This window comes from Anomalospiza imberbis, chromosome 10 (genome assembly GCF_031753505.1).
Source record: "Anomalospiza imberbis isolate Cuckoo-Finch-1a 21T00152 chromosome 10, ASM3175350v1, whole genome shotgun sequence".
Lineage (NCBI taxonomy): Eukaryota > Metazoa > Chordata > Aves > Passeriformes > Viduidae > Anomalospiza > Anomalospiza imberbis.
The window spans coordinates 13,414,667-13,485,557 of NC_089690.1; the positions used below are offsets into that span (position 1 = coordinate 13,414,667).

The following is a 70,891-nucleotide window of genomic DNA, read 5'->3' on the forward strand; positions in this document are numbered from 1 at the left end:
AGCCAGAGCTTCCTTGAAAGTGCTAATGCTGAAACAGAGGTGTATTAATTCCTTCTCTAGGGCTTTTCCCCCTTCTATTTTATTAATTCTATTTGTTTTGTTTTGTTTTGTTTTGTTTTACTTTTTGCTACTTTCAGTTTTATCCTCAATGCAGACTTTTAAATCAGTCTAGACTGTCTCTGTTTTCATATGTAATTAAAAGTGTCTAATGTAACATTTACTTTTTTAATTAAAAAAACAATATCACTGTTTTCAATTTTAATTTTCAAACCTTTTTTTTTTATTTCTCAATTAATTACATCACAGCTAGTTATACCTTGTGAAGTCTTCTTCTTTTACTGTTTAATGCCATCCTCCTCAAATCTCAGAGATACTTAAAACTTCTAGTTCTTGTTCCCTCCCCCTTGTCAAATTCTCAGAGAATCAAATTACTTTTTCTGCAGTCAGCACAATGTCCTGATTATCATTACATTGTCTAATTTAATCTTTACTAACCCATTCAGCGATATGAATTCCAAAATAATGTACTATATGAAAAATAGTGTGAAAATAAACTATCTAGTAATGATTAGAACTCCTGCTGATTGCCTGGCTTTATGCGAAATGATGGCAATCACATGTTCAAAGCATGCCAACTGAAGTGTGGCTACCATACTTAGCAGTTTAGTTTCTCATGTGACAGAAGTATGAAATACAGCACAGAGCCTTTCTGGGGCTGCTCAGTCGTCTATGGTGCTTAATGAGAAAGCTGTGTCAGAGCTTACAGCAAGGATGGATCTTTCATGTAGTGACAGGTAAGCAAAGAAATGTGAGAGGACAAGGTTTTCTGGAGGAAAGAGAGCAAGCTGTTTGCTTCTATGAGAAAGTTTGTTACTGAACAAGGACTGGTTAAACTAAGCTGATCCAGGGCTGCTGTGTATCAGCCCCAGCCTAGAAGGGTCAGACACCTTTTCATGGATGTATTAACACAATATAAGTTGGAGAAATTAAATTACTTTGTGCTTAAGATGTGCACACATCTGTATCAGTTTCACCACAGATGCCTCAAAGAGAAAAGTTATTATTTTTCTGGGTGTCTGTGGCATTATCTTAAGTCCTCTGTATAAATCTTGCTGCAACCCATCTTGTGCCATTCATGGAGCTTTGCGTGGTACAGACTGGAAGATGATTCATGGCAGCTCCATGAATTTCCTTCACATAGAAAGAGCTCTCTGAAGGGTGGGTTTGAGGCTGTAGGCTTTCGCTTTTCTGTGGTTCTAAAATGGCAAATATGCAGTGTCAAGTGCAAATGCCAACAAAGACTGCGCAAGAAGTGCACTTTGTTCTTGGGAGGAAAGATAAGTTTTGATATGTTTCTTACTTCCAGTAGAAGCTCAAAGTTGACTTTTTAGTTGTTATATCTCTGTCAGACAGGAGTTGTAATTTTGGTGAGATTACAAGGTCAAACATTCCTTCTGTCAATTAGTGTCCTTTTGTCAGCATAGTTTTCCCGCTTGGGGAACCAGCAGAAGATGTGCTGACAAAATACACTTTTGCCAATATACAACAAATCTACTAGAGGAAGTTCTGCTAACAAAGCACTGTACAGGTAGACAATTTCCTTGAGCTAACTCTCAAGAAATTTCTGTCTCTGCAAAGAGGAGTTTCATCTGCTTGTAGATGCTTCCATTGCTCTTCGGGAGCTGCTCTATGTACAACTTCTCTCCCAGAGATTAAAGTGAGTATAACTGAACTCTGCAGTTGGACTGGTGGCTAAAGGTCTTCTGAGTGAATGTATTTCAGCTTTTCTATAGAACAGTCAGGGCTTAAGCAGAAAAGAAACCTCATATACATAGGTGATTGCAAGGTGTTTCCATATTGATTCTAAAGTACCATATGCCTGGGTTAGACAAAGCACAGTCTATTCCACATGTCTTGTAAGCGCCAGGAGCTGCCATTTTTGTACAGAGAAAGGCTCACTGAAATTCTCCAGGAACAACTTTTCCAGCAATTGACCATGCAATGAACTGCAGAACCACAAATGCCAGGAGAAATCTGTATTTATACAATATATTTTATAGCTACTACTAGGTAATTCAATTTACCTCTTTGTGAAACAGGTATAAATATCATGGTACAGGCAGGAAAATAAGAGGCAAGTGTTATATGATACATTTTATATTCATCATGTTGCAAGATTATTCAAGCCTTCTACAACTGAGTTTATCTTATTGGTATAGCTATACATTCTTGACCACTTGCTCTAAACCATACTTTATTATCAATTGTATAACTTCCATATCAGAGTACTACATCTTGCTTATGGGTTGGGAAAGACACAATATTTATCTAATCAACTCTAATTTACAACATTCTGAGCCAATTCTCTTGAATAATTCTTGGTTCTGCACAAAGACCTTCAAGAGCAGACTAGGCTTTAGCCATGCAACTCTCATTAAAAGCAGCTGGGACAGTAAGTCCTCATGTGACTAAAATTCAGGGATAGGAGTTTGCTAGCAATGTGCCTCTGAGTCTGTGACTAATCAGTCTCATCTGGGACAGCACAATACAGGTAACTCTGGGGGACACATTTTCATTAAGGTGTAAATCAGTCACGTTTTTGGAAAGTGACACTATCACATTGGCATAAAATAGTGCAAATTTAGATGCCTCCAAGCAGCCATACTATTTTGCCCAGGGCATGTGGAAGTAACTTGCTGTCCTCATAGATAACCCTGGCTCTTCTTAGATAACCAAGGCTCTTCCTACACTCAGAGAATGAATTGGAAAAAGAAAGATGACAATTATTGTAAAATACTAATCAAGCCAAAATTCCCTAACACTTTCACAAGAGCATACATCTTTGCATAACTAAGTGAGGTTTAGCCTGCAATTTTATGAGTCCTTCAGTAAATAGTGCAAATGGCCATTTTTAAAGGTGTTTAGATGATTTGATTTAATAAGTGAGTTAGGAAAATAAGTATGCTTTAAAATCCTCCCTGTATTCTAGCACATCACCATGTGTGGGTTCATTCATTAATTTGAAAGTGCTCACAGCCTGCATTTCTACAGGGCAGGATTTGGGATTTATGGCAATAGGGATTACATGTTTGAATGTTCTGAAAGTGACATCCAGGTTTTCACGTCATAAATTTTGTTAAGATTACTGTACCTTTGTATTTTCTCAAAAGTAATATTCCTACCATTGGACAGTCATATCATTTTCTGTGTCCTCTGTTGGCCCTTTTTCCCAGGGTGTACATTTATAACCCAAGGTTATAAACAATTAGTACAATCTAATTTTCAATACTAAGGAAAAGAATATGCTTGATTTGTCTCTAAAGTAGGTTACAACAAAATGAACATGTGAGCTTTGACTGAACAGAAGGTCGAGATAACCTGTGATATTTTCCAAATGTCAAAAAAAAATTGTTGGCTAGTGTTGTATAGTGGAGCTATTAATTTCAATGGGATTATGCCACAATAGAATCCTCTCAGTAATTTTGAATAAGTTTTCACAAAATTATCCCGCCAGCTTAAAAGAATGAATCCTATTTTGTTCCTACAAAACTTTGTCCAAAATTAATTTCTGTGCATAATTTATTGTACTTATCAAAATTCTGAATTCAATTTACCTATAAATATTCAAGCATATACTTCCATTTTTAATTTCTACTGTATTATTGAAAAATGACATGAAGTCAAATATCCAGAACTATAACTGATATAACTAGGGAAGTTCTGTCAAGATCAATAGTTATGCTGATTAACCCCAGCTGAGGATCTGGCCCAATAAATAGCTAACTACAAAATGTGCAAAATAATTCACTCTGCTATTAATTAGAACAAGAACTAACGAACACTTACTCCAAATGCTGGGGTTTGCAGAGGGTGTTCCAAAGCACGTACGCAGTTGTGGGCAATTTGGGAGCGGATCAATGTGTCAAGTTGTGGAGTTCCCACATTTCTCTGTTCTCGGCTGTAAACCCTTTGCATATTTTGGGAGTAAAGGAGGAGTCTACATTTTTTGCAGATGCTGGAAACATGCCAGATCCTCCTATTACAAATATTTCTACATACTGCCAAATGCTCCCATTGGGAATACTCCTTGTATCCCCATAACTACTGGTTTTGCTCAGTCCATTACTCAATAAAACTAGCCACTGCTCCAGCTGGAATAGTCTGGTCTGAGAAAAAGGGCACCAGAAATTCAAACTCATCAAGCTGGAGAAACTGGGCTGTTGATAGATCCAGCAAGCAGAGATTTGTTACACAATATTTTCATTAAAAGGAAATATAAAGCACTGCCTCACAGGTGCAAATACATTTTACTAATGTAAAAAAAAAAACTTTACTAAGGATCATGTCATTACATAACTTGAAATTATAACAGTATTTAAAAGTATGATGTGAGAGAAATGGTCTAGTGATAATAGTTATAAATTTCTTTTAGGTCTTTATTTTCATCTATCACTGACTTCAGTGGTGCCAAGAGCTCAGCTCTGATGTCCTAATGATTTGGGAGAAATTGGAAGTATCTCAGCTTTAAAAAAAATTATTTTCTACCTTTAAGCAGTACTTGATATCAAGTATGTTTTCCCTGGTGAGTCTGAAAGAAAGGGAATGTATTTGCTACCTTCTACTTTCTACGTGCAATTTTTCTATTTTCTTATCATTCTGTAACAATGAAAGATGCCACATTAGTGCATAGAGCCTTAATCTTAACCTGTCAGATGCATTCATTCCTTTCACTATAAAAATTGCATTTCACATTTTCTTTCCTTACACCCCAAATTTGCAAACACTTAAGCATGTGCTTAATATTAAGTCTCATTTGGTACAGAAAGGGAAAGCAATGAACTGCACTTAAGAGACACTAGTGCTCTACAAAAATATTTTATAGCTGTTTTTCTAGACTATATTTATTTTAATACCAAATTGAACTGTTTCATCTCACCTCCCATATACCAGAGAAATCTTGAAGCTGCTTTTTAGGCTTCTTTTGATCCAATGAATATTTTCTGGTTTTCAGAATTTCTTCGAACAACCCAATGATTTAATGGCAGCTTTTTTTCCTCTAGCCTAGCATCTAAGCCAGTGCCATCCCACATTAAAGGCAATGAAAATAGACTAGGCTGATTTACAACAAAAATATTTATATTCAATATTAGTGTTTCTATAGTAGGTCACTAAAGGAATAATAAAAATGGTAGGCTGTTGTTACTGCTTTAAAAAACGGGATTTTTATTTAAGCAAATCATGTCAGTGTCTGAAGCCTACTGGATTATCTTCTAACATATGGTAAGTATTGGTTATGTGGTGTGCTGGCTTGCATTTCATTGTTGGAAAAGCATAGAAAACTGATTTTAGTATGCCTTTGCTCTTAGCAGCAGGGTATAATCATTTTTAAAAGAAATTATGGAATCAAGCATTAGCATACTGTGTAAATTTAGGATTTATGGAAGGATGTCATATATCACACACATATATTGCTTTGGGATGCTTAGGAAATCTTCACTACCACATGTCACTGTTTTGTAGTTGTTTAAAATGGTAACTAAGCACATGCAAAAAGATAGCAATGCTAACATAGTCTTCAAAAAAATATATTGTTAGGTATTTAATAAACATACCAAAACATTAATATATTATCCATTTTACAACCATTGAACTTTAAAGAATTTCTTTCTGTGAATGCGTCAGTTATCATTATCCCTGAGGGTATTAGCTAAGCCCCACGTATTCAGCCCCTTGCAACCTTGCCATTCTTGCAGGATTTGCTTCAGGTGCCTGGAGGTGGGAGGATGTGTGGGTGAAAGTCGGGGCTTTTTGAACCCACAGGAGAGAAAACCAGTGCTTCTCATCCCCTTATGTCCCCTGTGTCCCTCCACGATGGGTTATCCCTCCGCTTTCCTCCATGTGAGGGGAATGAGAGCTGCACCAGCAGGTGATGCCATTCCCACACACCCTTGATGGTGCAGGATGAACCCAGAGGCCTTTACCTGGCAAAGCACTGGGAGATGTGTCCTGCTCTGGCACCAGCACGCTCCTGCTGGATCTCCTGAAGGAACAGCTTGCTCATCCTCACTCTAAACAGGAAGCCCAAATTGCAATTGAAAGGTGAGAGAAAAGTACCCATTACACACTTGCCAGCCCATGCTTACTGCTGAGGGTAGGCCTGAATTTACTCTTCACTTTAGATTTCAACAGCTTAATTAATCTACTAACATCAAAATAAATAATCTGTTCCGAGCAGTCCTTCTAAAGTCTTGGTGCTTTGAGCCTTCGTTTCTAAACCGATCTCGCCTCTATCAAAATGAATGTAAAGCTCAGAGACGAGAAGAACCCTTTCCTGTGACCCTCCACCACTGCCACGTTTCGTTCCACCAGACCTCTGCAAGATGCCCATTTGATCACTGCTATTTATTCTGTACTTTTGTCCAAATAAGGCTCTAAGTATGTTACTCATCCATACAGAGAGAGACAAGCCACAAAGTGCCAAAACAGAGGGGGTTGAAGGGTATGAGCTGTCACAGGCTGTTCTGTCAGATTATGGCTCTACAGGGGTGGTCGTGAGGTTGCTGTGGTGGCAGGACCTCGCAGCAAACTATAAAGAGAGGGCAGGAAGTCAGAGTAGCTGCTTTTTATAATTCCCTGTGGCCCATGCTGTTCCAGTGACACCAGGCTGCCTGTGTAGGACACTGAGCAGTGACTGGCCAAAGTCCTCTGAGCTCACAGACCTCTTGGTGGTCAAGTGCCAGGCAGAAGAAGGCCCTGTGGAATAATGAACATTATAAGTGCCTGGAGACAGACCACAGGCACAAAGGACATGGGAGGAGAGGGCAGAGGATCTGGGCTGCCCAAGGCTCCATTTAGAGACCAGTGGAGCTGCTATTGATGCAAATGATGGTGAACAGCCATTTAGGAGAGACCATGTGTTCGTGTGGCAACTGTGCAAAGGTGATTGCCTAAGAATAAGATGCCTTGACATTTCACTAGAGGCCATCCCTGGCCTCCTGCCCTCAGCTAGGTACTTGCTTGATGGAAGGCAGAAAAGTAAAGCAAGAAACAAAATGCTAGTACACTGTAGCTCTTAAAATTTAAACTGCTAACTGCTCATGAAAGGAAAGGCAGAGCCAGAACCACTATCAATTATTTTAAATTATACCATACAATTCCAGAGTCAGCAATCACATCAGCCACTTGTACAAGCTGCTTCAAAGTACAGCTTGAAGCACAAGACTCCCATCTCACATGACTAGCTCAGTGCATTGACAAGGTCTATAACTCATATTTGCAAATATTCAGCAAACCGAACATAACCTGTGACCTGTTGCTTAGAAGTGTTTCTGCAAAAACCTTGTTAATCTGTAATAACCTAGAGAAATCCCAACTTCTGTATTGCTTCATGGCCCAGATTCTCCAAGGTCTGCCATGCATAAGATGTTTTGTTTCTTCTTGTTCCCCTGATCTGGCCCCTGGTTCCCCACTGGCGTTTTGCAAAGCCTGGGGTCCTTGAAGGGGGAGCTGACTGCCTCTGCCCAGGTGTCCACTAGGGCAGTGCCAGGGAATGGCTCTCTGACCCATTAAATCATTTTGAAAATGCAGTTATATCTAATTAGTGTTTAGTATTGGCAGTCTTCAGTGTTTGCATTGGTTTGTTTCCATGAAGTGAGATTTCTGGGTTATTTATTACTGCTAATATGTTCCACCACACTTTGACAGTCACCTTATGTTCTGCCAGTTTGGGTGTTTTTGTCAATTACCCTGATTTCATGTATGCTTCTGATCTTTATCTACAAATTTTTCTCACTTCATCCTCTCCAGACAAGAACTTGTTCTTGTTTTCCGGATGGATTGTAAGGGCAGGAATGTTGAATAACTGCACAAGAAATAAGGGATTTGTTTACAAACAGCTTGACGAGGTTAGTTTACCCAAACACACAAGCTATCCCAATTTTATGTAAAAGAGACCTCTTTTACTGAAGGAGAGTAAAGAAAAGCTGTGGCTCATGATCAGGTTCATATTTACATTTTCCATCAAGGGGTTATTTGATCCCCTCTGCAGGGAGCGTTTATTTGAAAGATGGGTCTCAGCCACAAAGTGTAAATTCCATTTCACTCTCCCCAAAAGTCTGGTGTTACTCAGAATGTCCAAGTTTTGGTCCTCCTCTGTGCCAAACTTAGTGGAACAAGAGCTACCTTCCTTCACACTTCAGCTGTCTCTTTAATACACACTCTACTATTTCACTGTTAATCATGTCTCAGCCTCTTGCTCACATGTGACAATGTCAGCTCAAGCATGTGCAATGAACTCATAATTCTAAATTATTTGGCTCTGCAATACAAGATAATCTTAAGAAAATTACAAATAAATACTGTAATAGAATATTCACATATATGTTATCTGATAACGTACATTGTGATTTAAATTCTACTACTGTCAAATTCTTGTAATTGTTAAACAAGTGATACCCATTGGACATTTTATTTGTTCTAGGCATGTTTTGACATTTTGGATCAAAACATTTTTTTAATATGATTAGCTAGCTTTCTTAGCAATTTTTTTCTTGTGTGTAGCATAAACTAAGAACACTTTATCAGCTATGGTGAATTATCCTTTCTAACTCAGAATTACAGAAGTATATAAAATTTGTATATTCAACAGTTCTGTAGAATTTCTCAAGAAAATAACAACATTTATGATTCATTAAGAATTTGAAGGTTGTGTCTTGACATTATGGAGAATTGGGATATTATGAACACAGACTTCCACAAAAAAAAAAATTAGAATTAAGCTAAAAAAAATTTAGATTTGGCTGAAGCCACCAAGGTTGCCGACAAGCCAGTGCTATGAGTGAATTGTGCAGCTGGATTACATCAATTAGTCCCAAAACTGAACATTAATTAAGCTTTTACTAATATTAGTTCATGCAATTGCATTCTGTTACAAAAGCAATATTTTAAGGATGAACAGCAACACATTTTCAATTTCCTTGTAGACCTAGACAGTCAGAACCCAGAGTGCAATGCATTTAGTAGTGTAATCAGTTCATTGTTCTTATGTTCCTGAAGCGCTGGTAACAGTTTATTTTTACTTTTTAATCTCCTTATCTAATAATGTTTGTTTAACTGCTGTTATATCATCTACAGTGAACAGTGCTGTTATATCATCTACAGTGAATTCAAAGAGATGAGGGGAGAAGAAAAGGGATGCATAGAAAAAAGCAGTTATATCACAGTCAGGTAGGTAACAACTGTTATCAGTACTTTATTTTATCCTTTTTTATTGGAGCTTGCAAATGGTTCAAACACGCACTCAACCATAAGTGAAGTGTTTATAACCACCTCCCAACAAAGCTGGTTTTGTATGAACACAAACTTTTGGGGTCAGCTGGAGCCTGAGTCCCAAACTCCATTCTTGCCCACTGTCAAATGGGGCCAAGCTCAGTGAGCTGTGCTTTGCTTTCCCTGGAGACAAATGACAGACACATGCAGGAGCAGGACTGGCTCCTCTGGGATAGCCCAGGAAGGACCTGGGGGTGCTGCATGGGAGGAGCTGATGTCTGCCACTGCGGGGAGGGACAGGGACAAGGTGCTTCAGAGAGACAGACCCTGATTTCCACCTTATCCTCTTGAGCTCCAAAAAGTTTTCTGTCTCAGCCAACCTCCTTCTGTACAGGGACATATTTTTCTATATTACAACACTGGAGCTTTTAATCTCAAATATTCTTTTGCAGAAAAAAAAAGTCAACACTGATGATGCTTTCCTGGATCTCATTTTCCCCTATATATTAATATCAGGCCTCATATTTCAGTGACTTTTATTCAAACTTACTACAGTTGAGTTGCAAAATGTAGTCTTTGTCCTTAAGACCATGACAGAGAACTTTATCTGCATTCAGATGCCTACTGGTTTGTGGTATTTCAATAATAAAACAGCAGGATTGAAGGCTCATGATGAGAAATCTGACTAATTACCTGTTAGATGATAGATGGTTGTAACTCGGCAGTGCCAGTCACTGAAAACAAAACACTTCTAGATATCAATCAGTTTCCTGACAAATTCAATTTCCATCACATTCAGTGGACTATAAATGTGAATTTTACCTCAGCAGCTACATAGCTTTGACTTTTAACTTTCCAATATGCATAATGATGTTTTAATAAAGTAGAGATTTCTTTTAAGCAAATTAGTATTTAAATACCTGACATATTTGTATTTCAGGCTCAAAGCTGGTGGAAATAATTAATGTTGCAAATTTGTTTTGTGTCCTACTGCAGACAGCAAAGGTGTATGCAATAGCAGTATTTTTGTTTTCTCCATATATTCTTGTTTAAGACCAATTATTTATAATGCTTGTAATGGAGGTAATTGCTCTTTTTCCAGCACCTTATCCAACTATGCATCAGTGAGTTGGGTGCAGATTCTCCATATGGCTCAAAAAATGAGATATCCAACTATCATCATTTCACACCAGCATGTGGGCCAAGTTAAAACAAGGAGGGGTTGGAGAGTGGAAATTGAATATGGGCTTGAAGAAACACCTCTCTTTCTCTCCACATAGGGACTAATTGCATTGTCAACGTCTGGAAGTTGTGGATAAGCTTGTCTACTTCAGAATGAATCTGAGTCCACTTACTCTGTTATAAATCAGAAGAGGTCAATTACAGTGTGTTTAACATCCATGCCAAAAGTATGATATGAAAATTAGGCTCTAGAGGTCCTAAATCCCTTGGGCACAGTAAACTGAAAGCAAAGAGAAAACATTAACATTGTCCCAAAGTCATGGGGGATCGATCACTGCAGCTAATGGTACATGCACACAGCAGACAAGTGCAGGCTCTGTCTCAAACTTCTGAAATCTTCATGTCTCATGGGATACAAATCCTGACCAAATGATTTATCTCTGCCTTTTGGAAAGTGGCATCCACACAACAAAAAGAAGGGCAGCAAAATTACATTTATACTTGCTTTAGAGCACTGTGCTTCTCCTATTTTATTTCACCTAATAAAAAATTGAAAAAATAAAAATAAGATCAAGCTTTAATGCAATTGTCTTCCTTGAAGGAGCCATTTCAATGTGCTCCGTCAGCTGTCAGGGCAAAGAGAAGCTCTGAGGACCCACCACAGGTGTCCACCCGGCCCTCGGTGCAGGAGCTGCGGGGAGCTTTGTCCTTGGGAAATGGGAAAATTATTAAGCAGGTAACATCTGGGACCTGCTTCTCTGAGGCAACATCAGGGAGAGATAACTCTGTTAGTGTAAGTGATGGTCGAGGGTTTCCAGGCTGGCCACTGTCTGTGCTCAGGTTGATTGATTGGCAGGTGCAGGGACAAGCTTTGTCTGCTCATTTCTCCCGACCAGAAGCAGCCTCTGCCTTTATCCAGAGCTCCCCACAGCAGCCCCTTCCCAGCAGGGTCTCCGGGCTTCTGCTGGAGCAGGGGTGGGCAGGAGAAACCGGGGTGACCCAGGGGACCCGCCTGCCCCGGGGCTGAGGCAGGGACACAGGGAAGGGCACGGTGTGAGCTGGGCTGTGGAGTGCTCTGTGCCAGAGTTGAGAGCTATGAAAAAGCTCAAGAGTGAAAAGGCTGAGAATTTTTCACTGGAGTCAGTTTACTCAGGAAACACCCAAAAGCACCATTTCTTCTCGAGTTCCTTTCCCAGGTCCTGCCTCAGCACCTCAGCACAGGCAGCCCAGAAGAGCTGCCTGAGCACTGACCACGGTGTGCAGGTTGCCCGGCGCAGTGCAGGTCACACACATGTGGCTCAGATCTGGCTTTCTGGCATTACATTGGGTTCAGATGGTTTTATATTGGAAGCTGCAGCAAATTTGCCCTCCAAACCACATCCCTCTCTGCAGCCTGGCATTTTGCAAGTAACTGTTATTTTCCAATTTGCAGAAATGCACATTGTTTTTTCTGAATTTGCAGGACCTATTTCTACTTTGCTTTAAGAAAGATTCTTGATAGTACTGCCAGAGTTTGTCTCTGATTCTGCACAGTCAGGCTATCACTGTAAAAGGTGCCAATATATCTATGAATAAGAGGTTTAGTGCATCGGTGAAAAATTACATTCTTAAACACAGGTTATTAAATATTATGTCACCAATCTGCATGCATGCACATATATATCCATATATTAAAAAAATGTGCCAGTAATCAATTTAGAATAGTTTATTTTATTATTTCTTGTGGAAACAATAATGGTTGTATCAACAAATTCTTCTGTTTCTGATTCTGATAATGAATTACCAGGCTCACAGTTGTATACTACTTTTCATTAGAGATGTACTGAAGACTCTGTAATGATTTTTTTTTCTTAATCAAACCACTGTACAGAAGAGATCTACTTAGGCTTTTCTTAAAGCAGCCTGACATCAAAAGATTTCAAAAGGACAAAGGCTGCTTTTAAAAGCTAACATACTATTTATGATTTCAAATGGCAGAGGTACGATTTAGTCTGCTTTATTACAGATGTTATAAATGATGTTTCACATAAGAATATTATTCTCTTATTGCTTTCCAGGTAGAGTTTCCACTGGCTTCATTAAAGGCCTGAATGTAAAACAGCTGCAGAACCATGAATTGGGTCCTGGTAAGTGAAATTGTCCCTTTTTTCTTTTTTTTTTTAATCATTTGACGTGGCAACATGGCAGCTGTTTAATTACACTCATGCAAGAACAATAAATAAAAGTCCTATGACCTTTTGTTTCAATAAAATAAAATCTACTTATTCTTTTTAACTAAAATGTCATTTCCCATTTATTTTCCCACAATGTGGTTGCCAGTGTCCAATTTTTAGGCTCAGTGCACAACAGTGATAAGGTCAAAACCTGAGACAGGGTGATGTGATTAGCCCTGTCCTGGGCTACCTCATAAAAATGTCTGCCACACAGCACATGCTCTGTCATGCAAGAAAAATTGTTTACGAAAGGGTTCAACCAAACAGAGTTGTATGAACATGCAAAAGACTTCTTACAGTCTTCTCTCAACTGATTTTTACAAGTGAGATCAGGGAGAGGGGGAGGGGAATGTAAAAATGGGTAAATTGAAGATAAAGCTGGACACTGTGGAAAATCAAGAATTGAGGTGGGTGGTCTGGCAGCTCGAATAACTGTTGCAGATGACCTTACGAAGCCAAGGTGTGATTCATCAATCCCAGAAGATTTGCAATATGTGATATTTTCTCTGCTTCAGAATAGGCAGTAACCCAAACAAAACCTGACCTGATGAGGTTTGGTTCACAGAGGTCTCATCTCTCCATGAGAATAAGTGGAATTACAAGCAAAAGTACCAAACACTAATATGGCACCATAGCCAGGGACTTTATTTATCATGCAGAGAGTGAAAACAAAGCTTTCTACTAGATTTATTGGTAAAAGGGAACAGAAGAATCTGGTATGGACAAACTGCATGTTCCCCACATCTCAACTGCCAGGACTTCCTGCCCTCAGGCATAGATATATTTATCTGGTTATAATTCAGTAAAGTTGTGTGATTTCAAGCCATTCCAAACAAACAAAATATCTAGGATATCATTCAAGGATGTCCTGACAATGCAATATTTCCCCTTTCAAATTAAAATAAAAAATAGAGATGCTAATTAAATGCTCTCACAAAGAGGAGTTCTTCTTCTCAGAAATTGTTTTTATTAATTTTATTTTTTAAACAGCTTAAGGACTGTAAAAATTAAAATGATGACAGTTTTATCTGGATGAAATTATTATAGCATGTACATGACTGGGGGAGAGAGAAAAGCATATGGAATATATATATATATATTCAGAGCTTGATTGTGCTGTTTCTTTGTATTCAAAGGCTTCTTTGACTTCACTGGAAATTTTACATATGTGACAGTTGCAGAAATGAGTCCTCAAATTGTACAGAAATCAAATTTCCATGTTAAAGAGACCCTGTTTCTAATTTCACTTGGAAAAATCACAGTTTTTCATATGAACCCCATCTCGTTATTTTTCCAGCCTTTCTAAACATTGGGTGTTTTTTATAAGTGAGGGGCATTGGGGAGAAAAAAAAGAGATAGAAAGAAAAAGAAGACTTTATGGGTACCAGGGCATAAATATGTTACTGGAACAAGTGTTTGGTGTTGAGTGTACTGTCACGAGTAAGGAGAAACATGGATAATACCATTAGCGCCCCAGTGCTCAAAATAAAATATTAATGGCAGCATTTCCTGAGGAATTAAATTACTAGAGAAAAAAAGTCTTAAAAATATGCATTCCACTGCCTTGCTGAAAGCTCTCACACAAATTATGGTCAAATTAATATCCTTTTGTCTTTAGCACACATAGTTTATGACCTTGAGAGATGTTCTTATGTAAATGTCTGAGGTTTTCTTATTCAGACATGGTCATATTTCACACACACTCACTGGCCAAGGGAAAGAGCATAACCATGAGCTACGTTTGAATGGATGAAATTCAGGTGTCTGTTTGCAGGTGTCATAAGATCCTCTAGGGTCTGTTTAGCCTCTGCTTAAACCTCCAAAATTGTTCAGCTTAAGTCATTCTTGACTTGAGGGCATTGATGCTGACCAGTGTCGTTTGCCCCAGCTACACTGATGGACAGTCAGACTCAGTACATTAAAAAAGTGCTCTTTTTGTTGTAATACTTGACAATTTCTTTAAGGTTCTTATTCAACCATTAGCAATGACTCACTGGTTGTTAGATAACTGCAGTTCTCACTAAACTGAAAATTAAAAAATCGAGATCCATTCTCACAGAGGTCCTCCATATGTGATAAGTACTGGCTGCTATGCTTCTAAGAAGACTATAATTAGCTAAAATATAATTCATTATGTCAAGTCTCCAATGCACACTATATTATCAACAGGAGTAAGAAAAAAAATATTTCTAGATCATGACTATTTCAAAAAGATTATTCCTCGAAGTAAAGAAGGGAAATATTATGACTCATGCCTATCAATTTTCTATTGCCTATATCCATTTTTATCTGAAAAAACAAGGAAAAAGAAAAAATTCAATGTCCTGCCAATAAGTTGAAATTTTTAGCATGTTTTATACACATTAAAATCATGCGTCAAGTAGGTTAATAATACCCCACCAGCCTCAGAAGCAGTGGAGAACACAACGTTCCTTTGCCCTGACTGTGATACAGAAAAAGGCTTGTTCCTGCTGAGACTATGAGGGGGCTGAAACTTTCCTTTCTCTAATAAGGTCACCAAGAATCAGAGATATTTGAGGCATAAACCTGCATTCAGTTGAATACTGTCAAATGAGAAAAATCTGTGTACTTCACACAGTGCTCAGCATCTTGTCCAACACTGGTGTACTGACTTCAGGTCAGGCCAAGTGCATGTCTCCTACCCAAGTCTTTGCAAGAAGACTATCCCTAACACTGTTCTTATTAAAAATATACAATTAAGTATTTTCCACACTCATAAATAATTTTTGCAGCACGGTTTTTCACACTTCTCCCCCATTTTCTTATATAATCCACTCCACTAAATTTTTGCAGAATTGAGGGAAACATGGTTAAACCTAAGATCCCACAGCAGTATAATAAATATTCATCAGTACTACATTTGTCTTTATGTACTTCCCAAGCTTCAAAACAGCTAAATGACACAAATTTGTTACAGTGGTAACAGCAACACAATTATGGTTAGTGGCCTGTCGCTGCTACCATCCAAACTTCAGCTTACAATAATACAAAACTCTTGACAGGCCATTCATGGATCAAACTTAAAATATAAGGAAAAAAAAAAGAGAAATTGTTTTAACAAGAGAGTTTATGGAACTGCCAAATAACAAGTTAGTATATGGAAGAGAAAATTAAATGTACAGAGGAAAAAAACAAAACCAACCATGCACGTTGCAGATAGGTTTTATACATGCACAAAATATTTAACTTGACACTTTTAAAAATCAGTACTTTTCTTAAAGGAATGGCAAGAAATTAAGACCCTGAGGGGATGTTCTTCTCCATGCCAGAGGCCCAAACTAGCTCAAGACAAACAAAGTTCATCCTGCAGATGTGAAAGGAATGATTTCTGTCCAGGTGGGCAGCAGGCAGCTACTGGTGCTGAAGGTGAACATCTCAAAGGAGAGCCCAGGATTAAATCGCCCTTGATGGCTACAGGCACCTAATAGAGAAGTTTCCACTCCCTCATCCATCACTAGACACTACACCACAAACAAGGGATAAAACATACAATTTGGTGTTCTTCATGGTCTGGGCCTGATGTATGGAGCAGGAAAGGAAGAGGAGGGCGTGGAATAAAGGAGCAGAAGAGAGAGATTTCTTCCAGTAAGTGGCCAAGGACACTCAAGTCAGGCTTCTTCTCTACCCTGCCCAACATGAGTTTCTCTCTCTTCCTCAGCTCTTTGAAAGACAAAGGAGAACAACAAGCCCAGCTGCAGTGACCTTCCCAAGGTGATAGCCAGTCCTCCCCATCTTCACCAGGATGGATCAGGCTGGCCCTGAAAATTCAGGTCCTTCTTAGGGATTATCACTTAAACAAGGCTCCCCACTCAAGGAAGAGAAGCTCACCCATGTTCTTACAAAATATTGCATATCAGAGTGCTACAACAGGGGCTTTGGATATTCAAATTTAATTTTTAGAAGAAACACATTCTATAGCTCCATGTTCCAGCATCCAGTGAATTGCTAACACAAATAATTAAAACTAATATATGGTTGTAAAAATAAATGAATAAAGTATATTTCATTATGCAGTATCCTTGATTTTTATGGTGTTTGATTACTCACTAATTTGCAAAATGTAGTAATCTGCAGTATGCATCCAAGTCATTAGTGAAATCACACTGTACTTTAGTCAACAGGCTGATGATCTGACATGTCCCTACAGCACCCCTTCACAGAAGGGTAAAATTAATTAAAGGCCCTGATACTTGTTCTTATAAAAGCCAGTTTACAACACTCAGACAATGAAAAGTAACCATCAAGTTTCTGCAGAGAGGTTTACGGTGTTATAAGTGAACATTAAAATAAGTAAGAATGTGGCCAAAGGCACCTATGCCTTTCAGAGTTTCTTTTCACATATTTTATCTTTTAGTGTCTCTGATTAAATTTGGTGAGAATATGTAGGTGACACCTAGAAGACAAATATAACTTGGTATGGATCAACAATGCTAATTCCAACACCCAATTTTGAGAACCATATGTTCTCTTGAACAGATATACGGGTGTTATCATTGGCACAGCTATAAATAAATATTAAATCCTCATCAGTCAAAATAGGGTTTCACTTTCATCACATAACAATAACACCTCTGGAAAAACATTAAGTCTAAATGATAGCATATTTATTATTTGACAAAAACTATCTCGCAAAATATTTTGGTTTAATTCCCAGATGATTTACATAATAGATTATAGCAGCTGCTATAACAATTCCAAAGTTGTTTTTTTTCTGAGTAGTCTTTGAATCCTCTAACACTACAAGTGTTTTTCCAGATCTTATTTTTTAAATTAGCATGCCTTGAGAAAATACCTACATGTATTTTCCTAGAATGACGCTAGCTATTGATCTCAGCTTGACAAAAGTGAAAGAATTCATAGGTCATTTCAAAGTCACCTGTTGAACCAACAGAGAAGAAATATTTCTCCTTCACCAGCCTAGAATCTTTAGAGACCAGTGGATGGTGCAAAGGCTTTGCAGGGGCACATACAGTGGTGGTGCACAGCCAGAGCAGAGTGTCCCAGCAGATTATCACAGTATTTCAGCTTTTTTATTTGAGCCCTGAAACAACTGGTTCTGTCCTGAGCTCCTTCACAGGAAAAACTCCTGAAGCAGTGGCAGGCCTTCTATTTAATTGTGGCCATGTGCAAATTTATTTTGGGATGAGCATATAATTAATCTATTAAAAGGTTCCATGGGACATTCCAAAAGTCGACGTGAAAAATTATTGTCAGTGCACAGCTGAGATGCTGCTTTATAGAATTAGCTCATAAAGTGGTATAATGTGTAATTGCATTCGTGTTGTCACTGTCTCTTTGTAAACCTCCAGAGATTTAGGGCATCACACACTGCAGCAAGACCATCTAATATTTATAATGTTTCATTATTTTCATCTACTTGGAACAAAACTTGTAGACTTATAGGAAATCTGACAAGATGTATCAGAAATAGCAGTGTCCACTTGCAGTATCTATAGCAGTACACAGAACACAGGCAGACACGACACCACGGGAATTGCAAGTGACCAAACAGCTGCATGACATTTACTCAAAATACTTTCTGCATTTAACACACTTATTGAGCAGAACTTGAAAATAGGGTCATTGTCTATTTGGGCATGGCAGAGGGAAAACTGTATTTTTTTACTAGACCTACAGAGTATAAATGGATCTGCATTGTAAAACCCTTTCATTTTTACTTTTACAGGTAGAAATAATATTTTAACTAATGACAGCTTTGGCTGGGCAAAAGTTAAAATGCTGCAGAACTTATCCCATAGTTTAACTTAAAGTCCTTCTTGGAAGAGGATGGACAGATTGTTCCTGCACAGATTCATATCAGAAGTGAGTTGTTTACAGCTTTTTGAAACATTTAGGATTTCATCTTAACACTTCCTAGTTTATGACAAGAAAAACTAGGAGCATGCAGTTTTCTGATTGCTACCATCAGCCAGCAGGAAAGTGCTTAAGCAAGAGTAAAACAATTTTCTTTATTACTGGTTGGGTCCTAAAGTATATGTCCAAGCTTCATAAAGAACATAACACCGATTGGAAATTTCACCAGAATAAGAAAACAAGAATTTGGCCCTTTCTCTGCAACTACTGACAACACTCCACAATTTCATGCTGTTAGGATTTTTTAATTAAATGAGCTATTCTTCAGTACACAATGGAACTAAAAAGGAGAGAGTATCTAAGTATGAGGCTAAGTTTGTAAAGGGGTCTCTAAGTCCTTTGCAAATGTGCACAGAAAATTAAAAATTCCTTGATACCAAGATAACCGAGATTTTCTAGATAAGCAGGTCCATATATTTTTTAAGGGGCAGGGTTTTTTAAATAGCTGTGCTTTTTGCTACAGTCAATAAGTATCATGAGAAGGAGAAATATGATATTAAGCAGGATCTGATCCTAAACTTATGGCTCCAGTGGGAGCCGACTAAACACCATTTATAGCATATCCCAACAGAAACACTCCATTTGCTGTAGCAGTGTTTACTGCATTGAATTCTCCTAGCAGAAAACAGTTTTTCACAGTCAAGTTCCAATATTAGCAGTGAATTAATTATTATGTTATATTTGCAGGACCATGCTAAGGCTGAGAGAGCAGCGGGAGAGAGGAGGGGTCCCCCGTTGCTGTTACTCCTTGGCAAAGAAAAATATAGCTATGGTAATCTGGGCAATTTTCAACTTTTAGTCATGTGGCTGAAAAAAAACTTTGCCGGAAAGGAACTGACCAAATCTCTTCTATAGTTACTGCATTCCTACAGAAGCACGTTTGTCTAAAAGAACAATAGTTTAAGAAATATCCTGAAATCAACGTTTGCTTGGATATGGTGATTTGCATGTCATTTCTATCAGCTCTGCAATACCAGTCCAGGTTTCTTATCTGCACTTGCATCCAAACACAGACCTTTTTATGCCAGACATAAATCAATACATTTTAATCCAGAATGTTATCTGTAAATAATTTTAATCTAGAATGTTACCTGTAAACAACACACTATAAACCAAACCAAAACTGGAAAGAGATGAGAAGTGCCATACCTGTACAGTGGTTTACACTGAGCCTGTTCCAACTCAATTGAGTCTCCCATTGATTTCAGTGTGGTTTGGTTCAGTCCCTTATTTCAGCCCTCATGTGTTTTGCCAGTTTAATGTAGTCACCCTTCCTGGTAGCCTTTGTCCACTGCTCCTTATAGGAACATTCAACAATTTGCTGTATGATTAAAAATGTCTGTGGAAGTATGAACCACATTGTATATTGACCAAACATACCTAGAGACAACTCCTACAAATATCACAACAGAATACTAAGTATTATTAATTAAAAGTATTTTCATTTTAGTTTTTAAAAAATATCCTGAGTATTTCAAACAAAATAAAAAGACAATTATAAATGATCATATTAGGGATATTCATCTCAGTGAAAGTCCTGTAGCAAGCAGAAGTGGTAAATAAAAATAAATAACAAAATCTAAATGGATCAAAAAACATGACTGACACAAAAATTGCTGTAAGCATATATAACCTGCTTCGCTCACCTATGTGAAATATAATTATTTTGATTCAAACACAGATACTCACATTAGATTTGTAACCACCTGTACTATAACCCCACTTCCTAAACCTCACATGCCAATAAAGCATAAAATGCAACAAGGAAAATCCAAACCTGAATAATTAAACACTTTTTATAAATAGGAAAAAATACCTCGAGTGCTGTATGCTAGCATTGTATTTACAAATTCTTGATTTTTCAATCATACCTATTAACAATGTTTCTTGATGTGTATCACAGAGCTAGTGGAAATACATTTTTACTCAGCACTTGTATTATCGAGCAGATGAACATTTTCAGGGTGTTTCCTAGATTATAGCTCTTTGAGATGTCAGGCAGAAACTACACTTGCTCTGTTGGGATATTTTTTTTTAACTGCAATACCTTGAAATCTAAAATTCCACTGGAAACCACCGTCTGTTATAGTGCTTCATGCTGACCTGGGTGTAAACTTTCACCATTCAAGAAAGTCAAAGGAGGGTGAAATTTTAAGTGCAAAAATATATCTAGTAGCATGGGGGGTGGGGGGGGGGGTTGGGAAGAAAGAAGGGAAAGAAGGGGGAAGGGGGATTTTTTTTTTTCAAAAATATCATATCTATTCTAACTTAATGTCTAACGTGAGCTGTTTGAGTTTGCTTGGCCTGCAGCCTGCAAAGGTATCCTCTCAGGTTGGCTGTCCATTTTCTTTTCCTATGAATTGTTAGTAAAATCTACTTGAAATAAAACAAAGCAAAAGATATACCATAACATTTACATGAGTTTTTTATCAACTTCTGAGGGGACCATTTTACATTCAGACTGTAAAATATGCACAGAAAATGGGGCTGAGAAAGAATTCTGAACCTCAGAGCATTTGGTTTATATTTTTTTCACTAGAAGTGAAGTGTCTGGCACATCATTCATTTCTTCCTGGAAGGTGCAGATTTGAGGACATGTTCAACCCTGCTCTGAGTTTGGACAGTTTCAGAATAAAAGGGAACTATTCCCAAAGTCCCTGCCCTCTAGGTCTGCCTTTTAGATAATGAAGTTTCTGAAGGCGTTGCTCATTACAAACCGACTAAAGAGGAAAGGAAAAAAAAGGAGGAGGGGAGGAGTAATATGACAGAAAAGTACATGTTTTTGCATTTCTTCTGAGTTTATTCCGAATTATATCCATCTGGGTGAAACAGCTAGCTCCCTAGCAAATTAATGGTCTGATGATTCAGGGAAATGTAAAGCTAGGTTCTTAGTATTAAAATGCATGTATATGAAGAAAGGGGTGCACAGAAGTGAATCCAGTTTGGTAAGATAGATGTTTTCATAGATCAAGGATTAATTTGGAAACAATAGGCTCCTAATAAAATGTCAATGTTATAATAGTTTTATTAAAACGCGTCTTGGAATATAGGATCAAATTCTCTCGGACTCAGCTGCAACCCGCTGAGGGACCTGAGTAGAGTCACCATTTATTAGCAGAGGCGACACATTAGAGAGGAGGGAATTGCTGTCGGCTGGGAACTCGGTCCCGCTTGAGCTGGAAGTTTTGCCCGAGGAGCTCAGGATCGGCCCCTCGCCGTGCCCCTGCCCCTGCCGCCCGCTGCAGAGCGGGAGCGGCGCTCACCTCTTCCCGCGGGGAAAGAACAGCAGTCTGCGCCGCGAGAACGCTCCACTGCCTCTAAAACAGGGATCCCCGGCCTGCCAGCCTGAGCAGAGCAGCAGGACCCGCAGATGCTCAACAAATGACCGCCTAAAATACGAAACTCTCATTCCTTCTCTTCTTTCAGTCTTTTTTTTTCCCTTTTATGACAGCAACTTCTGGAGATTAATCCCTCTCCAGAGTTTGCCCGTGCCTTGTCACGGCAGTAACGTCCTGCACAACTTAACGAGATAAACCCTGACAAGCTAATCAGGCCTGGCGGGGGCTGGCACCGCGTCCTGGGGCCGGCGGCCGCTCCGCGCCCCCGCCGCCGCCTGCGAGCCCGGCCCGCGGATCGCGGCCCGCGCCGGCGGAGCGGCCGCTGCGCGCCCCGGCCCTCGCCCGCCGCCACCGGGCCGGCCCCGAGGGCAGCGGCGGGGCCGGGCGGAGCCCGTGGGCGCGGAGCGGAGCGGCGGCAGCGCTGAGGCCCCGGGCCCGGCCGCGACCCCGCCACTCGTGCGCACACGCGGCCTCTGCGCGGCTGCGGATCGGGGACCCGCGGGAGGGAGCCACTAGCAGGGGGTTACCGGGCTCCTTTCTCACTGCGCGCACGGGATGAGCCCTGAATTTGGTGCTGCCCGCGGCTGCCCGCGCCTCCCCGCCGGGACCGGGCTCCTGCCGCCGCCCCGGGACGCCCGAGCCGCGGGGCAAGCCCTAGCCCGGCTCCTTGCGCTGGGAGCCGGGCACTGAGTGTCGTTTTACCCGGAGAATTAGAGCGTCTAATTTATCCAGGCCTCATTTGAGACCGGTCTCCTGCTACATTATGTCAGCAAAAGGTCAGCTGGACTCAGCGGTTCTCTTCATTTTCTTAATTTTTAAAACAAACAAACAACAAAAAAAAAAAAGAGAGAGAGAGAAGACAGGGGGTGGGATGGGGGAGGGCGGGGGAGACAAACCAGCAAGTTATTCAAATTCAACCTCATCTGAATAATCGTGAATTTGATCCAGTCAGAGCTGCAGACTGTACATTAAAAATAAACGTCCAGGAGGCATTTACTGAAGTTGATTTATTAAAAAAAAAAATTTAAAAAAAAAAAAGAGCTTCTAAAAATGCACCGTCTGTCTAGCACTTCTCCCAGAGATGGAGTGAGTTTTTAGGTACTGCACGAACCTTGCAGAATGGTATCAGTGTGTCTGCAACACTTAAGTTGAATGCTTGAACCCCCCAGTCATAATTGTATGTTCACAAAGCACATATGGCAGCTGTATTCTTTGTATAGTTTGTTATGATCTGGTGTGTAATGTAAATATATAAGTTCCGACCGAAAACACAGACTCATTTTCCCCATAACAACCAAAAAAAAAAAAAAAAAAAAAAAAAAAAAAGTTGCATTGCAAACTTAAAAAGAATTACATTAGTGCCGTGCTACTGTCGGAGCCAGCAGTGATTATTTGGTCTGTTTGCTCCCATTCAGAGTTAATACACGACAATAGTTTTACTCTGTGCTGCTTGACGTGAAACCACTGGGGTTGGGCAATTCTGCTCCAAACAAATACAACTTCTACACCCATCCCTGGGACAGCTAGCCGAGAGCTGAGCGAGTTTCGCAATGGAGAAAAGCATCACTTACCACGACGGGGATCTAGATCTCGGCAAATGCTGCCAGTAGTTCTGAGAAGTGAAAAAACTGGAAGGGAAGCGCAAAAAGCAGAAAGTTGGAAAGGGGGATTTGTGTGTGTGTGCGTGTGTAAAAGCCAGAGGGAAATGCGAGCACAGCGCTCCCTGCTCTCCCTGGTCGCCACCAAAACAAAGATCCAGGAGTTAAGGGAGCAAAGCTGTGCCAGATCTACACACACGGCTCCTCAGGGCCAAACCTCAGCTTCTCATTCACTCCAGCTAGCGACAAGGGTTAATGCTCCGGAGGGACAGGCTAGCCGGCCCCTGACACCATTGGCTAGGAAAAAAAGCAGGTTTAAGGTAAATTTACAGTCGCTTTGCAAGTTGCAAAGGGATAATTTTTAAATTAACATAATAGTTACAACAACAGTAACAATAACAATAATATTACTAACAGAAAAAGCAGCAACAATAATAATAGAGCCCATTCTTGTCCAGTTGGCTGAGAAGCGAGGGCACGTCCCCCTCCTCTGCCCCCGCAGCGAGCGCTGCGCGGTCCCGTCCTGGCGCAGACGCCCGCGCCCCGCGCCTGCCCCAGCCCACCGGGGGGACCTGGTTATCTCTGGAAGCACAACAGAGGGACGAAGCCGGAGGGGAAGGGGCTGGGGGGAGGGAGGAAACGAAGCAGCCATAAGCACTAAATGCAAAGGTTCAGGCTCACACTTAGAGATCAACAGTTTTCTTGGGAGCTAAATGATGGGAGCGGGTTCCCACGCGAAGGCGGGGGCATGTGGCTCAGGCGTGTGCCCGGGTGCCACTGTCCCCCTGAACGCCGTTCCCGCGACCCCGCAATTACCGGGGAGCTTCCCCTTCGGCTAAGGGGGAAAATGGAAGAAACAAAAAAGCCTGGATGGAAAGCAGGGGGGAAATATGTATGAATACGCATCTGTTTAAATGTTGGAGCGAATTATGACAACAGTGAGTGCCCAAGACAAGCTTCCACTTGGGGAACTGAGGTCAGGATCTGCCCTTTCTGAAATGAAAAGGCGACATGATGGACATCAGCTTTATTGTCGCCCCTTGTAGTCGGATGGGGCGTGCAGGGAACTTCAGCCATGCGGGGAGGGGGTCACTGGCACTCCAGGTGTTGGCTGGAGAGGATTTCACAACCCAGCCCAGGCGCGCACACCTACGGGCGCGCGTTCGTCTGCAGCGCCGGGCAAGGAGGGGAGAGGGGGCGATGGAGAGAGGTGGGCTATGGCGGAGGGGGAAGAGGGAGAGAGAGGCTACGGAGAGGGAATTGTCGCTGGGCGATTTCCAGTCAGCCTGGCTCCACCGGGAAGGGCCTTTCTGGGAACTTCGTGGGTGCTGGGCCGGGCCGTGCGGACGCGGCTGTGCCCGGGCCGGGGCAAGTGCCCAGGTGTGCCCGCGAGCCCGCTCGGGTTCCGAGGGCTCCTGCCTCCATCCTGCCCGCTCCCCACCGGGCTCAGGGGAAAGAAAAATCCACTTCGTCATTACCAAGATACAGAAGAACATTTCTGATAATACGGGATGTTATTTTGCCACCGTACAAAAGGCTTTAAAATCACTTTGTGACGCTGAACAATGAGTACTGGGAATTACTACTATTTGTTAATAATAAAATTAAATTAAATTAAAAATTAAGATCCTACAGCCTACAAAGGAATAAATGCCGAGAGCCTGCATTTCTTCCTCGGATCTATCATGCGATGTCGATACATTAGCAATAAAATATGATGGGCCATACAGTATGATGAGGTTTTCTTAAGAGGAGCGAGACAGAAAGGAATCCATTACAAGAACCTTTCTCCCTTCCCCAGAGACGGTTCTCTTCTGGTGACTGTACCCGTCTCGTTTTGGCATATAAGCCCACGAAAAGCCACTCGGCCGGCGACCCCCGGCGCTGAGAACGGCTGTGAGGAGGGGGCCGGGGGGTCGCTGAAGAGCCCATTAAAGGAGAGAGGTCGCGTTTGCCCAACGTGCAGAGGAGGCTGAAAGCGCCTGCCCGGGCGCATCGCTGCGCGGCAGGGGGACGGCGCGGCGGGGGCAGCCCCGGACGGGCCGGGCCGGGCCGGGCCGGGCGGGTGCGAGGCGGGCGGGCAGCACGTGCGGCGGCGGCGCTGCCGTGCGCGGGCGCGGGGCGGGCGCGGGCACCTTCCGCGGGCGGCGGGGCCGCGTCATAAATATTCAACAGCACGTGCACCGCGCCGCGGGCGCGCATGCGCCGCCGGGGCTGCCGCCGGGGCGCTCGGCGGGCGCTCACACACACACACAGACAGACATACACACAGACAGACGTACAGACACAGCCAGACACACATCACACACACAGAACTCGTACAGAGCACTCACACACACATCACACACACAGAACTCGTACAGAGCACTCACACACACATCACACACACATCACACACGTGCAGATGCACACACGCATCCACATCACTCACACGCAGCTCACACACACACACAGAGTACTCACACAAACACACGCACCCCACTGACACGCACGGGGCACTCACACTCACACAGCACATGCACTCACGGCACTCACAGAATACTCACACAAACACACACACCCCACTGACACGCACAGGGCACTCACACTCACACAGCACTTGCACACACGGCACTCACAGAATACTCACACAAACACACACACCCCACTGACAAGCACAGGGCACTCACACTCACACAGCACTTGCACACACGGCACTCACACACAGAGCGCTCACACAAATACACACACCCCCCACTGACACGCACCGCCCCCACGCACAGCCGCGGTTTCCAGGAACCGTCCCCAGGTGGTCAGTCCTGAACCTTCCGGCTGCCCCCCGGCCCCCGAAAGAGGCAACATCAAGCACAAAACACATGGCCTGGCGGGGGGAAGCTTGCTGATGTGGGGGTATTTTCCCGGGCTTATTTTTTCTTCGCTCTTTGGTCATAATTCCTCACGGGATTTTTGGAAGTGAAAAGGATCCTAGAGGATCTTTCAGTTCTGCCTCGTGCCAAAACACAAATTTCATTTTTTTGCTAAGCAAAGCTGTGCCCAGGTCTCGACAAGCAGCATGTGAAGACTCGAGCTTGAGTGTGCCCCACTGATCCTGCACCTTCGCTGCAGCTACCCCAGACAGCTAATTCTGTGTTTGGGTCCCCAGATGTAAACACATGCACAATCACAGAGGCGCACATCGAGCATTTTTTTAATAGCAGTTTCATAGAGAGGTAGTATGATAATATATATCTAAAAGGTAATTAATTTGATTTATTATACTTGAAAAATCCTGTCTGCAGTACAGGCGTCATCTGGAAACTTCATGCTATTTTATACTATCGTTCTAAAGCCGAAATAAATGTTACGAATTGATGACAGCTTCCAGCTGCATGATAAAAATAGCCCCTTCGCTTCACAGGATCGTGTTTCATGTTATCGAATATGAACCAAATCTGACCCATAGACGTTCGCAGCAGGGAAAAAAAATTGATACAAAATAAAAACCTTGGCCATTTTTAATAAACAAGGCTCCTTAAAACGCAGTGTATTTGCGGTGAAATGGAACCCACCTTCATACGTTCAGCAGGTTCAGGAAATCAGACCTGCCCCTCATTCAAAATAGAAATCTCAATTATTAATCTTTCTGGGTGAATTTGGAAATTACACCCATTTATTGCAAATGCCACCCATTGTACAGAACATTTGCATTGAGGTGCTGTGAGCCTTCGAAAATATACTTCCGTGTAAACACATGAATGTGTCTCTTTCTAGAAATACCGTTCTTTCTTTACGTACAAATGTAGATAGAGAGGTAATGTACAGATACGGACATATTTGTAATACAATCAGCAACGCGAACGGTGAATTTCGGTGAGCTTGTGTGCATCTGCGGCAGTGACCGTGTGTCCCGTGAGTTGTAGCCACAGCACAGGCAATGTCCGTGCCCGCCACGGGACCCCCCGCACCCGCGGAGCCGCTCCGCAGGCCGGGCTGCGCGGCCGCGCAGGGCCCCGGCCGGGCCTCTCAGCCTTCCCCGGCCTCTCCCCGGCAGCAAAGCCCCGCTGGGCAGGGAATCGCCAGGCACCTTTTGAGGAAAATGTGTTGGTTCCCGCGGGAACGCGGCGCTGACGGCGGGGATCGAGCCCTCATCTCGAGGTGCCCGGCGCGCACGTGTGCGTGGGGCGGCGGGCGCGTCCCAGCCACGGGCGGGCACAGCCGTGGGCGGCTTCGCAGGCGTGCTGCGGGTGCGAACGGGGTGCGTGCGTGGGCAAATGCAGACGGAAACTTTGTAATGGTGCTGCACGGTGTGCCTGGTACCTGCACAGCCTCCTTCGTGGGCGTATCGCTCCCGAATTCCTCTCCCTCTGAGCTCCAGCGGCAAAACCCACACGGGTTCTTTTAGCGTCAGGTCACTTGACATACACTGCCCTTCCCAGAGGGAATCTCCTTCCCCGTCCTGCCTGCTGGAAGCGGGCTTTGCAGCGGGGCTCTGGCTCCGCGCCGGCCGCGCCGGGGCTCCTGCGGCCCCGGGCGTGCAACGGGGCTCCTGCGCGCCCGCCGCCCCTGCCCGGTCCGCGGCCCGGCTGGCTGCTCCCTCCCTTTAAAAGTTGCTGAGAGAGGAGTGAGGGTCCTGGACACAAGAAAACTTACCAACTCAGAGCCGTTTACTAGCATGGCCAGAAAAGCAGTAAATAAAAGCGTCGATGCTCCGTGCATCAGTCCAGGGACTGCTGCTTCCTCACGGCTAAAAGAAGGGCGATAACCAGACGAGGCCAGCGCGGAGCGGGTGTCCCCATTACAAACAGTGTGTGGACTAAAGAAGCTAACTTTGCCTTATGAATGCCGGACTTGCCTTTTAATAAATTCAAGCGATCACTCACAAACAATTAAAGCGACCTGAGAGGCGAGTCTTTCGCGGGGGAAGTGGAAGCTCCTGATTATTGTTTTGCATTTAACTTTCTGCGTGCAAACGGCACAAGCACGGCCGTGGGTTGCTACCCCAGAGGGGCCAGCACACACAGCCCTCCACACACCCAGTCGAACAGCCTCCTGCACTCTCCCCGCCGGCCCTGCCGTCCTGCTTTGGGTATCTTCAAACACTCCCCCGCGGCGGCGGGAGCCTCCGCGGGCGCGGGAGACTGCGGACGGCACACATCGGACCTAAGCGTTTTGTCTACCCCGGAGCAGGCAGCGCGGAGCGGCGCGGGGCTGTCGGCACGGCCTGCCGTGGGCTGTGAAATCTACTTTTCCCACGCAGAAAAAGTGCCGCCACACCATCTCCAGAGCCAGACATTGGAAAGAAAGTGATGGCCCCCGTTGAGGCTGGAGAGCTGGGGTCGATGCTTCTCCTCGCAAGCCTTCGTGAATAAATCCGCAAAGGGAGCCTTGCTAGAGGAAAGTTGACTTTAGGGATAAAACAGCGCAGAAACCCCCGAGAGAAACCTCACAACCTCTCTGCCTGAAAAACATCTCTCTCTCTGCCGGGGATTTCAAAGCACTGCTCCCCTCTCCAGAGCCAAGCGAACAGCACAAGCACCAGCATGGCGTGGACTTGAATTCAACATTAACAATTCCAGCCCCAGTGATCGTCGCTAATTCAGAACATACACGGGATGGAGATCAACCAGTATCGCACAGTTCCCCCTCACCCCAGATAAAAAACCTACAGCAGCAGCAACAACATTAGAATCATCCTTTCTGCTGTAGGACGCTCAAACAAACCTCAGACTGAAAGTTTAAAAGAATACTCATTAGTCAAGTGTTCCAATACACACAAGTAACAGATCTGTGTTAAGCGACCACTAGGGACTTTACACAAGTTCAAAGAAAGTTGCAATACGCATCTTTAAAATATCTCACCCTCACCACGTTTCTCCGGGTTTACTTTACAGATGGGTGGCTCAGACGAGCTCAACGATTCTTTTTTTCTTAGATACGCCGAGGATGCATTTTTTTACAAACGATGCCCGGTAAAATCGCCGAGACAGTTACCCTGAAAGATTCGCAACAAGCAACATTTTCGGCGCATGAAACACTTTTCCCCCCGGTTCTTTTGCTCGGTGGGCTATATTTCTTCAAGTCCCAACACTTTCTGCCCCGGTCCCACCGGGCTCCAACTTTTCCTATCTCGCCAAACCCTGCAAGGTGGCGCTCTTTTCATTGAAAACTGGTATTAGCCTTACAATAATAACATTTTGTAGAAAGTAAAGTTAAAGCGAAGGCTTCCCACGGGTGCTGCAGGGAGCAGGCGGCGATGCCGAACTGGCAGGAGTGGGGCTTCGGATGAGCAAGACAAACTCTCTCTCTCTCTTTTTTTTTTTTTTTTTTTTTTTTTTTTTTTTTTTTTTTTTTTTGAGGGGTCGGGGGTGAGGCGTATGCTCTCGGTCAGTGGATGGAAAGTCTCCGAGGGAGATCCCCAAATGCTACGGACAAAGAAATATCCTTGAGGAGGGCTGCTGAGAGCCAGGGCTGTGCTCTGGGCGGGTTACCGCCGGGGCTGCGGAGCGCCCGCACGAATGTGAGGGGAGAGGGGCTTCCCCCGCACCCCCGCCCCCCGAGCGGCTAATATGGCTATTGACTCGCTGTACACATAATATTTCTTTAAAGAAGCTGTTAAAGTGTCATCTTGGTCTACTGGAAGGTCAGTTTGTGCAATTCACTCTATGACATATCACAAGCCCTCGCAGCTTTAGCCAGCCTCATGATTTGTGTTGTCTGTTGATATGTTGTCTGCTTAATGGGGCGATCATGCAAGCTACAACCAGGAACAAAGCCCAACAGTTCCAACAACCGTAGCTAAGTTAGTGGAAGCAGTACAGCTTGCAAATCTATCAAACTAAACTGCAAGGAAGACAATCTGATTTAGAGAAAAGGCGTTCTGCTACAGTCATTAAGCACAAGTAATTTAGATTTTTTATATTGTCTTCTCATTTACAAATTTACTGTATCAACGCCAGCCAATGGAACGAATTTCTTAAGTAAATGAGAAATAAATAAAAGAGATAGAAAGATAATCAAATTACATAAAATAATTCTTATGCCCTACATTTATTTTTTAGAAAGCTATTAACACTAGCAAAATTATAGTAATAATAATAACATAGCATAAGAAGTAATTGATTTAAATTAACATCACGTTTTAAGGAATATCAGCAAAGAAAAAAAAAAAACCAAATAAAAATACACACAACAACAACAACGGCCTTCGTGAAACAGTGCTGTACTTCTTGGAGTAAAAGGCCCAAGGAAAGTCATGAATCCACTGCCTAAGAATTAGTTATGGTCATAAATGCCTTAAATTAAAATAGCAACCGAAATCTCCTCTGTTTTAAATCTCCTAATATATGTTATCCGAATTAATTTAATTTAGGGACCCAGTCTATGCAGATTCATGGACAGTGTTGGACTGGAATGCAGCACTTCTCATGTAACAATTCCCCACATTAATATTTATGTAGCATATGCAATCTATTTCTGTTATTTTTATGGTTGTTATTCTATGTCTGCAAAGGTCATTTAAATTATACTGCGGCCGAAAATTTGTTTCATAAATTTTGATATAAATACTAATTACACACTATAGTAATGCCAGCAGGGATCCTTTCATTTATCACATTTATATCAGCTTCGCTGCTTTAGTGATGACATAATGGAAAGCAGTGAAAAACTGGGACAGTTTTATTCTAATATCCTAAAGCTAGTAGGAGTTGCAGCAGGTTGACTTAGTGAATAAGAATTCCTACCACAATTCTTGGGATTTAAGAATCTTTAATAAGGTACGAAATGTTACCAAACAGTTCTGTAAACTAAATTTTACATACCAATTCTTCTAGCCATAAATATTGAATATCTTGTAACAGGTATAACCGGACCTTTACATGCGGATAAATATGGAAATTAGGATTTATATACATTATGTTCTTGTATTTGCCAAAAGCAACGGACAGATATAGTTTATATCTTTTTTTTTTTTTTAATATCACTTTACATAAACAAATGTAACAGTTTGACACGCAGATCCAGGCTTTCACTATACGAATTTCTTGACAGGACGTGTAACAACATTTTACTGCACTACTTAGACTGGACTTTGGGACGAAATGTTGCACTTTATACAAAAAAGCACATTAATACCAATAATATTCTGTTAGATCGACGTTTAGACTGTAATAATACAAAGTAATTCACATTTTGATACACATTTACTAGAACATTCTTGCCATTCAGTACAAATAGTTGAATTTCTACCTCTTCCCTCTGCCCCCCCACCACCTCCACCCCCCCGCCGCCGCTCCCGCCCGCCCGCCCCTCCCCCCACATATATGCAAAGACCACAAATCCACATATCCCCTTATTCAACTTGCGATATGACTATTTACAAAATCAAACAGTACACTTTTTTTGTTGTTTTGTTTTTGATGCTAATAATTCTGTATTTACAAGAGGGGATGGGGGGGAAGGCCGCTGCCCGAGCAGACATGCAGTTGGCGATCTCTAATCAGTGGTTTCCAGTGAAGCCCTACACAGTTGGCATTTGCCCTGGTAACCTTGTCTTCTTATGCATTCTACTAACCCCTTCGCCTACCAAGCCTTGGAACAGAGCAGAATAGTCAGGGAAAAAAAAAAAAAAAGGAAAAAAAAAGAAAAAAAATAAAAGAATTAAAAAAAAAAGAGAGAGAAAGAGAAATAATGGAGGACAAAAAGAAAAAAAAAGAAGAAAAAATATTTTTCAAAATTAAGTCTTCATTTTACTCAGTCCTGGGTCTACTGGCAGCATTTTAGTTTTGTTTGCTCATTTAAATTTTGATTTCAGAGTGTCCATTATTTTGGAGTCTTTAAATAGGGTATTTATTTGCTCGCTTGGGGCTTTTTTTTTTTTGTTTCGGTTTGTGTTTTGTTGTTGTTGTTGTTTTGTTTTAGCGTTTTAGACGTACCATTCGTTAAAATTTGATGTAAGCGTGCTGTGGCTGGACGTGTGATGGACTGCGGAGGAGGAAGGGGATAAGGAGCTGGCAGTCTGGTTTTCTGTGGATGGAGACACGATGGTTGGAGGGGTGGAGGACTCGTAGCCTGAGCTGGCGGCGGGAGAAGGCTGGGACCCCTGCGAGGATGATTCATGGACCTGCAAGAGAAAACCCGGGCAGAGATAGAGAGCGGCGGCGGACGGAGGCCTTCGCCTGGGGATGCGCCAGACAAGGGGACCCAGCAGCGGGCCCCAGGCTCGGGCTCTCCTGCGGGGCTCCCCGGCGGCCCCGGCCCCGGCCCCGGCCCCTGCCCGCCGGGCAAGGCCGGACTGCGCCCCCCGGCTGCGTCCTGGCGCTGCCTCCGTGCCCCTCCCCGGCTGAACCGCGCCGACCGAAGGCCCCGCGGCGGGGCCGGGCCCGGGGCTGAGCGCGGCCCGGCGGGCCCGGAGCCGGGGCCCCGCCGCCCGCCGGCCCCGGGCCGCGCTCCGCCCGCAGGCACGGCCGCGCCGGCCCCGCCGCCCTCCGCCCGGGCAGGCCCGCACGCCAGGCGCCCTCCATTTACCTTCATGTGCTTTCGGAGGGAGCTGGGGTGCGTGTAGGACTTGTCGCACATTTTGCAGAGATAGGGCTTGTCGGAAGTGTGCACATGCATGTGCTTTTTGCGGTCGCTGCTGTTTGCAAAGCGCCTGTCACAGCCCTCGAACTCACACTTAAATGGTTTTTCACCTATTGCAGAGGGAAGGGGGGGGGGAAAGGGATCTGATTAAGCAGGGCCGGCTGGATCGCTCATTGTCACCGCACCGCCGGACGGAGCTCAGGGCTCCATTTCAAACACTTGCAACTTTCTAACTTCAGCGTGGCTCAAATCCCAAAACCTTGCTTCTAGTCTCTATCCTTTCCGGACCTCCGACTCCCGCAAAGCGCCCGTTTCGGAAAGCAGGGGAGCTGAATAACTTTTTTCCCCCTTTCCTTTTGGAGAGGCGAGTTTCCTTTCAACCCCAGTCCCGGGCACTTCTCCCTCTTCACAACGCTCCGAGCGAGAGAGCAGGCGTGGTGGGATCTTACACACGATCCTCAGCGTCTAGTTTCCGATTTTATAGCTCGTTCTCGTAATATTTTACTCTCTCACCTCCCCCCCCCCCCCTCCCCCATATCTTCTTGAAATAATATTGGAAATTATCCGGTCCGGGAAATCAACGAGAGGGCAGCTCCACAAACCCTCGGCAAAAGCGCTAGGGAAAGCGGCTCTGGCTTTCAGCGTTCAGGGGTCGGAGCAAGGGGAGACCGCTCTCCCGGCCAGAGGCTGCTCCATTCCCACCTCCCACGAAGGAAAAAGTTCTCGGGAATACCGGCGCCTCCCCTCCGCACAACAATAACACAGTAACGCGCCGGGCTCGGTTTGTTTAATATCGCTCAACGGAATTAAATATTTACCAAGCCCTGAATTGCAGAGAGGAGACGAATGAGCTGCCTGCAACATTTAGCACAATTTCTCATCGTGCCACAGCCAAAACTGCCGAACAATAATTAATTAAAACCTATAAATTTAAACAGGACAGGTTGCTGCGATCCCCCACCCCACCCCCTCCGCCCTAACAATCCCAGCAGCAAACCCTGCCGTCCTCCCCCTCTGCCTCGGCAGGGATCATTTTCTTTTTGTTGCTGCTTCTGGCGTGGCTGTGACGGAGCTCGTTTTGCAGAGGAGCTCCGAGCCGGCCTCTCCCGCAAAAAAGCACTGGTTCCTGGACCAAACCCCCTCCTCCCCGTGCGAGCCTCAGCCAAGCCGGCCCCCAGCCCCTCCAGCACGGCCCCGCGTCCCGCTCTGGCCCCGGCGCTCGGCGCTTCCACTCGCAGAGAGAAAAGCGACAGAGAAGGTTACCGTACCTGTATGAGTTCTTTTGTGTATTTTGAGATTCTCTGATCTGGCAAACACTTTGCCACAGCCTGGGAAAGGGCAGGGGAAAGGTTTTTCACCTGTGTGGACTCTGATGTGATTTACAAGTTTATATTTGGCCTTGAAAGGTTTCCCTTCTCTTGGACACTCTTCCCAGAAACATATGTGATTGGACTGCTCGGGTCCTCCAACGTGCTCCACCGTGACATGAGTCACCAGCTCGTGCATCGTGCTGAAAGTTTTGTTGCAGGACTTTTTGGGGTTTGACAATTGCTCGGGCTCAATCCACTTACAGATGAGTTCCTGTTTGATGGGCTGCCTCATGTAACGAAAGAAGGCCCCTGCCCCGTGGTGGGCTGCCATGTTCATGTTCATGTGGCCGTAGCCGTGCAGCTGGGTCGAGGCGTAGTGCTCGGAACGGGGGCTGGTGACCTGGCCGTACTGGTCGGGTCTGCCGTACATGTCTCCGGAGAAGCCCAGGCGCATCTGCCCGTTCACCACGTTAGGCGAAGCGTGGCTGGTGGCTTGTTCGTGCAGCCCCGGGAAAAGTATATGTCCCGCGGCATCTGTGTGTCCGTGGGGTCCGGCGAAGCTGCCGGCAGCGGAGGCGAAGAGGCTGTGCTGGGCGCTGGCGGCCGCCGCCTCCCCGAAGCCGCGGTTGCGGAACAGAAAGTCCCGGGTGGAGTTGAAGGCGGCGCTGGAATAGGAGCTGACATGGGTCGGGTGGTGGTGGTGCCCCAGGGCCGCCGCCGCGTAGCCGGGCGCCTGCGAGGTGAAGGCGGTCTGGCCGGCCGAGGCCAGCTCGTGGGTGCTGGGGTTGATTTTGAAGGCGCCCATGCCGTCGGCGAAGGGGTTGATCCCCAGCCCCACTTCTCTGTCCGTGACATCGGCCGTGGAGTGGTGGCGAGAAGATCCGAAGGTAGTGACTCCTATGGCGGGATACTGCGGTCCAGCATCCAGAAGCATCTTCCCAGCGTCGATGCAGCAACCAAAAAAAAAGCACGCGCGCACACACACAACGCGGAGAGAAGCAGCAGCAGCAGCAGCGGCGGCAGCGAAAACACCCTCTTTGGAAAGTCAGCGACGATCACCACCAAAGCAACCACATCAAAAACACCCCCTTCGGCATCAGCGCAGGGGGAAGGAAAAAAAAAAAGAGAAAAAAAAAAAAAAAAAGGCTGGTGCGGAACGGGGAAGAGATCTTCGCAGTTGCAAATAATAATAATAATAAAAACGTGCCCCAAAAAATATTCACTGTCTCTCTGCTTTGACTTTTCAGGGAGGTTTAAGTGGGGAGAGGGGGGTTGGGTGAGCTCAAAAATAAACTGACTGCAAATAACAATAACGGCGAGAGTTCAACACAGGCAGCAAAAAAAAAAAAAATTAAAAAAAAAAACCAAAACAAAAAAGAAACTTCCTTCAGTGATTTTTTTGGCTATAGGAATGTTGCAAAGTGGCCGAGAGATTGTTTCTCTCTCCTCTTCGAGCTTCCCCACACTCACCCGATTTTTTTTTTTCGGGGGGCCTTTTTTTTTTTTTTTTTCCGCTCCGCAAAAAAAAAGGCGCAAATCATGCACAATATTGTCTTTTGCGGTTTATCTTCCTGGGGAGAAACTTTCACCTCCTCAGCCGGGCGGTGAACGCGAGACTGATAGCGGCAATCATTCCTGCAGATAAATGAATTGAAAAGACGACACCGTCCCCCCCCTTGATGAATGGGAGCCGGGGGCGGAGCGCCGTGCGGGCGGACGTGGGCGCGCATTGGCCGGCGCCGGCTCCCCCTTCCCCGCGTCGCTGCCCCCGGCCCCGCCGGCTGCGGGCGCTGATTGGCCGCGCCGCCTCATCCATCGCAGGTATTGTGGCGCCCTGACACCGCTCTGACAAACGGGGCTGCGGCAGCCCCAACTTTTTTTTTTTTTTTTTTTTTAAATATATATAAGGCTCTTTTTTTTTTTTTTTTTTTTTTTGCTTTTGCCTTTTTTTTTTTTTTTTTTGCCCCCACGAAAATATTTCCAGCGCATCTTTTTGTGTGTATGTGTATGCTAAGGAAAAAAAAAAAAAATTATTATTAGGGTTATTTTGTCCCCCGCTCTCCCTCTCTCTGTCCCTCTGTCTCCAGCATTCTGATAATGATGATTATGATGATTTCGTGGTGATCCTGAATTTTTAAGATCACTGAGCAACTTTTTAGGCTTTGGAAAGAGAAGCCCTATAGGGATTCGCGTCTTTTGAAGGTGTTTTCTTCTTATTTAAAAGTGAAGCTCTCCGAGAGTAGGTGCTGGGTGCACTTGATCTAATTTTTAAACACCAGGCGTGATTTCTCTGTGTAGCTGACTCTATCCCTCCATCAGGTTTCTGAAATAAATCTTGTTTTCTGCACCCATCAAAACGCAGGTGGGTGAGCACTCTTAACTTTCTAATTTTGTTGTTGTTGTTTCGCCTCCTTTTTTTTTTATTTTCTTTCTCTTTTCTCTCTCGCTCTCATTTTCTCTCGCTGTCGCTTGCTCTCTCTTTTACAGAGTCTCTCTTATTCAGGTAAAACTGTAAATTTTCCAAACTTACATTATTTCTCCTCCTACTGCATGTAACTCACGGTTACTTTTCTCTCTCTCTTTCTTTTTTTTTTTTTTCTTTTTCTTTTTTTTTTTTTTTTTTTTTTGGGGGGGGGGTGTGGAATTTATTTTAAGTCCTCGATAGGAGCAATGTAAATTTTCTGACATTCAAACCTTTTCTAGTTCACAAATCAGTCACCCTTGTCACAGTTATTGAAATTCCTCAAGTTGCCACACCAGGACGGTGGAAAAAGCAGGCGGTGTCTTTGTTGCTGACCAGGCTTTTGATCGCCAGAGAAAATTTACTTACCTTCAGATGAGTGAGCAGAAAAAGAAATAACACTCCCTTTGATTTAGTTAGAAAAATGCAGACATTTGGATTCAGTGCAAACATACAACACTTGGTTGTTTTCTAGATGCAACCCTCGATTAACCTGTCTTTCCCCAGCTCAAAGTCTATTGAAAAACTGTGGATAGTTCTTTTTTGTTCCCTCTACAAAGAGCCATTGACTATATATTAAAATGATTGTTGAAATGCATAAGTATGGTATTTAAAAGCAGAAAACCTTAGTGGCTTAATCAATTAAGCTAAGCAACATTTGTACAATATTTTAAACGACGGTTCAGCTCTTAAAAAAAAAAAATCTGAAGAAACTTTAACATATAGACGTCTTTGTGTGTGTATGTATAGATACACTTACGTATGTGCCCATGTGCGTACATATATAAAACTGGCAAATTATTTACTCGGTCGCCTGCATATTCATTAGCTCTAATTATTTTCTAGTAACGAAAACACCAAAAGCTCTCTAAGAGTCAGATTCCATACATTTCGCCTTTGTTCAGCCCTTCACTTGCCTCCTTCGCAGCTCAGTCCGAGCCCCTCCAATTCCTAGTTCCAAACAAAGAAACTTTAAACTCATCCTCTCTAATTATAGCCGCTGGTAAGCAATCCGCAGCGCAGGTACTGGGGAGTCGAACCAGCAGCGCTGCTGCGAGAGCCCTTCTCGGGTGAGAACTGCCTCATTTTGAGAGGTACAAAATGGCCATTGCGGCTAGAAAACAAACAAACAAACATCAACGGCGATAAATAAACTTTGATACGCCTTGACGGAATGTTTCACTGCAGTTTATCTGCAGACGCAGTGTGCCTGTGCTCGGTGCATGGAGATAGCTTTCAAAGCAGATCTATTATGTCATTTTCCTTGGATCTCGGGAGGCTTTACAGGGTTTGGTGGGGTTTGGTTTTGTTGTTTTCTTTTTTTTTTTTTTTTTTTTTTTTTTTTTTTTAAGAATAATGGTGAGGTGAATCTACACGTTTGCATTTATTTTACGAAATTTATTTCATGGAATTGCAATAGCTCAGAGCAACAGGTATACCCGGTCTAGGGAGCGCCTGGGTGTGGACATAGTCTTAAGGTGGGTGTTGCACTACTTTCTGTATTTGGTGTTGAAATTAAGGGAAGGACAGAGTTGTCAGCCTTATTGTGAAGTGTGCTGGGCGATGGCATTCGGAGAGCTAAAAAGTTGGGTAGTTCAGTGCTAGCCTGCCTCCCAGTGCAAGGGGAAATCAGTGATCATTCCAGGTCGGTGCAAAATGTACGAGAAGGCAGACGAGAAAGTATTTTTAGGAAGCGTATCTAAATATACAGTGTAAGAGTGAATGTTAAAAAAAAAAATGTTGTGGGTTGTAGAAGTTATCAAGTGGGATTTGCGGTGCGCTCTCTGCAGGAAACGAAAGCTGCTCCAGTTCAAAGCCACATGCACCAACGTGACATATAAGCCATTAAAATATCATCCTGACGGCTCATTTCTGCTTCATCATACATTCCCTAACTGCTTCCAGAAAGCGAGAAAAGAAGAAATGAAGGATGACCGCCTCGATGCAAGCGCCAAAGAGGTGGTGGGTTCTTGGGGGGGGGGTTATTGTTTTCTTCTTTCATTCTTTCTTTCTTTTCCCTTCCCCTCCACCCCCACTTTTATTTTTGCCAGTTCAGAAATGAGGGGAAACCTTCAACAGGTCGCAGGGGTAAGTGCCTGGGTATAGGGGGTGCCTGTGCAGTCCGGGCAGTTGGCTAGCCCCCACCGCCTGCCCCAAGGGCTGGACGAGAGCTCCCTGTCATTAGGGGGGGGGTCGTCGGGAGGAGGCTTGGCCACCCCGGGAAGAAGGGCTGGAACCTTGCAGTGCGGGGGGAGCAGCGCCTCGGCTGCCCCTCTCCCACGTGGGGCAGGGTCCCGGCGGCACATCGGCAGGCGGGGGAGGGCGGAGGGCCGAGAGCCCGGGCAGCACCGAAGTGGGGGGGTCCGACACCTTCTGTCGGACGCCAGGAGCCGCGCCCGCCCCCCCTAAATGCAAAGGGAGGCTCGGCCTGGAGATCCGCGGAACAGGGCAGCGGGGTGCGCAGAGCGGGGCTGAGGCGCTCCGCACCCCGACTGCGGCCGGTCTCGCTTCGGACGGGCAAGCACCGGGACCGGAAAGGTCCTGCGGCCGCCCAGGCAGGGCCGGGAACCCGGGGCGGCGTGCAGAGGGGGACGAGCGCTGACAATGGCGAGCCCCGTGGGGAGGCGTCCCGGGGGACGCGCTCCCCGCCCAGAACCTCGCCCACCGCCGCGCCCGGTGCCACGGGGGCGCTCCGGGGGACCCGGCGCCCCGGCACCGCAAGCCCTACTTTATAGGCGGGTGCGGGAGGGACGGAGCCCGGGAGCTCGGCCGGCCCCCTCCGGCCTCTCCCCGCCCCCCGCAGGCAGAGCCGGGGGCGCTGCTCAGGGAGCTGGGTGCTGCCGTCTGCTTCGCGCAGAGCCCGGGGAGGGGCTGCGACCCTGGTCCCGGCCCCGAGGGGCCGTACCGTGTCTGAAACCGGCCCGGGAAGGGAGAAAGCTCCCAGATCCCTGCCCAGGGTGATATAACCGAAGGTGACCTCTGACCCGAGCCCAACTCAGTGTGCCAGCCCCGGCCACTGGCACAGCGCCGACCGATGGGGACTGGCGTGGGCTTCTCGCCGATCCCTTTCCTGTCACTCCTTTGTCACGCGCGATCCCTCAGCCCCGGGGAGTCCAGCCCGTTGGTCGGGCTTCACTCGGGGCTCTCTCCACCCGGAGACAAGAAACTTTATTTCTGTACCGAGCCCTTCCCGGGGAACGCTCCCTCCGCCCAGCGCGGCCGCGGAAAGTACAGGTTGCGTGACAAGCCGATGGCAGCAGGGCACACGCCGTCGCTGCTGCCGCCCACTCGGTCTGGCTCGCAGCCCCGCTCGGGGCCGCCGGGATCCCGCGGGGCGGTGGCTGCTCTGGCCCCGCTCAGCCGGCGCACCTTCCACCCGGTGCGGGAGCGAGCGTTTAGGGAAGGGGGGCGGGGCGGGTCCCACCGCAGCCCCAGCGCGACACCGGAGAGGGAACTGGTACCCCACTCTAGCGCCCGACATCCCAACACTTTGGGCAAGGGGACATCCTCACCCTCCTGCTCCGCCGATGGCACAGCGCAGATGTGAAAAGCGTGCGAGGTCGAGCCAGAGTTTTAGCCAATATTTACTCTGAAATGCAGAACTGTTTTGCCTTTCTTTTTGTCATCTGGTAACCATTTGAAGTATTAAATGCAGCGATTTTTTTTTTGTCCAGTTTCAACAAGTTTTGGCGAACACTTGGGAACTGAGCACTCCTCCAGCCTCCCACCCTAACCAATAAAGCACAACTCCTGCAAACCTCTCACTAGCGGGGCAATGTTGGCGTTTCTGACTTGAGAGAAGTGCAAGGATGAATGGAAGTTGACTAGGAATGTTAATTCCTAAGGGATTGCTAAAGTTTTGGCAGTAATTTTCATCACACCAGTGAAAATATTGAGGACATCAAATTATTTATGAAAGATTATGACTGTGATACGATTATGAAGTTTCGTAATTAATATAATCAAATGTTTGTCTTAGTACAGATTTTTGTTTACTAGTTCTGGAGTGTCTACAATAATAGTAGCGAAAGTAATAATAATAATAATAATAATAATAATAATAACGTCATTTTAAGTAACTGATTCCAGATTCTAGTGCGCTTTTCTGTATTAAAAACCAAACAAACAAAATCCTGAGAATTTCAAAGATATCTGCAAAAATTCAGACTCAGACACTGCATCCAGCCCCAGATCTGCTCTCAAAGCTATTGCTGCCGCTCAAAGCAAGCTGTGCAAAGTTCTGCCTGTAGCAGTGGCAGTGCTCTGCCTTACAGAGAGCAAAGAGCAAGCTGAAAATTATAGGCAGGGAGAAGTGCCAGGGTGGTACTATACTAATCCTTGCTGAGACAACAACTTGTGTTGGAGGCTTGCAGAGAGTCCGGAATTTAATTTCGGGACGGAAGGATCTGTAAACAATATAGCCGAGTAGGTAAAAACTTGCCTTACAATAGCCTGCCAGAAGGTGAATGTCAGATCAAAGGAGAATTGAAAAGATGTCCTTTCATATTTTTTTTTTCCTAAATCAGCCATGGAAACTTCATGACTCCATAAAACATGTGCTGCTTTGCGGCAGACAGCCTCCAGTTTCCCCTCGGAGAAAGCTTCTCTTCCCCTCTCATTGCCTAACTTGTGTTTTGGTTTGGTTTTATGGGTTGGTTTTTTTTTGGTTTTTTGGGTTTTTTTTCCTTTTCTTTCTGAATCCATGATGCCCAACATATAGGGCGCCTTACTTATTTCATATCACACACAAATGGTTTTACTCTTAACTCTCTACCTCTCTCCCCAAACAGGAACAAAGCCAGGAAATGAGACACAAGACTCCCCTTGTAATGAGGAAAAGAAAACGACTTTACAGAAACATCCTGGAAAAGTCAAGTAAGTTAAAATATGTCCTTTTTACAGTTCAAAGGAGACTGTATTTTTTTCAGCTTAGTGTTTAACGTACTTGCATAAACACAAATCAGCGACAGAACACCCCACCAGCAGCTGCCTAATCCTGCTCAATGCCTATTCATTTGGAGGTTCTAGAATTAATATTTGACGACTCTCTCATTGAAACAACAACCCCTGACCCCATGTGATTGCACTGTCACATTATTCTATGACATATTCATCTTGAATTCATTTACGGACGATTTGATTGGAATGAGGTTTGACATGTATTGGATCCTATTAAAGAAGAAGACTTTGATCTTGTTGATGGGGTTTACATGATATGTATCATCTTTACCAGGGATACCAGGCTTCCACAATGTGGTGTCTAAGTAGTCAGTGACTGACAGCTTATCTGACAGGAATACCTTAATCTTGAGGTCCTGAATGAAATATTCTATTTAAAATAAGCATATGATTTGCTTGTCCTAGGGTAGCTTTAGGTCACAAAATGGGAGAGGCAAACCTAGGCACAAACCGCTGCTTGTCTGGTAGCTGACTTCCCGTTGTCAGGGAACCCTGAAATAAAGAAGTCCCCATAAGTGGATATGGGGCGAGGGAATAAAAACAAAGGCCAAGTGTGCTCTCGAGCTACTCGGTACCCTCTCCTCCCTGAGGTGAAACTGGGATTGCTGAAAGGCTTTCTTGATCCACCTCTTCCTAACCAGCAGTGCCTTCTGCCGGGGCAGGCAGGGACTAGGGCTCAGGTCCCGAGTCTGCTTCCCTCATCCCTCTCTGCCAAAGCAAGTTTAAGGCATAAGGAATTGCGCAGGATGACTTTCTTGGTCCTCTCTGTTTCTACTCCTTGCGGTTTTTCTCTTTCTCACAGTAAAGATAAGGGGTTTTCAGACTGATCTGTTCCCCTCCTCTCGTTCGGGATTTGAAACCGAACAACCTAAACCCGAAGCCTGTCTCAAGTGTTCAGAGCATCTCGGCCCGGCCCAGTCCTCGGGCACCGGCTGGATATTTTGTAGCTGGCTGGTCGGGAAGTTTGCACAGAGGTGGAAATAGGAGACCACAGGGTGGATGAAGGTCAAATTTTGCTTTCTTCAGCTCATCCCGAGGGCAGGAGCTGTGCCTGGAGCTGAGCACGGTTATAAAGTGGGCTGTTTCTTCGAAGCAATGTTAGAGATAGCGACAAGCATCTTGATTTTTAGGTAGATTACTACCGAAAAAACAAGCCTAAGGTAAAGCCGACGAGCAGCTGGGGCCGTTCCCACCCCGCAAAGGGATGTGCAGGCTGTTCATGCCGCAGGCCTCGGCAGCCTGGCGGGGCGGGGGCGCGGGCAGAGGCCGGAGGGTTGGGGCTGCCCCCGCGGCCGCCCACCCCGGGCTGCGGCAGGCGGAGCTCTGGGCCCCGCAAGGCGGAGCGGAAAGCAGGGGGAACAGCTCAGCCCCTCACCTAGGGCACAGCCCCGACGTTCTTCCACGAGAGCCGGGTCGGGGGCCAGAGAAGTGCTTGTGACTCGTCTTGACAACCTGTCACCTCTTTAGAACAGCCCTCCAGCTCGGGCTAGCTTTGGGGCCAGGGGCTGAGGACGGGGGGGGGCGGACACACAGCAGCCATAGGAAAATTCGTACTCAGGATCAAGCAGCCAGTTTGCTGGCCCTGCAGAAGCTGATGTTGACACATTTGAGAGTTTGCCGAGAGCCCGGCGTGTCTGGTCAATCGGGGCTCAGGCTGCTGCCAAGAAGCAGGAGACCTCGGTCACCTCTCCAGTGGCAGCAGCATGAGCTCGAGCTGCCAAAGGGCTGCACAGACAGGCGTCCAAGTTTTCAAAACACTGAGGGAGATGAGCGGAGCCCGTCCGGCTCTGGGCCCGCTGCCCTCCTCTTCCCCGTTTCTCCGCCTCCTCGCAGTCATGTGGCGGCCCCCGCCCGCCCCCGCCCGCTCCCCCCACGCACACAACCGGGGCTCACATCAACCTCACCTAACAGTGAGGGACACCGAGGGCCAGGTTCTCCTACGCTGCCTGGAAAAGGGTGTGAGAGACAGCCCTGAGTGGGGGGCAACTGAGAGCCATGAGTGTCTGGCAAGAAATCATCACATTTGAAATGAACTTAGGGCAAAATGGTTATGACTTTTTTTTTAATTGGCAAACTCTTCCAGATGATTTCTCCCTTGACTGAGAAGTGTCAGAATTGATGGATAACAAGTATGTAGAGATGCAGTGTTTTAAGGAGGTATGAGGAAAGCAGCTTTATTTGGGATTCACAGTCTCAGTACATTTGTAAGTAACAGATTCATACTTCCTAACGTTTGTCTCTTCTGTGCACTCCTATTGAGATGATCATGAATAGGACTGTCAAATCCATTTCGTAGAGCAAGTAGACTTGAAAGTTGAGATATTGTGAGGATGGTGTGTGCTTTAAAATGCCTGCGTAAACATGTTATGTAAGGTTGGGGAGCTAATTGCATCATTTGTCACTTTTCATCATCTCCACTCAGAAAGATGTGTGCAAGGATGTATCTATGGCTAGCTACCTGAATATCAGCCTAGTTTTACCGCACTAGTAAATGAAAGCAGAGACAAAATACGTAATTGCAGCCAACCCAGAATATGTGAAGCTGTGACAAAGATGTCTCCTGTGTGGTTCTGTATGTCCTAAACTTTAATCTTATGGTTTCCAACCGTTGCCTTGCAGCTTCAGTTATGAAAGTAGCTGGGTTGACATTGCCAAGTAGTTTCATGTTTTACTACTTCACATAAAGCCTATTGATGGCCAACACTTAAATTCTTATGGAAATGCAAAATTCTGTGCTGAGAGCTTTACCTGACATGCATCTGGTAAAGAACCTACTGGCAAATAATGTATTAGCGAGTCTATGTATTAAAATGATGAGAGTTTGACAGGATGGATAGAGAATTAATAATTGCTATATTTTATAAGACTGTGAGGTTATTGGTGGAGCCGTTTTTGTGTCAGGATCCAAGTACTGTGGTAATACAGTGGGTAGATATTTAAAGATCTGCTTTTTTTTCTTGGAGCAGAAGAATCTTTTCCCATGTTTCATTAACTTTTTTAAGTTCACAATCCCCTTCTTAAAAACTTAAGTAGATGCTTCCTCCTATGCTGAAGCCCTAAGCTTTTCTAAACCTGTAAGGCCTCAGTGTGTCCAGCTAAAACCCAAACCTACACTTCTGCGACTAGCACGCAAACCCTGCAGACCATGTTATTTCCTTCAGGTGAGAATCAACAGAACCGAGTCCGCTATGAATGTTTGGCAATGCTTTTCCTTCAAGCCAAGGACGGGGATTTTACGTGGAACTACCCTGTAAGTGTGCTTGAGAGAAAGTGAGAGAGGGAAAGGGAGAGACTCCCTCTTCTGGGTTAAACATTCAGATTCAGCCTGAACATCACGATTTCTCGCATTGCTCCGGCGGCCAGTAATCAGATAACTGCTAAAACTTCTCAGAGGAGGGGGAAGGGAACGGGAGTCTCTCAGAGATGCTTTGTCCGGGCTCAGGCACCGGGGCGGTAGCCCGAGTCCCGGGCCGATAGCCCGAGTCCTGGGCCGAACACGCCTGGCCAGCGAGCGGCCGGTGCGGCTGCGGCCGCAGCTTCTGCCGGGCAAGGACCCTCTCCCCGCACCGGCAACAAGTGCCGAGGAGCCGCCGGCAGGACCGGCACCGGCACCGGCACCGCCCCGGCTGCCGCGGCTTGGCCGGGCGGCGGGGACCGGCGGGGCTGCCAGGGCTCTGCCGGGGTCGAGCCCCGCGGCCGCCCCTTGTCTCAGCGCAGGGAAGCGGGAACGGACAGAGGCGAGGGGGAGGCCGGGGCGATGCCCTCCACTCCCGCCGAGGCTTTTCTTCCCCCGGCCGCAGGCGAAAGCCCGGCAGCGCCCGGCCCCGGGCGGAGGCCCCCGGGCGGAGACCCCCGGGCGGGCCGGGGCGGGCCGGGCCGGGCCGGGCCGGGCCGGGCCGCGGATGGGGGCGCCGGCGGAAGGGTTAGAGCGGCGGCGCATGCGCGGCCCGTCCCCGAGCGCGCCCCCCGCGCCACCGGCGATCTCCCTTTCAGGCGGCGGCGGGACCTGTCACGGTGACGTCACGGCGGCGGCAGCCAATGGGCGGGCGCGGCGATTGTGTGGCCGGCGGGGCAGCGGCGCGGCGGGAGCGGGGCCCGTCCGATCCCGCCGCGCCGTGAGGGCCTCCCCGGCCCCGGGCAGGACGGGCCGCGCCGCGCCGCGGGACCTCCCCGGCCGCCGCCAAAGCCTCCCGCCGGCCCCCCGAGCCCACCCGCTGGCACAGCCGCCCGTGCGTCCCGCGCCAGGGCAGCGGGACCGGGAAACTTTTTTTTATTTTGGAGAAAGGAGAAAAAAAAAAAAAAGAAAAAAAAAAAAAGTTGTTTCCCCCGTTCCCCCCCTCCCACCCCGCTGCCCTGTGTATCTCTCCTCCCGCTGTCAGGTGACTTTTTAGCGTTAGAAGCTAATGAGCGTGGATGCTCTGGGGATCCCGGTGATGGACCCTGCTGCTCTCTCCAGGCGGAACACGGCGCTGAGATTAGTAGACTTGGCGGGGGCTCCTCGCCACCATCAGCACCCCCCTCAGAGCATGACAGGCTTCCCGGGCGTCGCCGGGCACCCCCACACCACGGCGCCCACGCAGCCGGGGGAACACGCCGCCGAGTCCCGCCTCGGGCCGCAGCAGCTCCGGCCAGAACACATGGGGCACCGCCACCATCCTCCTTCTCATCCTCCTCCTCAGCATCACCCCGCGGCCCTTAAGATCAGCCCTGCCCCTCATCCCCTCCACCAGCTCCACCACCACCACCATCATCATCATCATCATCATCATCATCATATGGCAGGCCAAGCCGAGGTGGTCTCTAGTCAAACGGCAGCGTTTGGCCCGGCGCAGTCACCAGCAGCCCCTTACCCCGTCTCTCACCCAGCCCAGGCTCTGGCAGCAGGTAGGGACTTCTTCATCCGCAGAGACCTGCCGACCCCACTCATGCCAGGGCTGACCGAGCAGCATCCCGCTGCAAGTTCTCACCACGGACTGTTTGTCTCAACAACAGGTAGCTACCCCGGACACCATGGTCACCACCACCACCACTCAGAAGCTGGGAATCCCTCTCTGTTCACTGGACTCCATGAGCAGCCTCCCCATGCAGCTCCAGGTGGCCATCTAAACGGACAGCTCAGACTGGGGTTACCTGGAGAAATGTACGCCAGGTCTGAACATTTCACGCAAGTACCAGCCTCCAGGACAGATCATTTTGCTGCTTCTTCGCTTCATAACTACGGTGGTATGAATCTGAACGTGAACCTGGCTCCACACCACGGCCCAGGTGCCTTCTTTCGTTACATGAGGCAGCCCATCAAACAGGAACTCATCTGTAAGTGGATTGAGTTGGACCAGACTCCCAAAAAATTATGCTCGAAAACTTTCAGCACGATGCACGAGCTGGTGACTCATGTCACGGTGGAGCACGTTGGAGGACCCGAGCAGTCCAATCACATATGTTTCTGGGAAGAGTGTCCAAGAGAAGGGAAACCTTTCAAGGCCAAATATAAACTTGTAAATCACATCAGAGTCCACACAGGTGAAAAACCTTTCCCCTGCCCTTTCCCAGGCTGTGGCAAAGTGTTTGCCAGATCAGAGAATCTCAAAATACACAAAAGAACTCATACAGGTCAGTATGTAAAGCTCTCTTTACTCTCTTTCTCTCTGTTATTCCGTGTACTGATTTGCTTTTTTTTTTTTTTTTTTTTTTTTTTTTTTTTTTTTTTTTTAATGTATCCTTTGAGTTGTTATTGAATGCACGCCAAGTACTTCTGGAAAATAAATTCTCAGATTTGTTTGCTTCTTCACCGTTTGGAGAGGGGGGAGGAAAGGGGGGGGAAGGGGAGAGCGAGAGCAAGTCTCAGAATTTTCATCCATATTTTTTTCTGGTTGTGTGGAGAGGTTGCTGTAATGTTTATATGGGTAGATCTGTGTAAATATTGAACGATATAGCTACTATTTCTGCTAATTCAAATAGGCGAGGATTTTTTTTTTTCGATTTAAAGTAGTCGGGGGAAAAAATTAAATCATTGTGCAAGCTCACAAATTAAAAGTGAACAATGGAAGTTACAACTTGTCTAGTCAGTTTTGACTGATGTCGCTGAGATGCTGCTGCTCGAACGTTGTGAGAATAACACAGCTGCGACCTTTTCGTTCAACAGTTCTGTTTTGGGCAGAGGGAGTTTCAAATGTTTGATCTGAATAACACTGACATTTTTAATGAGCATTGCCTTCCAACGACTTTCTGCATTCGCAAATATGGGGAGCTGCGATTTCTGATTCTCGTGAGGAAAAAAAAAAGGAAAAGAAAGAAAGAAAGGAAACCCTTGTATTGTTTCGGCCTGTACATTCTGAAATGTCATTTGCAGATCTGTTAAGTGAAATTGGGACATGTGTCAGAAACATCTGTTAGTTCTAGTTAACAGAAAATAAAGTAACACGATGGACGATCTTGCAGTACTACGTTTGAACTCTTCCGGCCAGGAAAGCATTTATAATTAATGAAATTGCACGTAGAAAGTTTTCACACTTCCAGGAGCAGCTTGTGAAGTTGTATTAATTAGTTTAGCAGCCGGTGTTTGTAGTCCAGAGCGCTGGCTTTTTTTTTTTTTTTTTTTTTTTTTTTTTTTTTTTTTTTTTCCCCCTCTAAAGAAGAAGATAAGAAATAAGCCCTTTTTGGAAAATTTAATCTGTTCCAGTGTAGGGTTTTCCACCTCCCACCCCCTTCTGTACAGCCTTATGCACTGCGAGGGAAACTACATAATCCTATTGTAAGATCTTCTTACAGCCAAACGATTTTTTTCGCCTTCCAGTTCATAAAACTCCCCTTCCCCCATGCTCGGTGCAGGGCTTGACCTTCCAGGAGTTGCATTTTTTATGATAGAGCGCGACGTGATATAATATGCAGAACATACACTAATTTCGTATCGCTATCATCTAAACATAGCACTGAGATTTTACAGCGACCGTCACTCGTCACCTCATTATTTTTCCATCGCTCTATGAGGAGTAAGTCTGTGTGCGGGGCGGGGGGGTGGGAGGGAGGAGGTGGACGACAGCATAGTTGTGTTCCTCGGCTGCCTTCTTGGCCCCCTTTTTCCTCGAAATAGGGGTATCCCCGGGTCACTTAACTTGTATCCCAGCCAGTTCCTTGTTGGATCAGCGCAGGTACAGCCATTAACCGGGAGAGCTCATCTCTTAATGACAGTGTTTTTCTTAAGTAAACAAACTTTTACTGCTCTTTAACGGCCTCACTGTTTGAAGTCTCTGAAGCAGAAAATGGTTAAATTCTTGGGAAAACTGACCTACATCGGAGATGCAGGTTCAGGGCAAACCCGAGAGCAGAGATTTGCGTTTATTAAACACCATTCGGCGCGTCTGTACTTTTGGCTTTAACTTTCTCGGTGATTAATTGCTGTATTGTGCAAACTCCTGCAGGGCCTTTATGGTTCCACCGTTTCTATTAAACACCCAGAAGTTGTCAAAAACGCAATGTTTCTGAAACCCTAATAGAACTCACTACGAATTATTCATGAAGACAGTTCTAGATTCAACAGGAAAATTATTGCCTCCTTAAATATTAATGACTTCTGATTTCTCCGAGGCTGGGGAGCAGGCAGAGGGATATCTGGCGATGTACGAGTTTTCCAGTTTGGAGGATAAGGCCGTCAAGGCGGCGGCAACGGGACGAGCAGGACGGGCTGGGATCACTTCGCCGCCTTCCCTGAGGGCCAGGAACAATAGTGCGAGGCGTGGGACGGAGCCCCGCTCCCTCCCTGCGGCCCCCGCCGCCCCCGCGCCTCGCCCGCAGCCCGGGAGCCGCCAGCTCCGACTTCCCCCCACCGCCACTCACCCGGAGAAGTTGGTAAATACCTTAATCCACTCCCGGAGACGGGGGATTATGCCACAAATTCCAGGCTGAGTTTCACTGAACACTTTTGCCCAGCTACAAGTGTGGGGTAAAATGGCGGTTGAGTCTCCATCGCCCGCGGAACTTTGTGCGTGGCTGCGGCTCCGTGCCCGGGCTGCGGCAGCCGGGACCTGTGCAGTGTCCTCTCCCTGCCGGGCAGGGATTTCCGCGTAAGAAAACCTGCTCTTGCCAAAGGAATACTTGCAAATGGCTCGGATGGCTCCTCTTTATTGAGGCGTTCAGGGAATGCAACCCGGGCAGCTGAGAAAATGCTGCCCTCTTCCCACTTGAAACCCGGCTGCACGGACGGACCTTTCAGTGGCTCATTCAGGGGGTTAAGCGAAGTTGAACATTTTTCAACTCTGCAAAGCGCAGTGCGGCGCAGCCCGCTTTTACCTGAATGGAACTCACTTTGCACAAGCAGAGTGCTTATGAGGATGGCTTTCCCTGGGGTCTCCTAACTTACTGCTTGCTTGTACTGCACTAATATCCTTGATTTGTTGTCTCAACTTAGATGCTGAAGGTCAAATTATTTCCTTACGTGGAACTCTAATTAGATTATAGGCGGGCGTGTGTCTATGCATATGCACCGCTGTATGTCGACGGTATTTGGTTACAGAATCCGCATCGTTTTGTGAGAGACCTTATTTTTAACCTCTTCCCTCCCTTCCCTCCAACGCCAGATATTTACCCATCCTCTGTGCAAATGTTAGCGTTGCAGGATGTCAGTGTTCCTCATTGACTATTACAATGCGGAAAGGGCATACTTTAAACGCGGAGCCATGAGCCTTTCCCACCCACCTTGCATAAAGTGCATTCATGTGAAATATTTGGAATGCCTTCCTTTATTTGCCTCTTCTCGCAGCCGAGCCCGATGTAGACTGAGTCTCTCCTAAATTTAATCATGACGAATTGAGAGGGGAAAAAAATACAAATGACAACCACAAACGCACAACCCAGGAAATTAAAAAAAAAAAAAAAAAAAAAAAAAAAAAAAAAAAAAAACCCAAAACAAACACACAAAACCAAATATTGGAAGTCCTTTCGGCTACATACGCCATGATGGTGAACACAGTTGCTTTGTTTGCACTTCACGTTAAGGTTAGGCCATGAATTTTGTGGAGTCCTCTCCGCCCTGATACTTTTTGACTTTTGACGGATGAGGAGGATATTTTCATAATCGATTGGTACAGGACCTGGGTACCCCTTGGCAAGCAGGGTTTTGCAGTTTGCTATTGTCAGCGACAATAATGCCGTCAGCATTTCATCCTGCATCTGGCTGTGGCGTGTTTCCTTGAAAACCTCCTGTATATCGTCTACCGTGCCAGGTCCACACGATTCGAGGTTACACTTTCACATGATTCCAGCAACACCATTGTATTTCTATTATGCGTAACATCACTTATTATATGATCAGACAATTTTATTTGATTGCAATTCCTTCAGTGGCTGTGTAGGTTGAAATGAAAAGGGAATCCTACCCTTGCGACAGTGCCGTGCGCTGGCCTAGTCATCCTTCTGCTGAATCTTTATCGTTTTTCCCCCACAATCAATGTCTTTCTGAAATATTTCATACTTTAGCACACGGTATCAGCAAGCTGGGGAACACGGAAAGGAAGGGGATGTGGATCTTGTAATCAGTACAAGTATGAAGTGGATGAAATATGATCTAGCCAGGTTATGGAAAATATTTCCAGGTGCCTGAGGGACTGTGAGAAATGTATTTAATGTAAAAGTCTTCGAAGGGATAAATCACTGACCGCTCTTTCTGCAGGACTTCGGAGTCTGCGGGGACAGCACAAGTGTGCTCGGAACGAGCGGTTCTCCTCTAAGTTTTCCTTGTTTCGGAGCTTTGTCTTTTGCACAAACCCTTACGATGACGCACACAGGCCAGGGGAAAGAGAAGGAGAAGCTGGCTGGGCAGGGCACTCCGCGTGCGGAGCCGGCCACGCATCCGGGTGGGCACGGAGCGGCGGCTCCGGGGGATGCTCGGCGGGGCCCGCGGGGAAGGGCAGAGCTAGTGAGAGGAGATTCCGTGGGGAGAGGAGCCGTGGCAAGGCCGGAGAGAGGGGTCCGGGGAGGCTGTGGGCTGTGGGGGTGAGGGATGCGCTGCTCCCGGCCCCGCCGGCGCCGCTAATGGCTGTGCTCGCCCATTGCCTCCTGCAGGGGAGAAGCCGTTCAAATGTGAATTCGAGGGCTGTGACAGGCGCTTCGCCAACAGCAGCGACAGGAAGAAGCACTCGCATGTCCACACCAGCGACAAGCCCTACAACTGCAAAGTGAGAGGCTGCGACAAGTCCTACACCCACCCCAGCTCCCTGAGAAAACACATGAAAGTGCACTGCAAATCCCCTCCTCCCAGCTCCGGCTACGAGTCCTCCACGCCCTCCTTGGTGTCCCCCTCCTCGGACTCCGGCCGGGAGCCCCCCGCCTCCTGCTCCCACGCTGAGCCCTCCGCGCCCGCGCAGCCCGCCGCCAACCTGAGCGAATGGTACGTGTGTCAAGGCGCGGGGCCCCGCGGCCCCCCCGGGCCCCCCGGCGCCTCCCCGCCGCCGCGCCTCCCCGCCGAGCCCCGGCCCCGCTGCTAGGGCGCGCCGGGGGCGGCGGCGGGCGGCCCGGCCCGGCCCGGCCCGGCCCGGCCGGCACAGGGAGCGTCGCGCCGGGCACGGGGAAGCCGAGAGGGAGCGGCAGCGAGAGGCGCTTGGCGGAGGGAGAGAGGCTGCGGAGCGCACGGGTGGGCCCTGCCTGCGCCCCCGGCACCGCGCACACGGGAGGGCTGCGCTCGCCTCGGCCGCGGCGCTGCCGCCTCCTCCCGCCGTGCCACACACCCCCACTCTGACCGCCTTGCTCCAGTCTGTTTACATGCCAACTGATTTGCATTCCCTTTCCTTATCCCTGTCCTTTCCCCTTCCCTTCCCTTCCTTTCCCTTTCCCTTCCTCTTCCCGTTTTCCTTTTCCCTTCCCTTCAGTGATTTCATACAGATTTTCTCTGTACAGATTTTCTCTTGTCAACAGTATTGTGTACTGCACTGTTCTGTTCGCCCACGATTTTCTGTGAGAGTGTGGTTTTTTAAGAAATATATATATATATAAACTATTATTTGTTAACAATTTGTACAAAATGGATCCATTAAATTTTTTATTAATTAACCCGTTCGATGGACGTTTCTGTAAAGAATCTCATTACTTTTCCCGCTTTCTGTATATAAATACATATATATATATTTCCTCGCCCCACCCAGTAGTCACTAATAAAGAAAGGCCCAGGGGGTGCGATGATTGACTGTCCATTTTAGCTCCCACTGGTAATGACTTCTAATACCTAAACATGCCCGTCCCCACCCAGAGTGCGGCTCCTGTTGAACCGTGGGCGCTGAAGCTCCCGGGGGGGGCGGTTCTGACGGGGTGGGGGGAGACCATTCTCTGACGTCACTGCCAGGGCGGGGGCCGGGCAGCCCCCGGCAGCGCGGGGACCTGGGGCCGCTGCTCCACGGCTCTGCCCTGCGAACAGCCCCGAGGAGAAATGAACCGCTCCCACAACGCGGCTTTAGCATCTCCTTGCTGCCCCAGAGTCTCAAACCTACAGGGTTCATTGCACTGGTTCACAGAAAGGGAGGGGGGTAAAAAATAAACAACCCCCAAAATAAATAAACAAACCTCTCCACTGGGGTAGCTTGAAACTACCGAATGGTGCCGTTTTAATTACTTTAATTACGTTTAAGAATACCAGATAGTATAGGCAAATAAATAGCATAGGCTGCTGGAAAGGGTTTCTATGGCTTGCGGAGAGCAGACAGAAGGCTGCTGTAACCGCATCCTCTGGCGTTTGACAGATCAGCCCCGCACCCAGGTGACTGGGGTTACTGTGGGTGTACAACTGTACAGGCGAGCGCATGCACACGTGTATGCTGATACCGAGAAACATAAAAACGACAGAAAAATAAATAGCTGGTCAGTGACTAAAAACACCCCAATGCCCAGTGCTTTCCTTACTTACACACCCGTATTTTGCCCCCAAGGCACCAAGTCGGCGTTCCTTTCTTCAATCGCCCAAACTCAACAACTTTTCTGTTTAAATAGTACGGATGGTGACAACAGCATGTCGATAACGGGAATATACACTTAGGGAATCAGCTAGGTGAGGGTAATCTGTGGAAGAGGAAACTAAACAGGGGAGAGTTGTGCCCCTATCCAGCCCCTGAAACTTGTGTCATGGAAATCGAGACGTGTAGAAGCCAGATGCGGGTAGGAAGGATGTTTCCATCATGTCCCGAGATCTGTTTATTTCTTTATTTCTCTATTTACAGAAGTATTTGGATGTGCAGGCTAATCACCTTTAATTTTTCATTTGCTTGTTACAGATGTCTACCCCGTTGCTCTCAAGGTAATCTAGACAGACGCAGCTGAAAGCCTGAATCTTATGCCTTAGACATCAAAGCAAGCTCGCACAAAGAAGTATTTCTTCACAACGGTGAATCTTCATGGTAAGTTAGGATTTCTATGGCAATAGGCAAGTCATACTTAAATAGTGAAAGGCGAAGTCTGGAGCCCGTCCAGTCTTTTCATTAAGGACATAATATTTACGTCTAACAGGCCCTTTTTCTTGTGTATACAAGTATATATTTTTGTTTGACGCGAACTAAATCATTTTCATTTAATTTCCGGTAAACAAAACCCACGCGAACAGGGCACTTGTTCCAGACCATAATAAAAATGGATAAGACTGTCAGGAAGAAAAGGCCCGCTTGAACCGTCGCCTCAGCTCACTTTTGTTTCTGCTTTCTGCCAGGATCAGAGAATGCATTTGGGATTTGAGGGCGAGTTTCTAAAGGCAAGGAAATGGTTTTTAAGGGGGGAAAGAAAAGGAGAAAGGTCTAATCAAGCTCGGGTTGTTCAAAGGGCCTGATTTTGGGGTTGAAAGTGTGAGTTTTATGGTGCATCAGCATGCCACGTTAGGATCGCTATGGTAATGAGGAGAGCAATAGCAAGCGGCCTTCAAAGGAGGCACACTCCATTTGAGACAGTCTATTAAGATACATTTGCACTGACCTTTGGTTTCATGCTAGCTTAATACACTCAATCTGCTCCCCGCTAGAGATAGACTTCCTCCACCTAATGCACTTCGGTGGAACTGGGTTCTGCTGGGCTTCGCCCTCCCCCCGAGACGCGCTCCATTCCGACGCTGTAGCCCCGGTCTCCTTCTCCCCAAAATAAAGGACTGCCAGCCCCCCAAGCTCGGCGGGAGCTCCCGCCCGCTGTCCCCAGCCTTTCTGACCAGCTTCTAGCAGCAAAATCTGGCCACAAAGCCTGAGGATTGCTTCCCTTCCTCCCCACCAAACGTGGGAGAGGAAGGTAGGATGGGGACTGGAAGATCCCCCTCCATGGGCTGTCTCTGTCTCAGGGAGTAGGTGTCCCGATGGAGGTCCCCCAGGAGCTGGAAAACGGGGTGAGCTCCGAGGGCAGACGGCCGTACCCCCTTCTCGCTCTGCCCGGTCCTGCTGTGGCTGCGAGCGGAGGCTCCGTGGTGCGGGGGAACTTGACACCCGCATGGCCGGGGCCATGGGCGCTGGGCCATGGGCCCGGGAAAGTTAGAAGTCCATGTTCCAGTAATTGTCTTGTTGTTTATTTTATCCAAGTACCCTAGTGAATAGGGGAAAAATAAACACGGGGAAAAAAAATTCAAACAGTTGAGTCGTCTTTAGTGCCAGCCCTTGTGGTTGAATAAAAAGGATGGTCCAATTTCTATTGAGCTGAGAAATCTTTGAAGTGGGAGTTATTATCTGAGAAATTCCTGCTCGTCGTCCTAACAACGCTGATGAAACGTAAAAGGTTCTTTGTCAGCGATTTGTTCTCCTCTCTGTCAAACTCACCCTGCCCGTTAGCTTTAAACCGTTTCTAAAGAGATAAAATCAAACTTTTAAAGATAACTTTAGGGGCCCAGAGGGTGCAGAAAATGCCAAACTATCGAATCTTGTGTATAGACATACATCTCGATATACCTGGCTGTGTCTGCGTGAAACTCTGACTGTGTACAGATGTCCATAGATGTCTGTATGACCTTACAGTTCGAAAGTTGAAATTATGTCCATTGTTTTTGCATTTCATCCTTCAAGCTTTTCCGTCTAATAAATTATTCCCACACACACTCTGCACGGAATGCGATTCTTGGGCGAAGGCAGAAACGTTGGGTTTCGTTACTTTGTGTGGGTTTCACCACTTTGTGACCAACAAATGTTTTCTCTCCAGTAGAGTGAAAGCAAGAGCGTAGACACAGAGTAAATTCTTTGATCGTTTAACAGTCCAAATACCTATCAAGCATGTATATACTGCAATGTATCGAAGTTGTTAACGCATTCAAAGTGATGGCTTCCATATGCTCTCATGTTTTATTGTCTGTACGTGTAAGGATAGTCAAACTGCGTCCCTTTTGTATCTTCATTTTATAAACATAATGGTGTTGTACTGAAATGATTCCCTGATCAAGTTTTATTTAGTAGTTTCTCACTGGATATCATGCAATACCCTGTTCGGAATATGAATTCCTTGAAGTTGTAACTCATCAGTATACTTCTGTTTTAGTTGTTAAAGAATTATCTGAGCCCAATCCTGCCATTCTAAGCCAAACCATTAATTTAATGGGACCTTTTCTGAGTAAAGACAGAGTCAAATTAGAATGGAGTGGGTATTACTATAATTATTGTTATTATTTTTTAGTCTTGGCATATTTATGGGAAAACCTAGCACATTCTTTGTGAACTGTACAGAGAAGAAGCCTCTGAAAAATGTAGCTTGCAGAAAAACATTTACAATGTTGGTATACTGTATCTCTTTCCAGACTTCTTATATTCATTTTTTTTAATCACATGTTTGGCAAGGAAGGAATGTTCTGTTGTGTGCTTGAATATACTATTTATTTTTAATACTTGGATTTTTTTTACAATAAATATTTATAAGCATTTAATTTCTATGGTTATTTTTACAAATGTGCACTTTTAAATTGTGTGTTTGTACTGATGATACCGAGCCATTCCTAAAACACTGTGTAATCAACCCTCTCTTTCTGTTGGTTTTTATATTAGTTGAAAAAAAAAAAAAAGCCCAAACCTGTGTGCTATTAATGTGGTGTACAATCAAGTATTAATGAGTGTTTTTTTTGTTGGTCTTTAACCTTTTTTAATGTTAATCGTTTTAGGTTGGCATTTCCATTAAAAGAACAGAGCAAAACAAACCCCTTCTTTGGCTTCATTTCTGCGACAACACTTTTCAGATCGCAGACTTCAAACCAATTGTACTTTAAGCATTGGCCAAGGTGCATGGTGCGGACACAGAGCCCGGTGTCACCCAGGTGGATCCCTGTCCCTCTGGGGGTGGGTGCGTGTCCCGGTTACCTCCGCAGCGGCGCCCCGGCTCCTCACGGGCACTGTGCGACTCTGGGGACACTAACACTGGGGTGTGGGGCACCAACACTCGGGGGATTGGCGTGAGTTTTCGGCGGTGGCCACCCCGAGAGGGTGATGCTCCCCTCCGCCCGAAGGATTGTTGTTTAGCAGGATGCAAGTGTTCTTTTGAAGAATTTCGACACTCCCCCCCACCCCGTCCAGAATGGGTCCCAGTCACAGCGAAATAAAACCTTTTTATAAGGTTCCTAGGAGGATTTAGGGCATTTTATTTCTTTTTTTAAGAGAGGGAATTCTTTCGCCAGCTACAGTAATCTGAAAGTAAGCCTTCTTTGCCTTGAGCATTCTCCTGAACGATGTTAATACGTTCCAGGGTTTCGCAGCTCCCGAACCTGCTCAGAGCTCCCTTCGCACGACAAACGCCAGCTTTGCTGTTTGCAGGGACGCTGCAGCCTCGGGCACCGCGGCCCGAGCCCGGCGGGCGCCTCGCGCATGCGCTGCCTTGATGGCTTTTAGAAAAGGAAAACTTGAAAGAAGTTGCCTGACACAGAGAGATGACAAAAAGTTGGCTTTAGCTGCCAGGAATATTGTCAATAGAGAATACATTTGACTACATGAAGGGAGAAAAAGAAAGAAAGAAAATAATTTAAGAAATAATAGAATTCAAGAAAAAGAAATTAAGGAAAACATTTTTGCTGGTCTGTAAAATACAAAAATTGGCCCATAAAGGAAAGGAGGGCTAACAGTACATGCTAATTAAAGAATACAATTCTATGGTCTATAGTGATTGAGCGAAGACATGTACTTATTACACTTGACTGTCAACAAGGGAAGGAATGTCCCCTCAGACAACATGGTGAGAGACGTGTGGGCATTATTAGTGGCCCTTTTATAGACATTGCCTTTTCTTTCTCAATGCTGACAAACCATTTTGGAGGGAACCATCCCCTGTTGCTTCCTATCATCGATCCCCATGCAAGGCCCTGCATTGTGCAAGTGCATTAATTAAAGACCATTCATTTAACAATAGCACATTGTATGTTCAGGAAAGGAAGATTAGAAATATGAATCAGTAACCGAGACCCGTTTCCGCCACCTTACCGGGAGAAGCGGAGGGGAAGGAGTTGCGGCGTGCGGTTAAACACTCTGCACCTCCCGGACGGAGCGGGGCTCAACTCCGGTTAGGCTTTTTGGGAGAGAAATCCTGAAACCGATTACAATTGGAAACAACAACAACAACAGAAAAAGGTTGTCAAGTGTCTCCGTGGGCGCCAGATTGCTCGACGCTGCTCGGCTCCTCGCCAGCCGCCCGCTGCAAGGGGCCGCGCAGCCCGGCACGGCCCGGCTCTGTCCGGCGCCCCTTCCCGAGGCCGGGCCCCCCCAGCCGGGACCGACCGTGTCCGGGGCTGGTGTGCGTGTGCACACACATCCCCACACACATTTGTTATGTCAGCGGCTTTTCTCCGGCTGCATGTAGAGGCACAGGCACAGGACCTGCGTCCATCCCTCCCCACCCCTGCGCTGCCCAGATTTTTGCAGTCCAAAGGAAAAACCATCTGGTGCCCCAAAGCTAGTCGTGACACAAACGTGACTTATCGTGAGAAGGTAGAAGGAATACGCAGGGAGAAGGAGGTTATGAGGGAGCGGGGGAAGGACAGAAGACGGATTCCCAGTATCACCCACATGACTTACTAAGCGGCTCCAGCTCCTCTAAAACCTCTGGGCCATATGTTAGTTTATTTACACCCTTTGTCTTTCCGTGTGTCGCCTGGTGAAATAATATTCCTGGGACATAAATAAAAGTAAGCTACAGTAAACAAACAAGGGCAGCGCCTGCTAAAGCGATATGTAACATTTCTGAGTTTCCAACAGAGTATGTCGTTCCCTTGGTTATAATGGGGCCAGGATAGCAATTAAAGCTTTTAGTTAAAGCCTCTCGATTTGTAATGCTGAATGACATGTTCACTCCATTTTCTCATAGATTATTTAGTTTTTTGCAGGATTACACTATGGGAGGAGAAGGAAGGGGAAGAACAAAATTCACCGCAAAAACAACTCTTTAACAGTTAAAAAGAAATGGCACAACAGACTAAGGTGTTCTTAATGATGGTAAGATGTCAGATAAACCTCTGCAACTTCCCGTGAGGCTGACTTCAGTCTCAACTTCTCCATTTGGATCCACCCCGCTCCGACGCCAGGACCACTCTGGCTCCTTTGGATCAGGCGCCGAGACCCCGTGGAGCTGCAGAGGGTGCGGGCAGCAGCCCCCGCATTTCAAAATCCGTGCACCAACTTCGTTTTCTTCGTCTTGAGGCAGCCAACCTCATGGCCGGGCTGGAGGTCGCCGGTCTACAAAGACACCTTTTTCCTAAAATAAATAAGATGCTCTAACAGATCGACAGATTTTTTCTTACCCCCCCCACCCCCCAATCAATATTACCCAGAGGTTCGGCTCTATATTGCCGCAAAACCCGTCTCCGGGTCATTGCGGGTTGCCTGGACTGGGAAAGCCACCCCGGGGGTCCGGGCTGAGCCCCCGGCAGCGGCAGCCAGGCTGAGCCCTGCGGGGTTACGCCGCCCGCCCGGGCTGGGGGAGGCCCCGGGACGGCGCTGCCCGCGGCCAGCAGCTCCCTCTTGTCCCCCTTGCCTCGCCTGCCTCGCTGCTGCCCCTGAGGATACCTGCTACAGCACGCCCTGAAAATCAGACTAAAGCGCGGACACCATCACTCCCCCATCATCCCCCCAGCTGTTTCGGGAAGACACACACACAAAAAAAATAGTCTTCAACTTTTGACTAGTGTCTGCTGGCTTAAATTATCCTCTGCCCTGGGTGGGGGCAACGGTGAAGCAATGCGAGCTCCCTGCTCCACCGCCTGCTGCCGCGAGCGGCCGGGAAACAGGGTGCGTCTGAACTTGGGCACAAGTGAGCTGCCCGCCCGCAGCCCTCCCTCTTCCCTCGTCACGGGGAGTCCCGGAGTGGGGAGTCAAAGGGAGGTTTCAAGGGGGGAGGTTTTGTTATCCCTACCTGAGGACAGATTAATCCCCGCATATACTTGATAAAGATGAAGATCTTGCTGGGAGGAAGAGGGAAAAAACGGGTAGGAAAAGAAAGGAATCACTGGATTGTTATTGTCTAGAAAACAGGCCACCTTAAAAAACCTGTTGTAGAAATACAGAGAGTCCTTTAAGTGTGAAATATCATTTCATTGTAAATAGTCAAAAAAGAGTCGGTAATCCAACTTCCGGAAACTGTTCTGAATTATTTCAGCAGACTCTTTTAAAAGAGGATTAGCAGGGCTTTAGGGGCAAAATCCTTCTGTTTTATTCAATCTCTGATTTTATGTTATAATTACTAGATGTAAAGACTCGCGAATTAGTATGCAGGCGTCGTTCAGACATTATGCAGGTGCTATTCTAATCATTCAGCTTTTTAATTAAGGAACGAGGTAAGAAAACAGAATCATAAAAACACTTTTGTGAGAGCTGAGAAAATCGTGAGCGACTGCATGAATAAAGCCTTTATACCTTATCCTGACAGGTCAGACACCAATTGCCTGACTTACGACCTTTTCTTGCTGAAACAATGGTTAACAGCTTTCTCACCTTGTTCCCATTATAGCCTTTATTCTCGCAGAGAATTTATGGAAATGGCCCTAAAATGCTTACACTAAAGAGGGAGATGCAAAAAGGTATTGCAATTTTAATTGGTGCGTGTCCCGTACAAAGATACTTTAATTCGGGTCGTTCGGGAATTGAGGCACTCGGCTTGGCACGAGGATTTGGATAGATCGAAACGGTTTGAAACATAAAATTCTCCTTTAGGAGAGGAGGGGACACAAACAAACAAAAAAGCCACCCAAAGTTGCCGGAATGCCCGGACAGCCGCCACGGCTGGGACGGCGCGGGGTCCCCCTTTGTTCAGCGCATCAGAAGGCATCGCGTTCCTTGGTCCCGCGATGCAAACTTAAAGCCTTTGTGGGGCTTTGTTATTATTATTTAATTTTTTTCCCTTGCCTTCCTCCTCTCCCCTCCTCTCCACCCTCCCTACGCCTGGCACGACTGCATCACGTGTATTAACATATGAATGAAACAACCAGAGCCAATGCACTTAAGGTAATACCTATGCTCCGATCTCGCCTGATTATCTTTTTATAGAAAGTTACATTAACTAATGACATTTACATAAATATGAATAATTAGTAAGGTAAGTAATTCTGCTCCGACGGGGGAAGGCGGAGTAAGGAAGAGCTTGAGACCTGAGCCCAATTTTCGTCTCCGGAGACCTGGACGCTGCTTCGCCCTGGCACTGGACAGGAGGCATGGAGTCCTCTGCGGGGAGGAGGAGAACTGTCACGTTTATATTGTTCTCTCTTTTTTTTTTTCTCTCCTTTTTTTTTTTTTTTCCCTAATGCGAAACTTTTCTCTTGTGCCCCTCTTTTATCTCCCCTCCAGACCTCCAGTTCTGAGCAGAGTTCAGTGGCTGTAAATGATAGGTTCCCAAAAGCATCAATCCGCGCTCCTCTAGTACTTGGCCGAGAACAATGCAAGTATTAGGATATCAGCAGCACTCGAAATGATCACGCGTTAAATTATTTTGCTTTCACGGATGAGGGGGCTTTTTTCCAATGTAAATCAAGCGCTTTAGTTATTAAGTCTGAACACTAATCTCCAACAACCTTTACATAATGTGGCAGAATGTGCCACACCACTTCGCACCTGCACTCTGAATAGAGCCGCCTTTTCAATGTAAGACACGCTTGTTGCCCCTGGGCTCCAAAGGAGTTGTGTGAATAAGTCAAGCTTTTTGAATACCCCTACTCGCTTTCTCTTCCTCCTTTGATCACAGAAAATGTCTTCTAATTTGTCCTTTTTCATTGTAACAACGTTTTCAAGTCTCTTTTTATTTTCCAAACCACATATTTATAAAGAACATAAATCGCCCCAGAAAACAAAAGTTCTCTCCTCGCCAACTGGCCGAGTAGCCTATGACCACTTTGTTATTCACAAGGAGAAGGGGAAAACAAAGTTCTCGCAAAGACTGTTGCTTCTCGAGTTTGTCCTAAACAAACGTTTAACTTTGGAACAGGACGCGGGGGGAGAAACATGTTTGTTTCCTTCAAAAATAAGGGCAGGTCCATTTGCCTTGGCGATCTGCTTGCTGCTCTCTCCAGGATGGTGGAGAGGTGCGTTTCAACCTTCTACCGGAAATAAATGGCAAGGAGGAGGGCAGAAGGGACCGGTATCTGTCTTTGACCACTGGAGTGACTGAAGCCTCCGCCAACTTCCTGAGCCCACCAGACAGCTCAGGGCGAAGCCAGCTGTAGCGAGCGGGTTTGCACGCATTAATTCTTAGCTGAGCTGCCTACTTTGACGACCTTCGAGGATAATGAACTCTAATTTATAAATGCGAGAAAGATGTCAAAGTTAATAGGGAGCGGAACCGCTGAAAAAAACCACTGGGCCCCTTTCTCCCCCACCCCGCCATCTCCCCGACACTATTTTTCCACCGAGGAGTGGGGCAGCGGCTGCCCCGGCGCCGAGTGCGCCGTGCCCGGCCCGGTGGCTCCAGGCTGCCCTGCCCGCTCCGCAGCCCCGCATCAGTTGCGGGGGCAGAGGCTAGAGCCCAGCAGGGATTCCACCCCCTGCTTCCACCTCAGCCCTTTCTCAGACATCTCCGAGGTGCTTTGCCCGAATGTCTGCTAAGGAGCAGTAGGTTAATGGCATTTTAGTGAAGTTGCTCTCTCGGCAGGCTAAGCCCAGTCTAGGAGTTTCTCACTCCTCCTTCTCACAGACGGGTTTCCGGACGACTCTTTAACATCCCTATTCATTAGCACGTTAATCAAAGCTGTAATCCCAGCGAAGAGGTGCCTGTGCATTCCTGCTGCAGCTAAAGCCGCCTCTCGAGCGTGCACCTATGCGCAGCACTGCGCAGCGCCCGCTCCCCCCTCCGACGGGTGCTTCCACCGAGAGGCTGTTTCCTTACATTACCGTAGGCTCCGGGTAAGAAAACTAACAAAACCTTCTAATACAGTTTAAAACACTTTGATGTCTTGCCAAGAAACACACTTCCTTCAAGAGACAAGTCAACATTTGTTTTTCACATTAAATGGCATTTAGTAGCCACTGAAAAAAATGATGCTGAAGGACCACTTTTTAATTCGATGTATAACAACCGCGGGGGTCTAAGAGAAAATAACGGCGAAAGCTATAGACACAAATAACTAAATTACCAAAACGTTAGTATATCTCCTAGGTTCATTAATATGTAACAGACTCCCCAGTTAATCTCCAAAAGCCAGTGTTCCCCCTCTAAAATAGCACTCTGGGACGAATTGTACAGGAGATCAATCACTGCTAATGCAGTAAGGTTTACTGCAAGGGGGGAAAAAGCTATTTACACCTTCAAATGGAAGCTTTTGAGATTTAAGAGTAAGGGTCATACATCACCAAGAATAAATGATTATGAATTGGTAAACGCGCCCTCCAGCCATTAGCTATGCGACGCGATTTATCATTTCTGGGTGTTTTTCTTTTTAAAATCATCTGGCTGTTTGAAAAGAAAAGCATGACGGAGAAAAAAAACACCGCGGGAAAGTTTGTTTTTGCATATACTATAAGTCATCAAAACATGGCTATTCAGAAAAAAACAGGGTCACTTATGAACTGCTTAACGAGAGACAATAAAGCCCTTTCATTGTACGCTTTTATGACTCAGGGATCGGTGGGCTTCTCCCAGCCCAGCCTCCGGCCGTCTCTGCCTTTTTTCCTTCTTTCGTTGTAAGTTACAAGCCCATGAGTGTTGTAAGAAATCATTTACGCCCTAAAAAGAAGAAGAAGAAAAAAAACCAAAACAAAAAAAACCCACCCAAAAAAACAAAACAAAAAACAAACAAACAAACAAACAAACAAACCTAAAAAAAAGCGCGCCAAAACCAAACAAAAAACGGTTGCCAGTGTCTTTCCGTCGCCTGGCACATATTGAACTTAAACTGCATGAGACATTTTGCCAGTTTTTCACAATTGCCAGTCTTTATCCAAGATGGTCAGAAACAGCCGTGTGAGGACTGGTCGGAGAAGACCTGCCCTAGACGTGATGGTGGGACAGGAGACCTCTTGTTCCTTGTCTCCATCAGAAAAAAAAAGAGATGAGGGCTAGTTTGAGTGGAAAACATTGCACTCCAGGTCCGTGAAAGCCAGCTCAGCACGTCTGGCGATATCTGGATATTCTTGTGCGTGCGTAGTTGACTCTTTATTTTTTAAAACGATTATCATTGAAACTCTTTCGCAATACCAAGTAAACCTTTTTCCACTTAGACTCTGCTCAGGGCGGTAGGAATGTTGTTCATCAAATGAAACAATTTGTAATAAAACACATACTTCAGAGATGGGAAAGAATGACAGCGTGCTGCCGAAGGGCGGGGAGAGGAGAGCTGGCGGCCCCCGCCCCGGCTGCTGGTGGGCCGCGGCAGCGACTCCCAAGGCCGGGCAGCGCGGCCGCCGGCCGTGCCCTACAACCCCCAGCTTGGGGCAGGCAGCGGGATCTGCCGTCGGGGGAGACAGCCGGGACATCCGATGGAGAGGGGGAGCGTAACCAACGAGGTTCTGGGGGGCATGTCACCTGCCATCTCCTCGAAACCTCTTTCACTCCATAAACCACTAAGCACCAGTCCAGGTGCGAGGTGCTGGCACAGGGAGGACGTCGAGGGCCACCTCTCTGGAACACTCTCTGGACGTGGCCCTCAGAAACATTGGGCAGACCCTGCAGGCCTCTTGCAGAGGTGTGTTAGGACATCTGCTCGGGAGGGCCTCCAGGGAAAACACAGAGTTCCCTAAACTCTTACATCCCGCTGCCCCGATACGTCGGGTTTCAATTGTGACAAGTGCCTGTTTTCTTAGGGTAAGAGATTTAATATGTCTGGTGAAAGGGTCTGTGGCAGTGAGGCTCACAGCAGGTAAGCAGCTCTGCTAGGAGGCTTTTTAGTCCCACTTCTAAGACTCCTAACATATTTGCAAGATTTGGGAATAAAGCGACTTGGTTTTAGTCTCGAGGACGAGCTGAGATTTCTGGTTTGTTTTACAAGCTCGTTACAGGCACATTTGGCCAACGGGCACTGTTTTATGTAAAGACAAAGACACAGAGCCCATTCTGGGAAATGCAGGGCTTTCAGAAAACTGCTCCGTGGCTTATTGTCTACTGGGTGGTTTTAGGAAAAAAACGCTCAAACACAAAATCCAAACTCAAGGCAGTTGCACGCGATGGGCTGCTGACCCTCCGAGTGCAAATACCTTGGAGGTACATGGAGACATTTATCAGGGGATGCTGTCCTCTCTCATCTTCTGGGTATCTCCCTGCTCTCACGGTAATCACCGAAGCGCTCCTGTGCCAGCCGCGGAGAGCCGGGGGCGCGGGCGGAGGTGGCGCAGGACACCATTCGGACGGCCATTCTGTGCCCCTCGCCCACCAAAACAGTGGCCACCTCGCCGTGGACTTCACTGGGGCATGAGCAAGTGTGCGCTGTGCAGAGAAGCGGGAGGACTGTGGAAACCTTGCCCGGGTGCAGCCGGTGGGATGTGGAGAGGGCGGGTAGCGGCTGGCACTGCCCGGGCCTGCCGGCACCCCGGCCCCGTGCAGCCTCCTCTGCCCACGCCGAAAGCGCCTGCTGCCCCCTCTCTCCCCGAGAAGACGAGTGACAATAAACTCGCAATTCGCCTTTGTCACACGAGAGCACGGGGAGGCCGTTCTCTGCCTCCCCGGGGTCCCCACTGGAACGTCCATTCTTGGTCCACCAAAGAGGACTGGGGGGCAACACGTTCTACTCAGAAATCCTCTTTTCTTTTAGAAGTCTATCTCACAACGCAGAGGAAGGAAAAAAATAATAGTCTGAGGTGATCTAGTTCTTTGGAATAGATGAAATTGTTTCCTTGAATATCTAATGTTGCAATTCCAGTTCGAAGTACACCCATTTCCTCTTTATTACATCATTCTGCATTTTATTTCTATGATTTTATGTTTTACTGCTGTTCCTGCAGAAGTCTATATTTTCAGCATTTTAGAAAGTCTCTGAAGATCCATAAGATTATTATTTATCTGATTTTCTGTGTCTCCGAGTGCTGTATACATTATATAATTGCCTTAAAATGTTTTCATAAATTACATTCAGAAATGTGTCATAGTAAATTACCTTTGTAATAAAATGTAAAAAATGCAAATGGCTGTTGTCTTTATTACGTTTTAAACCATTGGTTTATCTGCACTATTTCACTTGTCAGTTGCACAATATGTTGTATAAAGGGAAAGCACAGTTTGATAACAGATAGATGGAACCTCGTGTGTAATCTAGCAGGCACGTACAGTTTGGGTCATTTCCTTATCTCCCGCAGAAAAGACATTATCCCCCTCATATTTACATACTTTTCAATATTTGTCAAACAATCATAAATTATAAATTAATGAAATGTTCGACAGTCTTCAGAGATCAGGCTAATGAAGACATTTACCTTTTTGGTGATTTGGATTCTCATCTTTGTAAGTTTAATGACATTTAGACTCTCACGGTTTATTAGGCTTTATTAGATTTGTCCTTCACTCCTGCTGTCATTCAGATGTCTCTGCATAAACATCACCTGCTTCAGGTACAAGAACAAATCGTCTTCTTCCTCTGGAGCAGGAGCGACGCCACGCCTGGGCGCGGAGCGGGGAGAGGAGCAGGGGGCCGGGGCCCGCACAGGCTGCGCGCTGCTGTCCTCGCCCGGCACCACAGGCTGCTCGCCACCCCGGCCGGGCTGGCAGCCCACTCTCCGGCCAACCCCGGCGGCCAGGAGCTGCTAAACGCCCTCCCAAGCCAAGGAACCCATCTGCCTTTGGTTACGCCGGAGCCCGAGCCCAGCCCGCAGACAGGCGCACCCAGCTCGGCCCCTCGAGGCCAGCCCTGCCGGGCTCCCGAGGGACGCCTGAGCGTGCCAGTGTCATGCGGCAGCTCTCAGCACGTTGTTTGCTCTTTTCTTGTGTTCCCGAGGGCTGCGCCTGGTGCCGCGGAGCGCTGGGCCCGCGGCGGTGCCCGGCCGGGCGGGCAGCCTGGGAGCTCGCTCTCATGGGTGGTACCTGCCTCCCCAGCGCGATCAGGTTGCAGAAATTAAATTGTCCCTAGAAATGTCGGCACTCGTCCTCCTCCACCTTTGCCTGGAGAGGCACACGCTAAATCCCACCGGCCAGACCCTGGCGCCATCTTCACGGGAACAAAGACCCGGGGCTCTCCAGCCTCGCCGCCGCCCTGTAATCGAGTTTCCTAATTTCATTACTCCGCTGGCAAATGTCAGCAGCATGTGTTGGGGCACGCTACCCCCGCCTCTCCGCACGCCCTCGTCCCCGGGGACCTGCCGAGTGCCTCGACGGCCGGCCCGGCCCCGCGCTTCTCCCGGCCTCGGGAGCGGGCAGCGGGGCTGGGCACTGCCTCACAACCTCTGCACTCCATCAGAGGTCGGGTCTAAACCTCGCGCCACGAACCTCGAACATTATTTGCAGAGGCTTCCAAATATTTCCAAACAACGCTTTTTAAAAACACAACGGAGAGTTATTAAAGCGCTTGTTGGTAAAGTGAGCATGTGTTCTGCAATCATCAAAAATTGATATGTACCACCAGTAAAGTAATTATGCACCATCCTGAGGATACGAGAACAGTACATTGTTAATCCACTTGCACACCCGTTGACTTGCAGCATCAGGCTGCAAATAGCTTAATTAAGTCATACACGTGGAATATAACCATATTGTTACATTGCATTATGCACACTATATCTCAATTTATTGGGACAATTAATGCCAGTGATAGACCTCGGGCGAAAAATATTAACCACAAAGCACTAAAGTTGCATTCTGGTGACATTTGCAGTACGGCAAGTAAACACTGAAACAAGGCACAGCCTTCGAGACCTGCGAGGACTGCCGGGGACGCCTCTGCCCCCAAGCCCGTCCTTAGCAGGCCGTGGGCAGCCAGAGGGAACGACCTCCACATTTCTCCATTCCTTGGGCTGAGTCCTGACCTGCGAAAACTCTCGGAGGACCAAAACCGAAAATAAACCCCTTATTCTTCTTTACTTCAGGAAAGTTTGGGTTGGTTGGGAGCTCCAGGATCAGTCCTCAGAAGGTGTGAAGTCCAGAGCAAGGGGCCTCAGAGCCAGAGCGAGTTTCCTCGCAGAGCAGAGGAGTTGTAACATAGCGGGGCGGGGATGGAACACCCGTGTTTCACAGGCAGCCTACAGCTGGGAGGACACACCAGCCCGTCTAATATCTTGCACACCGTAAACATGACCACATGTCCGTATTTCCTACAGGGAAGCAGCCAGGCTGTGTCCCGGGAGGCGACTCTGGGCTGGCTCCCGGCCCACCGTGCCAAGAGCGCTGCAAAGCTGAGCCGGTGGGCTCGGATCCCGATGGAGTCGGATCACAACGTGTCGGCAGTGTCCAGTCAGTCAGTGGCCTTCTAGAATGGGGAAACTCAGCTGGTGACCAAGGTGGGGACGGCCAGCCCAGCCGGCAGTGCTCAGGCCCCCGCCCCGGGACAACCTGCCCCCTCAGCGGCTCGTCGCCCCTCGAGGGACCCGGGGGGCGAAGGTAGCGCCAGTAGCGCTCACAGCATCACGTATCCCCGGCGGTTCTCCAAGCGCTCTGCACAGGCTTCACAACCGGGGCTGAGCGGCGCTGGGGGAGGCAGTGGGACCTGTCCCATACAGAGGGAAGCGCTGGGGAGGAAGGGCCAAGGGGACAGCTCCGAGGGGCAGCGCGTTTCTTTGTCCAGATAATTTGTGTAAGCAGGGGCAGGTACGCTTCTGGGCAGCATGCTACTAGGTGGTACCCCTTTATCCTCCGATTTACCCCCTTTTCCGTAAAACCGCTCAGAATCTATATTTTTTAATGGCCAATAAAATATTCCTCAATCAAAACCAAAACTTCTTTGGTCGACCGATTTAACTGCTTCCTCCAAATTTTCTAAACACCCTTTGATGTTGCGCTGTCATTCCCAGTGGCATGAAGCCTCCTCAAATTTCCACGGCTTGCGTTCTTTGGGGATGCAAGGGGCGATTTCCAGCCTCTCGAGGTCTTTGATTTAACGGATTTCTCAAGCTTTTTGGGAAAAAGGCGCCTAGAAGATCGCGAGGATTCCCCCAGACGTCTCTCTTGCCCACGTCGAGGTGACCCGTTAAGCGCAGCCGCAGGTGGAGGCAGGAACACAAGTTGGAGCCATGCGCTGGGCAGCGGCGGGGGCTGCCGAAGGTCAGGGGTTCCTAAGTGGGACACAGGTGTCCGCCCACACCACGATGCCCAGGGCTCCTCAGCTCCCCACACACACGAGTTGGGGAGCTGCTTCTCCCAAAGTTTTTCCTGCCAGCATCTCAGCGCTTCTCGTAAGCCGCTGCGCCAGCGGGGAAACGACTGAGAAGTGGTTTCTGCTCCTGACCACTGTCGTGACTGGTGCCGTCTTCACCTCGGCAGCGCCCGTCGGGGAGCCATTCCCGCAGGTCGTTAGGAAACTCCGCAGTAAATCTGCTCTTTGAAAGGGGACAGTGTCCAGTGCGCTACTCGCCCATTCAGACACGCAAAACCATGCTCTTTCCTCCACTCCGTAGCTCGCTTTTAGCAGAGTAGAGGGTTATTCTCCTCCTTTTTCGTTTAATCGTTTACAAATTAAGCCAAATATCAGGAGTTCAAATGCCCACTGTCCTGGGGAAACAGCCGGCTCTCGGGGATAACCCTCGGCTCCCGGGCACTGCCCGCAGCGCTCCCCGCCCGCAGACTGGACCACAGGCGGGACCTTCGGCCCCCCTTGGTGGCTGGCAGCACCTGCCGCCTCCACGCGTGGGCTCGGCGACTCCCCCGCGGCGGAGGCAGCCGGCCTCGGGGACCCGCGCTCCGGTGGCCGCGCTACCTGTGCGAGTGGCGGGGTGTCCCCGGCCGTCGGGGCACCGGGAGCTGCGGGCACCGGGATGCGCCGGCCCCGGCCTCTCCGCCCGCCGTCTGCGCAGCCCGGACGGGGCCGGGGCGCCGGGTCCCGGTCCCGTGGCCAGGGACAGAGGTGAGGGGGGGCAGCTCGGTGTTGGGCACTTGCGGGCGGCTGCAGCCCTCCTCTCACGGGGAGGCGAGGACACTTGTTCTGCAGGATGGGAGAATTATGGAAGACGGGGCAAGAGGCGAGAGGAGCCCGGGCAGGACGGGCAGGGCTGGCAGGGAGCTTTCAGTCCACACTGCCCCTGCAGATTATCGTCGCCCCTGCACAGCCAGAACTATCTCCTTCGGTCCAGCGGCACCAGAAACTCTGTCCCGTTACTAAAGCAGGTGGGCACAGCCTCGGATTCAGGATGAGGGACCACATCTCTGCCCTCGCTTCCAGCTAGGACAACTTTCTGGAAGCCAATGGCAGTCTCCGAGTGCCACTGGGATCACAAGAATTGCAAAGCTTCTTACGACAGAGGACATTGGAGTTTACAGCTGGTTTTAGGGCTGTTTATGAGTGTTTCCTAAAAATAAACAAAGTCCACACCGAATTCAACCCCCTGCCCTACATAGTCGCTAGCCTATTAAATACCTAGTGGTATTTATTTTTGTTATCATTATTAATCGCAGCTATTATTTAGATCTATTTATTACTTAGAAGAAGGACAGGAGCTGATTCACAGCACAGCCTTCAGCTGCAATCCCTGCAGTCCCTTAGACTTGTACTTTCTGGCTGCAGCTGGGAAGCCTCCCTGGAGATGAGACATGAGGTGCTGGTAAATTAAAAAGTAACACCTTGCCCAGGGAGTATGAATGCCGTGTCTTTTTTTAAACT

At 46.9% G+C, this 70,891-nt stretch overlaps 2 protein-coding genes and 1 long non-coding RNA gene across 11 annotated transcripts; 2 read left to right on the forward strand and 1 right to left on the reverse strand.

Annotated features, from left to right (window-relative positions):
• Positions 1–6,604: 6,604 nt before the first annotated feature.
• LOC137479566 (uncharacterized) lies at positions 6,605–12,705 on the forward strand. Its single transcript, XR_011002345.1, has 2 exons — positions 6,605–7,009; positions 12,507–12,705. It is a non-coding gene; the product is annotated as an uncharacterized lncRNA (long non-coding RNA).
• Positions 12,706–31,219: 18,514 nt separating this feature from the next.
• On the reverse strand, positions 31,220–35,999 carry ZIC1 (Zic family member 1). The gene is made up of 3 exons (XM_068200772.1): positions 34,320–35,999; positions 32,998–33,161; positions 31,220–32,593 (listed from the first exon to the last, which is right to left on the reverse strand). The coding sequence occupies exons 1-3, from the start codon at positions 35,293–35,295 to the stop codon at positions 32,396–32,398; spliced, it is 1,338 nt and encodes a 445-aa protein (XP_068056873.1). The 5' UTR covers positions 35,296–35,999; the 3' UTR covers positions 31,220–32,395.
• Positions 36,000–36,305: 306 nt separating this feature from the next.
• Positions 36,306–56,899, forward strand: ZIC4 (Zic family member 4). 9 transcript variants are annotated; one of them, XM_068200770.1, is made up of 6 exons: positions 36,306–36,723; positions 41,613–41,697; positions 43,865–43,985; positions 44,943–45,031; positions 46,774–47,391; positions 51,838–52,987. In XM_068200770.1, exons 4-6 carry the CDS (start codon positions 44,974–44,976, stop codon positions 52,257–52,259), a joined length of 1,098 nt encoding a protein of 365 aa, XP_068056871.1. In that variant the 5' UTR covers positions 36,306–36,723; positions 41,613–41,697; positions 43,865–43,985; positions 44,943–44,973; the 3' UTR covers positions 52,260–52,987. The 9 variants fall into 9 exon arrangements, 8 of the variants coding, with proteins under 8 accessions (XP_068056871.1, XP_068056868.1, XP_068056869.1 ...); XM_068200767.1 differs by lacking the exons at positions 43,865–43,985; positions 44,943–45,031 and adding an exon at positions 38,613–38,784 and having other exon boundaries at positions 51,838–52,986; XM_068200768.1 differs by lacking the exons at positions 43,865–43,985; positions 44,943–45,031 and having other exon boundaries at positions 51,838–52,986.
• Positions 56,900–70,891: the final 13,992 nt, after the last annotated feature.

What these genes read in the sequence shown, in the direction of transcription:
- ZIC4 (XM_068200763.1), top strand. Translation starts at nt 46,185, where the DNA reads ATGAGCGTGGATGCTCTGGGGATCCCGGTGATGGACCCTGCTGCTCTC. An exon ending in ACACAAAAGAACTCATACAG is followed by an intron (nt 47,392 to 51,837) that starts GTCAGTATGTAA and finishes TGCCTCCTGCAG; the next exon opens with GGGAGAAGCCGTTCAAATGT.
- ZIC1 (XM_068200772.1), bottom strand. Translation starts at nt 35,295, where the DNA reads ATGCTTCTGGATGCTGGACCGCAGTATCCCGCCATAGGAGTCACTACC. An exon ending in ACACAAAAGAACTCATACAG is followed by an intron (nt 33,162 to 34,319) that starts GTACGGTAACCT and finishes CCTCTGCAATAG; the next exon opens with GTGAAAAACCATTTAAGTGT. An exon ending in CCCTCCGAAAGCACATGAAG is followed by an intron (nt 32,594 to 32,997) that starts GTAAATGGAGGG and finishes TTTCTCTTGCAG; the next exon opens with GTCCATGAATCATCCTCGCA.